Below are 68,605 nucleotides of genomic sequence, written 5' to 3' on the forward strand. Positions count from 1 at the left end.
GATCGGCCTGCACAACACGCGTAAATTCAATTGAGACGCTCTCGAAATTTACCTTCGACGTCGACACACAATCCAACCTGGTGGCAATGTCTGAAATCGTCACTCAGGGACAGTAGGATACTGGCGACAACTAATGCTCCGTTTAAATTTACGACTCCTTCACAACACTCTCTCTCACTCACTCTCTCTCTCTCTCTCTCTCTCTCGATCTCTCTCTCTCGATCTCTCTCTCTCGATCTCTCTCTCTCGATCTCTCTCTTGAATTCACAACTGTTCTCCTTTTCCGTAAAACAGATATTTTTCAATTCATCATTTCGAAATTAATTAGTGTTTGTACGCTTTACTGTTATCAGTCAGCGGGATCTTCACTATCACGAAGCCAGGATCGAACACCGCTGGTGGCTAAATCAGTTTTTCATCCCCAAAGAAGAAGGAAAGAAATGTTTCATTTAACGAACCACTCAACACATTTTATTTACGGTTATATGGCGTCAGACATATGGTTAAAGGGACATACCTGAGTTTGCTGCATTGTAAGATGTTTCCGACTAATAAAATATTTCTACGATTAAACTTACATATTAAATATATTTTCTTGTTTAGAATATCAGTGTCTTTATATTCAGTGTGTTTCTGGTCGTCTTAATATTTGTAAGAAGCCCAAACTGGATTTTGTCTTCATATAATAAAACACGTTTAATACAATGTCATGTATATAACATTTTATGCAGAAAAATATATACTCTGAAACGCATAGGCGAAATATTCATGGAATTATCTCTTTAATACAAAGTGGCATAATTGTGTTATTTATGATCGTATCACAGTCAAATTTGACATGAGCATGTGACAATGTTCTTGCTATGGACTATATATACAACCGTGTCCTGTGTATCTGCGCGTCCGGTGATTCGGCGCACTTGGTATTTTGCTTGACTCAAGCTTATGCTTAGGAAGTTGTCATGTTGTCGGAGTTTTTAACGAATTAAAGTTCAATTCCTTTTTCAATATGTATCAACATATTTATTGTTAAGGGTGCAATTTTTTTTTTTTTTAGAATTATCAATAATTATATAATAATTTCAAAATAAATCATTCACCTATTTTCGTGTTTATAAACGCTAAGTAGGTCATCCTTATTGATATTAAGAATGTTAAAACCAGTCTAAAAACACCTTTCCCGCATTTTAAAAATTATAGTAAACAGTATAAATGTAATTATTTTTGTTCGGTTATTTTTTATTTAAACCGAAAAAGAAAACACAGGCAAATGCAAACAAAACGAAAATTGTACACCTTAATTGACAGTCATCCCAGTTCACAATTGTCACATTGTTATAAAAAAATAAAAGCGAAATAAGATCCACGTGTGTGCACAATCTATCCGAGAAAAATAAAATCCATGTAGGCATCTTAGTCATGCATGACAATGAACATGTATGCATCTGCAGTACTGTGCCACTCAAGAAAACGATTCCGAAACTGATCATGAGATGGGTGATATGTGATCGTTCATTTTCATAGTAATATTTTTAAAAAGACAAAACAAAAAAGTACTAAAATAATTCTGGGACAATAGTGTAGCGTTTATGGGCTAAAAGTGAGGTCATGGGCGGTTTATAAATAGCGGGGTCAACGATCCACATCTACTGCGCCGAATCACCGGACATGCAAATCGTTTTGGATACAAGGGGGTGCCTATATTTATGCACCATTTTAAAATGTTTATTTACTACAGACATAAAACAGTTTGTAGTGTATTTCAGATTATGCATTGGTGAGAGACTCATTTTATTAAATATTTCACAATGTTCATATAGAAACGAGTCCTTGAAAGTAGTATCAGGGCCTATATAGAGTCATGACCTACTTTCCGTGACCTTGACCTGATGACGTCACGTGACCTCGTCCTACTGGCCCTGACCTACTTAGACTGGCCTTGACCTTGATGACGTCACGGACTACTGTGCCGTGTGCAACGTCCTACTGACCCGGCCCCGACCTACTTAGACTGACCCTGACCTACTTAGACTGACCTTGACCTACTTAGACTGGCCTACTGTGCCGTGTGCAACGTCCTACTGACCCGGCCCCTGACCTACTTAGACTGGCACGAAAGAGTATAAAAAGGCTAGATACGGTTTCATTGTCATTCGCTCGCCGAAAACGATCAGATCTACGTGCAATCCAGAAATGGCCTGTTCCACAAGTGATGAAGTGAGATGCCGTCTAGAACTTGGAACTAACGTCTACGTGGTGGCCAAGTTATGGAAAGGGGACACTGCTATTCACATAAGGAAATTTGACAGTGACAATGGGAAAACTTTCCCCACCAAGCGAGGTATTGTCCTTAGTCTTAAACAGTGGATCGAACTGTGTGGATGTAAAAGCCAAATTGACGAAACAATTTCAGCATTAAACCAGGGGAAAGACAACAAATTGTTCAGACACCTTGGTGCCAACGTCCAAGTCAGCGTCGACAAGAACTTTGCTGGGGTGGACCTGCGTCAGTGGTGGTGGTGTGATGAAACTAAATCCGTGAAACCTTCGAAGAAGGGAATATTTCTTTCTCTACAACAATGGGAGAAACTGAAAGGCTGTTTCACAGTCATGTGCCCTGCGCCATGCAAGACGACCATCAAAACCAGATGGGATTTCTTCAGTGTAACTTCTGCAACCCTAACGAGTGTCACCAGTGGTGAACGAGTTTTGTTTTGGATGAACTCGAAGGTATAAAAGAATGGATTTATGGTTTACACTTCATTTGCTTTGTGACTGTGCTAGAGAACAGACGTGTTTTATGATTCTGACATTCTTGTGTCTTGTTGCACTCTATCTGGAATGAAGAAGATGGCATCGGGATATTCGAGCAGTCTTAGTAGCAGCAGCAGTAGCGACGAGGACGACGTCTTGGTCTGCAAATGTTCAGAAAGACATACGATCAAAAGAGTGGCTACCAAACAAGAAGAACATTTCATGGATCAAACGGATGCTACACGTGACATTGGGGTTGGAACTGAAGATGGCGAACTCGTGGATGAACCCACAGATCAGACGGATGCTGCCTGTGAAACTGATGCTGCCTGTGAAACAGATGCTGCCTGTGAGGAAGATTGCTATTCGAGACGTTACGTGTTCTGTCATCGTCCCGAAATGAGACATTTCTATGCCCGGATGCTGACGTATGCTCGATGGCCCATACAATTACGTCAAAAACCAAAAGAACTTGCCAAGGCCGGTTTCTACTACACGGGAGACCACGATGCCATCACCTGTTACTGTTGCGGACTTCGCGTGTACCGATGGAAGAAGACAGACGACCCAGTGATGGAACATACAGACTCTCTCCAAGATGTCCTTACGTGAACAACCTGTTCAAACATTAAATGTTTTAGACACTTGTGTGCTATGTTTTCATGTTGTATGTTGTGAATAAAACCGTGAATAACAGGTTTTGCTTTCTTATTTATGTCCTGGGTCCATGAGTGTGTCTCTGGACGTGTCCCTATGGTAGTAACACTGGTAAAGGGTAATATTTTGGTAACGATTATTTTTGGGAGCTCGCACGATGAGATTTGTGCTTGGGAGGAGGGACACTGCTCATACGTATCACACACATTCAAACATTCCTGTACCATATCTTTATGCGTCATAAGGTATATAAGTAAAATAGTTTTGGAAAACTCGTCATTTGAGGTAGAACTTTCAGAGGTGCAACATGTCAGACCAGTACAAGTTACATGTACCCGACGTGGATAAGTGGACCCGTTTCTATAAACTGCAGGCAGAAGGTAAACTTCAACCTCATTTTCCAGTGCAACGTGGTGGGAAAAGTCAGATCATGTACAGTGTGGATCGATGTCTAGAACTCTACGATCCCACGTGGAAAAAAGAAAAAGAGGAACAGAACAAGTCCCCGACACCCAAAGTCGTCATGGTCTCCCCAACACAACAAGTGGTAGAGCAAGCCAATGCCGAGCAGAAACGGAAACGTCAAGAGAGTGGCGTGGAACAGAAACGACGAGAGCAGACTGGGCAAAAACGGCACAAGCATTTCTGAGAAGGCTATAAAAGGGGGCATGGCAGTTTCAACATCGTCAGTTCACGTCGAACACTTCAACAATCAACATCATGAATCAGAATTGGTTTATTCCGGAACATGTCATGAACAAAAGATCGTGTCCCGTATGTCCAAAGACTTTTTCAAATATGCTACGTCATTGGAAGACCTTCCATTCAGCTCAACTCCAGGCTCCTATGGCTCCTATAGCTCCGGCTCCTCTGGCTCCGGCTCCGGCTCCTAGGGCTCATATAGCTCCTCTGGCTCCTATAGCTCCTGCTCCTCTGGCTCCTATAGCTCCTGCTCTGGCTCCTATGGCTCCTCTAGCTCATATAGCTCCTGCTCCTCTGGCTCCTATAGCTCCTGCTCCTCTGGCTCCTATAGCTCCTGCTCCGGCTCCTACAGCTCCTCTGGCTCCTCTAGCTCCTCTAGCTCCTGCTCCTCTGGCTCCTATAGCTCCTGCTCATAGGGCTCCTATAGCTCCTGCTCCGTTGCAGCAGCAGCCCCTAAGATTGTTACATCCGTTCACCATGATCGTGTCGGGACCCACGTCGTGTGGAAAGACAGTTTTGTTGTACAAACTGCTAAGGGATGGTAAAATCAAAGCAAGAGGAAACGCTACGAAGAAAAAAACATGTCCCAAGATGCCATTGAAAGAAACATGAAGACATTGCAATGGAAGTTATTTAAAGACACGTACTCTCGCTTTCTGACCTATATGCATTACTTTGACAAAGGTCCCAACACCAGAAATTGTTTACAGTTTGTGAATCCAGACAAAGATGTGAGACCACAGATTCGTTCTAAATTAAATCAGTATCGTTCATGGATCGGCGAATATTTGGATGAACAAGACGACGATGATGAAGAGAAATGAACACTCATATTATTCACATGTCTCCCTTAAGGCCTCTCGATGCAACCCAGTGTGTGTCCATTTTATATATGTGTCAGTGATTTGTAATTTAGAAATAAATGAAAAACCAAAACATTGCGTTTGTTTTTTGAGTTTTTTACTCTATGACTAGATTTGTGATTGGATATTTCTACCGCTACTTTATAGTAGCAAGAGCTGTGTGTACAAGACAGAACATACCACGATCTTTAATATACCAGACATAATACACTAGTTGGCTATAGCTTAATGGGCCACCGACGGGGATCGATCCTAGATCGACCACTGTATTTACCTATTTGGTAATTAAAAAAGCCCTGTAAAAAGGCTTGTACTCTAGGGAAATACTTGTGTTTAAAATGCAGCTAAAAGATCATAGTTTAGGTCGGAGGGTTCAGTTGCAGTCACGCGTTCTTTCTTCAAAGCAATGTGCTGGGGATGTTTCACTCTCTTTCACACACACACACACACACACACACACACACACACACACACACACACACACATCCCTTTCTTCTCCTTAACAATTATTCCTTTCTTCTCCTTAACACATATGCCTTTCTTCTTAACAAACATTCCTTTCTTCGAGACAAATATGTCTTTCTTTTCCTATGACTAAAACAAAAAATAATTGTATTCAATTAATCTTTATTTTACGAGGAAGGAAATGTTTTATTTACTCAATATATTTTATTTATGGTTATACAAGAAAGAAAGAAATGTTTTATTTAACGACGCACTCAACACATTTTATTTACGGTTATATGGCGTCAGACATATGGTTAAGGACAACACAGATATTGATTGAGAAAACCCGCTGTCGCCACTGCATGGGCTACTTTTTTTTTTATTAGCAGCAAGGGATCCTACACCATCCCACAGACAGGATAGTACATACCGTTGTCCAGTTGTGGAGCATTGGCTGGATATATACCAGACCGACCCACATCAAGGGAACACTGAGCTACGTCCCGTCCCCACAGGGTTATTAGAGGATGCTTGAAAAAAAAATCGTAACATAATAAATAAATAAACAAATAAATTAGTAAGTAAATAAGTAAAATAAAAACAAACTATAAATTATTATTTTGTTTTAAAAATAATAGAAAAATATAATTTCCCCACATGAGATACGAACGACGTACCTTTCACGCTACGCTAACGACTGAGCTACCGAGACATCAACAAAATCTGTCATTTAAACCATTATATGTGCGAGCGGCGAAGCGCGGAAGAAGTGACGAAATAGGTCAGTTAATAATAATCTTGTGAATGCGCTAGCGCGGGAGACATAGTGGGACAACAATTCTATTTTACACCTATTTAAATCATTTCTTATTTCACGTCTTTAAGAATGTAACTTCTAGTTCCGAAGAGTATTTTATTTAGAGACTGCCAACACAAGATACCACCGCTTCCCGGATGTAAACAGTGATAACCATTCATCATTCAAGGCGCTAAAAATAAATACACTACCTCGCGTCGGGCAGAGTCCTTAGAAGTGGTAGGTTAACGACACCACTAGAGCACTCGATTTATGAATCATTGGCTATTGGATGTGAAACATACTTCTGACAGTTTTAGAGAGGAAAACCCCCCTGCACTTTCCCATTAGTAGCAAGGGATCCTACAGACAGGATAGCACGGGCGTTGCTAAGTACGACGGATCGGGGTCGGGCTAAATAGGTCAGGATTAGACTAAGTAGGACAGGGTCAGTCTAAGTAGGTCGGGGACGGGTCAGTAGGACGTTGCACACGGTACAGTAGTCCGTGACGTCATCAAGGTCAAGGCCAGTCTAAGTAGGTCAGGGCCAGTAGGACGAGGTCACGTGACGTCATCAAGGTCAAGGTCACGGAAAGTAGGTCAAGGTCACGGAAAGTAGGTCATGACTCTATATAGGCCCTGATACTACTCTTGAAAGCTTAGGTGCGCCGACAGCACTGTATATATATATATATATATATATATATATATATATATATATATATATGGAATAACAGAGCATCGCTGCATTCGCCATTCTAACCTTCGCAGGATAAAGCCGATATAAACCAATTATTTCTTTTATCCTGCAATACTACAGGAATAGTAGGAAAATCATTATTTATTCCATTTTTGTGTACGCAAATAGAGTATCGTTAACCTAGCAAGGCTTTTGCCGTATGACGTCATACAAGATACATGACGTCATTCTTTGTAAGATGCTAGCTACATTCTCTCACATTCAAAAAGCGTTTCTTAGCTCCATTTTATAAACAAATATAGAAATTTTGCAGTTATCACAAAACTAAAATATATTTGCATTTACTGTACTAAAACAAATGATTTAAAGAGTATGTTTATTGAAAATTTTGACTGAAATACTCGAGTCAGTCTGGCTTATGTCACGTGACCTATGAGATTTATGTAGTCACATATCTTGACAATGAATACAGTGATTGCGGGATAAATATATATATATATATATATATATATATATATATATATATATATATATATATATATATATATATATATCATATGATATGTTATATTTTCAGTGCAATCAAAGTATGCGATATTTTTGCAGATCACATACTTTAAAGGGACATTCTTGAGTTTGCTGCAATTTTTAAGATGTTATCGACTAACAGAGACTTTTTAACGATTGTAATTACATATCAAATATATTTTTTATGTACAAAATTTTAGTGGCTGTATATTAAACGCGTTTCTGATCGTTCTAATATTTGTACTAGGTTAAATTTCATTTTATTTCCTAAAATATGTTTTTTAGTACGTACGAAATTATTTGAAGACAATATCCAGTTTCGGCTTCTTACAAATATTAAGACGACTAGAAACACATTGAATATACTGACACTAATATTCTAAACAATAAAATATATTTAATATGTAAGTTTAATCATAGAAATATTTTACTATTATCCTGTTCAATTATTTAGACCCAAAGTTTTTTGCAAATGTTACGTTTATTTCCTATTCGATATTTGTTTTCTTTGCATTTACATGAAAACAAACCCAAACCCCGACAGGTTTTATATACAAATCATCATATAAAATGCACGAAGTTGACTTAATTCCACTTTTTAAACATCTCTGTGTGTTCGGAATGCACGTTATTTCTCCTATAAATAACTAAGGTCATTTGCATATCAAAAGCATCATTCTATAGTGCGTTTCAAACTAATGTTCGGTTCTATCGTCCTATCCGCACAAATCGTAGTATGACCTATATTTAAGAAAATCAAGGTTATTATTGTTTTGCAGTGTGTAACAGCATTGTCTAATCTTTCCGTTAAACATAGATGTAAACAAACAGAACATTTATGGTATTTATGGTGGTGCTAGGGGCTGGGGTTTGGGGGTGGGGTGTTACATTTGTAATGCGAAAAACCAAAGGGCTATTGTTCGGACTCGTATGGGTTCAACCACTTTTTCATCCCGCAGACACAGCCCTGAATGTCCAAAATACGATAGCATTGCTTGGTCAATAACATCATTATTTCGATCTATGACTGCACGTGCTATTGTAGCAATGTGTAAACCACGTAAAATACAAGTTAGGTAGGGTATATAAATTCATTGAAAATGTATTAGTCGACATTCTTGTTATTGTTATTTGAGGAAAAATATGGGTAAATCGAAAAACACTTCAGTTGATGTAAAATCGTGTATTAAGAACGTTTTCGATTATTGTGAAGATGAATATCAGCGCGGTAGACCTAGGTATGCTTCTTATCGAATTGTCGATCGAGTTGCCGCTGCACTTAAAGTTTCGGTTTCAACAGTAAAAAGAACTGTAAAAAATCTAAGCTCTACGAATCCGAGCACAGAAATCACTGTTAAAAAACGCGACCGAAAACTCATCGATTTATTTGATAAAGATGTTATTAGACGACGAGTATACAGATTTTATAGAGAGGGCGAATTAATTACATTACCTACATTACATAAGATTAACGTGGCTTTAAGGGAGGAATGTGGAATCAACATATCCATATCAACTTTACGAAGAACACTCCATGACCTCGATTTTAAATACCAACATATGTCTACAACCGGAGAAGTGATTTTTGAGGACGCCAATATATCAGACAGGAGACTGTCTTATCTCCATGAAATATCCAGTTTACGAGAACAGGGGTATTTAATAGTGTATCAAGATGAGACCTGGGTGAATGTCAACCACACAACATCCCACCACTGGACAGATATCCACACGGGCACAAGTACCGCCAATCACCTACCGAAATCAGACGCTGCTGATAGAGTTCCTAAACTCTGTTTGGTGACTGGGAAGGGAAAAAGACTTATTATTTGTCATGCTGGCTGTGATAAATATGGATTGATAGATGGCTGTGAATTGATCTTTGAGGCTAAAAAACACAGACGGAAACTATCATGGTGAGATGAATCATGACAATTTCATCAAATGGTTTGAAGAACAACTTATGCCTTCTCTACCAGAACCTTCTGTTATCGTCATGGATAACGCAAGCTACCACAACAAATTAACTGAGATTACACGATGTCCTGCACTAAACGCTAAAAAGGAAGAAATTCAGTCGTGGCTACGAAACAAAAATATACCTTTTGAGAGTAACATGACAAAGCCAGTTCTTTATGAAATTGTGAAAAGTAACAAATGTGCACAGCAATTTGTTACTGATGATATTGCTGAACGCCATGGGCACTTGTGTCTAAGACTGCCGCCAAGACATTCTGAACTCAATCCGAACTCAATCCGATAGAACTGATCTGGAGTCAAGTCAAAGGGCACATAGCTCGTCATAATGATGGTAAAATGACCACGGTGCGGAGAGAACTTGCACATGCATTGAACTCTGTCACACCTACACACTTCTCTGACGCAGTTAAACATGTAATAAAGATCGAAGAAGATTTTAGAAAACAAAATAGTTTTATAAGAAATAAAATACCCCCTGTGATAGTCCCCCTTAACGAAGATAGTGATGAAGAAATGAGTTTGTCGACTGATTAAGTTATTTCTCCATACCCATCAGGAGTATTACTTTAATGTATGCATGAACTCTTTAACACCAAAAACAATTTATTTCCATATCATTCACTATCAAACAACCTAACAACCTATAAACTAATCGACTAGAAATGCATATAGACTACACATACATACGAGAGAAATGTTTATTTAACGACACACTCAACGCATTTGATATACGTTTATGTGGCGTCAGACAAAACGGTTAAGGAGCATTATGACAGTGAGAAAGAAACTCGCTACCGCCACATGGGCCACTGAGGTTTTGTCACTTGAACTCCCCACCTGAATCCGCGCCTGCTTCGTGTTTACAGATATTTTCTTAAATATAGGTCATACTACGATTTGTGCGGATAGGACGATAGAACCGAACATTAGTTTGAAACGCACTATAGAATGATGCTTTTGATATGCAAATGACCTTAGTTATTTATAGGAGAAATAACGTGCATTCCGAACACACAGAGATTTTTAAAAAGTGGAATTAAGTCAACTTCGTGCATTTTATATGATGATTTGTATATAAAACCTGTCGGGGTTTGGGTTTGTTTTCATGTAAATGCAAAGAAAACAAATATCGAATAGGAAATAAACGTAACATTTGCAAAAAACTTTGGGTCTAAATAATTGAACAGGATAATAGTCGGAAACATCTTACAATGCAGTAAACTCGGGAATGTCCCTTTAAGAATTTGATAACTTTGCTAATTAGATGTAAATTAATCGAGGTCACGGCACTAGGTTTATTGACATTTAAGCAAACGTACTAGAGTGACACTCCATAACTGACGTATGCATTCATAGTCATCAAATAAAAACATTTCAATCGCAATTTTAAGCTGAAAGCTGTCCAGCTTTCAAAACACACACACAAAAAAAAAAACACGTTATGCACTAGTTTATGAGGAGATACTCACAATTATCAACAGTTTCAAGAGCTTGCATACATTAAGCTCTGTAGAGTAGTGTGGGCTTATAAATACAATGATATGCTTTCAAACCCGTTTTAAAAAATTGGAAACTAGATATTTTTAACGACACCACTAGAGCACATTTATTTATTAATGATTGCCTATTGGATGTCAAACATTTGCTAATTTTGACATAGTCTTACATTTTCCCATTAGGAGCAAGGAAACGTTTATGTGCACGGCCTTTGTTATACCAGTTGTGGTGCACAGGCTGGGACGAGCGATAGCCTAATGGGCCCACCGACGGGGATCGATCATAGACCGACCGCACATCAGTCGAGCGCTGTATCACTGGGCTACATGATGCCCACTACTCGTAAACAGGTGAAGGGGTTAATAAAAACAGTAGGCCTACTCTTTCCACGCTTATGGAAATGAGCAGAATTGTGAGAGACCTCTTAATACCAAAAAAAGAAGTTAAAGGCATATTGTCACAGACCACTGACCTATTACATGGCCTAACAAAGTATTACTTAAAAATATATATATATTTGATTTGTCCCTAAATGTACTTTATTCAACCATCTACGTAACCACCATACTCCACTTATTAATGATATTTTGTAAAAATAATTGAATTATGGCAATGGTCCATAATTCAAAAACTAACATTGCTAAGAGGGTTGACATGGATTTCTCTCCATCATGGTGTAGTTAAAGTGATGCAATAGCTAGATTTGGTCTGTAAAAGTTAATGTAATTTTGATTTATTATTAATTTTTAGAGAAATACGGTTCTTAAATCTGTGACAGTATGCCTTTAAAAAAGGAAAACGAAACCACCCCACAAGTTTGAACTCAGCACGTCATTTTCAGGATGAGTGTGGATGAACTTTGACATAATCCGCTTACGTCAAAATGCACAATGAATATGATGGATTTCCAATAAAGATCCATAAGATTACTTTGATAGCGACGGGGGCATTACAAAATACCTATAAAAATCGAGAATAACAAGAAAGAAAGAAAGAAATGTTTTATTTAACGACGCACTCAACACATTTTTTATTTACGGTTATATGACGTCAGACATATGGTTAAGGACCACACAGATTTTGAGAGGAAACCCGCTGTCGCCACTACATGGGCTACTCTTCCGATTAGCAGCAAGGGATCTTTTATTTGTGCTTCCCACAGGCAGGATAGCACAAACCATGACCTTTGTTGAACCAGTTATGGATCACTGGTCGGTGCAAGTGGTTTACACCCATTGAGCCTTGCGGAGCACTCACTCAGGGTTTGGAGTCGGTATCTGGATTAAAAATCCCATGCCTCGACTGGGATCCGAACCCAGTACCTACCAGCCTGTAGACTGATGGCCTGCGAGAAGCCGTAACATAAATGGATACAGTTTGTTTTGTTTAATGACACCACTAGAGCACATTGATTTACTAATCATCGGCTATTGGTTAATGAAAAATTGGAACTACATTTGTGACAAATGAATGTCACATCTATAATTTTGCCAAATTTACCTTTCTCTTTCCTACTCCTTAGATTTTTGTTGGTAGCTTTATGTATTGTTTCTCAATATGAGTGTCAAAGATAATATCATCTTTTCTGGTGGAACCATCAATTTTTCCCAAAACTATGTTGACAAATGTGTTTGCAATTGGTTTGTTTAATGCATAGATCAGAGCATAACCATCAAACATGTAAGTTAAGAAACCTGTCGGTCTACAAAGTATCATTATATGTACCATTCCCTTGCCACAAGTATTATTCCAGTTGATCATGCAGAATCAGAGTAACAATGTGTTGTTGTTGTTGTTGTTTTTTGTTTTCTTTCTATTCAGTATTCTATGGAACATGGGGTTATATTAGTTTGTAAGTATGGGCTCACCATTGGAGATGGTTGAGGATCAGGAAATTATGACGCAGCTATGTATACACCTTCTTTCTTTTTTTATCCAAGCATGAAGCATATTCTCGAGTTGTGGCTGAATACAGACAGACACACAACACTATTAATGGTTTGCTATCTTAGTCACCCAAAAGACGAAGCTTTGATACCATTTGGACAGGACATACTCCACTTGAAACACGCTGTCACGGATCGCAGTAGATATTGTGGATTTTGTATGGCGATACGAAGTCATTGATAAAGCCAGGAAGGAAGCTTTGATACCATTTGGACAGGACATACTCCACTTGAAACACGCTGTCACGGATCGCAGTAGATATTGTGGATTTTGTATGGCGATACGAAGTCATTGATAAAGCCAGGAAGGAAGCTTTGATACCATTTGGACAGGACATACTCCACTTGAAACACGCTGTCACGGATCGCAGTAGATATTGTGGATTTTGTATGGCGATACGAAGTCATTGATAAAGCCAGGAAGGAAGCTTTGATACCATTTGGACAGGACATACTCCACTTGAAACACGCTGTCACGGATCGCAGTAGATGGATTGTACGAAGGATTTTGTACCATTTGGACAGGCGATACGATTTTGTATGGCGATACGAAGTCATTGATAAAGCCAGGAAGGAAGCTTTGATACCATTTGGACAGGACATACTCCACTTGAAACACGCTGTCACGGATCGCAGTAGATATTGTGGATTTTGTATGGCGATACGAAGTCATTGATAAAGCCAGGAAGGAAGCTTTGATACCATTTGGACAGGACATACTCCACTTGAAACACGCTGTCACGGATCGCAGTAGATATTGTGGATTTTGTATGGCGATACGAAGTCATTGATAAAGCCAGGAAGGAAGCTTTGATACCATTTGGACAGGACATACTCCACTTGAAACACGCTGTCACGGATCGCAGTAGATATTGTGGATTTTGTATGGCGATACGAAGTCATTGACAAAGCCAGGAAGGAGAGAAGGCTCTGGAGGTGTTTCCACCATCAAGACATTTGAAAAGAGCTCATTTCTAAACATACTTTTAAAGCATTCCATAATTTGACAGTAGTCTACCTCCTGCTTAAGGAGATTGGAAAAATAATTCAAATGTAGCAAAACAAGGCAGATATGTATTCCAGAATACACATACATACATCTATCAATCATTATATGAAACCGGTTAGTTATATGGTAATAATATTGTTCATGTTGAATGATAAGTTTAATCATAGAAACCAATTAAGACATACCATTTTAATAGTTGCTAGAATAAACAGTGATATTGTCTTTAATTAGATAATAACATTATATCTTAAATATTAATGATATTCACCCCCAACCCCCCCCCCCCCAAAAAAAAAAAACCCACAAAACAAAACCCAACACAAAACAAAAACAAACAAACTCAGAAACCAAACAAACAATAATAATAATTATAATAATAATTATTTTCCTTAATTTGTGCCAAATGACTTTAAATGATCTTAACATGACCTACCCTCTTTGTAAACCGTACACTATATAACATTAAGCATGCATCTCGATTTCTAACAAAACGTGCCTGAAGTTGTATTTGCCTAGTCGTTTGGAAGGACAGATGGGATCTGTTTAAATCTCCAATAATATTATATGAAGCATATTTCATTTCCTTCTACACCAAAACCAAAGATTAAACAAAACATATATAAATTTATATTTCATATTTTTATTCATAAAAATCTTTCGAACAATTAGTTAACTTAAAAATAGCATTTGACTTTATTCAGGTTGAGAAACAGTTAATTTAGTGAGTACTTCTTTGTCTTTGGGTAGTGACTGACAGAGGAAACAATTTCGACATACCATTAAAAACATGCACATTCCAAGCTAACGCACAGGTTTATTTTTTATAACTGCTATACCAATGCAAATTATAATAGCTTGTCAGTTTGTATGCAGTGTAGAGCCAGTTATCTACATACAGTATCGCACGAAATTAGTCTTGTAAAATAAATGCATTTTTCGTTCCAGATTTCCAAGTTACATATAGTATCTAGAAGAATGTATCGCACGAAATTAATACTTTAAAATAAATGTATTTTTTATTCCAGATTTCCCAGTTAACATGCAAATTATACTGACCAATTAGATACATTTAATAATCAAAAGTAAACCTTTAATAGCACTTTCTGGAAAGAACCTAGACTTACAGATAAAAAATTAAACATTTCGATTTTGACCCGAACTAGCTTCTAAAATAACACTCTAAAGTTCAAAATGGCACGAGTACCTAACTTTACCATAAACCAAATTCTACATAGATCTCAATAAAGGTCAATTTAGCGTGGGTACCTACCCTGACCATAAATCTTACACTGTACAGATCTCAATAAGCATAGGTATCATTAATGTTTTAAAAGACATGTTTTAGACACTTATAAACACATTGTTTCGAGATAAATTGATTTTAATATCAACATTCCCCATAGTATGCCGTGGTATGTGCTATCATGTCCGTGGGATGGTGCATATAAAAGATCCCTGGCTACTAATGGAAAAATGTAGCGGATTTCCTCTCTAATGTAATCATATATATGAAGAGTGAACCCTATGTAGCATATTTGTAAAAAAAAAAAAACCTACCCTCAAAGTTGTGAAAAATGTAAAAACTTAATTTTCCCTAATTTGACCCTAAATGACTTTAAATGACCTTCAAAATGACCTTTAAACCGCACCCATCCTCACCATAAACCATACCCTGTACAGACCTCAGAAAGCAATGGTACCCGTTTCTAACAAACCATGCCCCAAAATGTGGACGTAACCTTTTCCTAAACATCTCCCCCTTTCGTTAAATTATGGATCTGCCCCTGAAATTTCAATCAGGAAGCACCCGTACTAGATGTGTAACGGATATATATATATATATATCGATCGAACGCAACAATTTGAAAACAAAAAGACAAAAGTGTAACTTTTTATTTTGGTGAAAAAAAATATTGTTATTGATACGTGACTATAAAAAATTAACTTTATATATATATATATATATATATATATATATATATATATATATATATATATTATAACTGTCGAAAAAGTTAGGGTCCCCCCTCCCCCCCCCCCCCCAACAGATCCGCCTCTGAAGACTATTAAATATAACCATATAATATTACTTAGGGGGCACCTGTGATTTTAGTATGCGTGTACTGTTTCATATGTCTTAAATTATACGGATTAGGAAATATCACGGATAGATAAAGTCATATATACATATACTCTTAAAAAAAGTAGACGAACTCTAATAAGAATTTACAATTGCCAAAATTGTAAGGTATATTAGCTGTGGGGAATGGTTATGTGATAATAGTGAATTAATTGGGCAAACATTACAACCGGTAGTTCAGTATTACAGTAGGTTTTTATGACCACCAAAGATCTTGAAGGACGATTGGGGTCAGAAGTGAAATTTGAAAGTTGACTTTTTTTTATCAGTAAATCGCAAATGCAAACAATAAAAATGACTAAAAACAAAACAATAACAACTGTATGATCAACAGAATGAAAAAAAAGACAGAAATAATGTTCCACAGTGAATAATGGACCTTCCTGGAAATGGTCAAAATCGAGAATGACACCCCACGCACGTGTACGGGGCAACTGCGTGATGCATGTGCAAACTATGGAATGTGTTTCGGTGTGTTGATAAACAGACCTGAACGTTCTTTGCTAGGATGTCTGCGGTCAAAACGTATGTTCGGTCTAATAGTTGATATTAACATGAATATTTTAGGTTCCCCTACTTTTTTTGAAGAGTATATTTCACTCGCTCTAAATGACGAGTGAGATAGTGAACTTGACGAGCTATCTGCCATTATTATATTTGATTTAAAACAGAACATTTTATTTGTACAATTTGTTAGATTCAGCTTTATTTTCAAAAGCATCAGCAAACATCTATACCCTGTAAGTCTATCTGGTCCTACTTATTTCATAAATTATATAAAATAAAAATAAAATAAAAATGTTTTATTTAACGACGCACTCAACACATTTTATTTACGGTTATATGGCGTCAGACATATGGTTAAGGACCACACAGATTTTGAGAGGAAACCCGCTGTCGCCACTACATGGGCTACTCTTTCCGATTACCACAAGGGATCTTTTATTTCGCTTCCCACAGGCAGGATGGCACAAACTATGGCCTTTGTTGAACCAGTTATGGATCACTGGTCGGTGCAAGTGGTTTACACCTACCCATTGAGCCTTGCGGAGCACTCACTCAGAGTTTGGAGTCGGTATCTGGATTAAAAATCCCATGCCTCGACTGGGATCTGAACCCAGTACCTACCAGTCTGTAGACCGATGGCCTAACCACGACGCCACCGAGGCCGGTTCATAAATGATATATACTGTATAATATAATAATGCGTAACACGTAGGCTTCTAGAAAACAAGCACTCTGAGAGCATTGATGGGCGATGGACGTAGCTCAGTGGTACAGCGCTCGCTTGCTGCTCGGTCGGTCTGAGATCGATCCCCGTCGGTGGGCCCATTGGACTATTTCTCGTTCCTGCCAGTGCACCACGACTGGTATATCAAAGGCCGTGGTATGTGCTATCCTGTCTGTGAGATGGTGCATATAAAAGATTCCTTGCTGCTAATCGGAAAGAGTAACCCATGAAGTATATAGTTAAAGGGACATTCCTGAGTTTGCTGCAATTTTTAAGATGTTATCGACTAACAGAGACTTTTTAACGATTGTAATTACATATCAAATATATTTTTCTGCATAAAATATTAGTGGCTGTACATTACATGTTTTTCTGATCGTTCTAATATTTGTACTAGGTTAAATTTCATTTGATTTTCTTAAAATGATTTTTTCGTACGTGCGAAATTATTTGAAGACAAAATCCAGTTTGGGCTTGTTACAAATATTGAGATGACCAGAAACACATTGAATATACAGACACTGATATTCTAAACAAGAAAATATATTTAATATGTAAGTTTAATCGTAGAAATATTTTATTAGTCGGAAACATCTTACAATGCAGCAAACTTAGGAATGTCCCTTTAAGACTCGCATATATTGTATGTCAATTGTTAGTTTTAGATTGTTGTTTTTCAACTGACGGGGTCGGACATAGCCCAGTGGTAAAGTACTCGCCTGATGCGTGGTTGGTTTGGGATCGATCCCCATCGATGGGCTCATTGGACTATTTATCGTTCCAGCCAGTGCACCAAGACTGGTATATCAGAGGCCGTGGTATGTACTATCCTGTCTGTGGGATGGTGCATATAAAATATCCCTTGCTACTAATGCAGTGGGTTTCCTCTCTAAAGACTATATGTTAAAATTACCAAATGTTTGACATCCATTAGCCAGTGATTTTAAATCAATGTGCTCCAGTGATGTTGTTGAACAAAACAGACTGATGTTGTTGAACAACAAAGTAGTCTGGTGCATCCCTTGGATACATCTGCACGCTGCTGTGCAAGGTTGTCCAAGGTCTAGACATTAGCACTATGAAGTACATGTGTATATAAAAAGCGTCGCCAGGATGTTCAGCAATTTTGAATCAATTAATGTATATAGTATGTTTCATCAGTTTTTGTAAACCTTACCGATTCTTCTTTTCGTTCGCTTGTTGACTACACGTCGAGACAAGCAGTGACTATGAACGATACTGTTCTTTGTAGATCACTTCTGTACAGCTTCTTCTGGAGAGTTGTTGTAGTTGTTCAGGTAGTCTCCCTCAGCTGCAGTAGGTTTATGCAGTATTGGATGACATGTTCGGTCGTCTGTTCTGCTTCTCCACAGGAGCACACGGAAGAGGGTATCATCCGGAACCTCTTATGCATATGCTGGTTCAGCCTGTTGTGTCCAGTCCTTAGTCGGAAAATGATGACCTGTTCTGACGGGATATCATCAAGGGAGAGTTCTTTGTCATTTGGGCATGTGAAGCTCAGACGTTTTTGTTTTGATCTTGACCCCAAAAAATTCAGCTTCCTCCATATGTCTACTGGTTTAAATGACACTGATGTTGTTCCTAACCAGAGTGACTACCCCACCCTTGGTTCTTCCACTGCGATCACGTCTGAAAGTCTGGTAACCTCTGACCTTGAAGTTCATTTATTCTTTCAGATAAGATTCTTGGATGCAACAGTGGTTGATCTGGATTTTATGCATAAACTGCAGAAGCTCTGTCTTCTTGTTTGGAACTCCCTCAGCATTCCAGTGCATTATGTTGATAGGGGTGTTTTCTTTTGTTGCTTTTGTCTTGCCAGTAGCTTTACTTCCTCGTCCCCTGGATCCGCGAGACGGTCGGGAAGGACTTCCAGTAGCTGAGGATGGGCCCCCTCGAGGTAAGGAGCCCGGCGCTGCACCTGCCTGGTGAGTCATCACAGGGCAATCGCCGATCACGTCATTATTGTCCAGAAATGTAGTCATAATAGCTATTGATGCATGTTATTGTGGTCTATTAGAGTGCGCCGTGCGGTCCAATACCTCTGACTTCAGCACTCTAGGTTTATGTTAGGGTTACCTAATCTTTATTCCATATCAGTCTGGCCTCTACCCATTGACCAGTCCAGCTTGGGTGTCCCCAACAGAAGCCAAAGCTCCTGCTGGCATAGCTCTCTTTGGGTCACATACAAGCCCCCCCCCCCCCCCCCCCCCCCCTCCCACCACGTCAAGGCATGCACCATGAAGAGGAACCCTACCCATTAAGTGTTTTCTTGAAATCAAACTTGGTGGAATCCTCATTCATGGGCATGGTGTTTATCGCTATGTCAACTGGTATCAGTGTCTTCAGCTGGTGGCCATTTCTTTGCAAAGACACTCTTCCTATAGGCAATGTCTCATTGAATATTGTTTAACAATGCGCAGTCAACGTTACTGAACAGGGCCCAAGAAACCTGGTAGCTATCATTTTTATTTCTAAAACAATAGTTCTTGTGTTCCCAGATTGAGAACGACTGAAACTGTTCAACTTTCTTCATTATTATGCAGTATACTTGGTTATAGGCAGGATACAGAAATCATATTACAGTGCTGCATACGCTTTAGCTGGCAATACATAACAAGTGCTGGTTTATACCATGTATGACTGGAATATGTTCTTTCATTGCATGTGAGGAGATATACAAGATCTTTACTCTAACTATACTCGTATTACGATACTACAGAAGCAATACGAGAACATCACTGCGTATCACAATGTATTGTGTTCACTTTCCTGGAGTACATTTTGCATGTCACCCTAATTCGCGTTTGAATATATTGACTTCACAACTATCATATTTTGTAATATTTACTTGTCTTGTCCTGTTCATTACTGAGACACAACATATTCGTGCCGTTCAGACTGATACCTAGACATTTGACCATGTGCTTTGTATAGACATATGCTGGCTTTGCCTAATATTATAATTTGAGTGAACGAAATAGTATTATATCTCCTCATATATGGAAACAATATGAGCGAATCTTAACTGGTTTACATCAACGCATGCTAAGGAATAAGCAATACATTATCATTATTTGATTGTGACACGGAACATGTTAATGATGAAGAAAGTTGACCAGTTGCAGTTGATTGCAAACATGGAAACACAAGAGATATTGTTTTAGGAAGAAAAGTTGGCGGCCACCAAATATTGGGTCCCTGTATAAAAATGCATATTGCGCTTCGCTGAATAATCTTCAATATTAGATTGCCAGTGAGAAACGTGTGCTTGCAAATGGTAATTTCATGGTAAAGTTTTGAAATTTAGTTCACTGACAAATCATGCACATAAATGAAATGTACAATGATTCCACTTTCTGAAACAAAAACATAGTTTTCAGTTCTTTTTTAAAATGGCTTACTAGAATATTGACAAACCATATGCATCACAAAAACGATTTGTTTTTTAGGAATAGCATCTCATAAGTCACGTGTTTTTTGTCCCATCAGTTACACTAGAAAATTAAGCAGTATTAAAAGTAAAAGATATTTCTCTCAAAACGGATCTTAATGCAGAAGGGTTGTATACAAAAATCTGTCTTTCAAGCTGAGACAGTGATTACAACTTCAGTACACTGTCAAAAGACGTGGTACGTAAACGTCCAATATGTCTTCTTGACAAGACGAATCAAGTTACCATAAGGTTTTATAATTTTCAGAAAGATAAATACTTCCCTTTTAATATGCAGGCCTTCTATAGGAATTTGCATACCAAAATATAGGAGTTTTATAGGAATTTTGAGGTCAAATATAGGAGTTTTATAGGAAAATTTTGACCGATTATCATGATTATAGGTATTTTACACGGATTTTTAAAGACATTTACATTACTAATGGTATGTTCTTACCTTGCATATGTACACAAGATACCATCTACTACCTCAACAAACAGGGTTGAAAATAAGCAGTCGCCCGGTTGCCTGTAGCGACCTTTATTGGCTATGGGCGACTATGAATTTCACAAAGGTAGTCCGTTGGACGAACATTGATTTTAGAGTCTGGCGAAAATGGTTACCAGGTGAAAAATTAACGCACTGAAACTGAATCGAATGTGACAAAACACACTGCTATTGTGCTGGCGCGAACTACAGATCTGGCAACAGACAACATTATGTTCTATATTTTGACAACGCCAGACTTACCAGAGTCAGCCTCAGCTTTGAGATTTTGGTCCGGAGCTTTAAAATAATGTAGCTCAAAACGTATTGCAAACACATCATGTTTTTGTTTTTTTGTTGTTGTTTTAAGTTGTCGGATTAATGGACTGGATACGCCATAATTATTTAGTAGACCTACTTTTTGACATTATTCAATGTTATGGTATAAATTAATCGTATTTAATTAGCTTATATTATTCTGGGACAAAATCAAATTTGAACATGTACTTTTAACTCACACTAACAATGAAATGTTCCATTACTACATGGATTATTTCAAAAGTCAGTAAATTGGCATGTAGGCCTAAAAATAAAATTCATATAAAAAGATATTAATTTATTAAATTATAAACCCATATAATTTGAAATAACGTTTTTTGGGGTAAAACATTCAGTGTAAATAAAAACAATATATATTTATAAAACTGCGTAGGATAAATCCAACGTAATCTAAACGACAAAAACCGGGGCTGTATCTCTGCACAATGCCCGTGAGCATGCGTAAAGACGACGGGGAAAGGATTGGCACAAACATCTCAAATAAGCCACAAGAATGTTCCTCCACTCCTCCTGCAACGCCTGTGCAAGCTCAGCGACGTTACGCGGTGGTGGCTGGCGGTGACGTACATGACGTCCTAACTCATCCCACGTGTGTTCAATTGGGTTCAAATCCGGTGAAACGGCGGGCCAGTTCATAACGGTGATACCGGCTTGTTGCAGGAATGCCTGGGTAATTCTTGCAGTATGTGGACGGACACTGTCTTGTTGAAACAGAAGAGGACCTCCTGGTCTTCGGTGACGGCGCAAAAGTGGCTGGAGAACTGGTCTTAGAATAACGTCAACATAACGCTGGGCTGTAAGGACATCGTGGACAATGATGAGATCACTCCTGAAATCACAGTTGATTGCCACCTATACCATCAGACAACCGCCGCCAAACCGATCACGTTCCCTCACACATCCGTCAGCGTACCATTCATGGAGTCTCCTGTACACAGTGTGACACGTGCTCTTCCATCGGCAAAGGAGACAGAGAAACGGAACTCATCTGAGAAAACAATGCTCCGGTAAAAGGCTGGTGGATGATTACCATTCTGGAGAGCAAACTGTAGTCTCGCAGCACGATGTCGCGGTGCCATGATGTTACCGTTGTACGGGCGTCTGCATCTGAGTCGACGGATGACCGTCATCGGATGGATAGGCCTTCCATGACGTCCTATCGTGTTGCTTGCTGTTATCGTCGCAGTTCTGAACCGGTCACGGGGGTGGTGTCGTCGAATCTGCCGATCTTAGCGTGGGGTCGTAACGGAACGTTGACCAGGTCGAGGTCGATCACGGACACTCCCGGTCTGTTGATGACGTTCAGCAAGTCGTCCAATAGTTGATGGATGGACTCTGAAGGTTCTAGCAACTTGGCTTTGCGAAGTCCACCCTTGAACCATGCCCAATGCTCGCTCCCTTTGTTCTTCTCCGAGTCGTGGCATTCTTAATGTGACGAGGAATATGACACCGTTACGTGACTTTTATGTGTCCACATACTGGCATTTCACGTGCATTGCATGCAGCATGATTGAGCATGTAGTGAACGCATTTCATACCATTTTGTGTTTCTGCTACTGTATGTGTAACGAGAACAAAACCAGGATTAAAACCCAGACGAAAGTACCAATCAATGGCTTCCTCTCATAAATTGTTACTTTAAGTCCAATAAATATATTTTTCATTAATCACAACAAAATATTAAAAAATATCTGTTTTGCGTTTTCATTGTGTGTCAATATATTTAATCTGTATCAGTTAAAGGGACATTCCTGAGTTTGCTATCGACTAACAGAGACTTTTTAACGATTGTAATTACATTTTTCTGCATAAAATATTAGTGGCTGTATATTAAACGTGTTTCTGATCGTTCTAATATTTGTACTTGGTTAAATTTCATTTTATTTCCCAAAATATAGTTTTTTCGTACGTACGAAATTATTTGAAGACAAAATCCAGTTTGGGCTTCTTACAAATATTAAGACGACCAGAAACACATTGAATATACAGAAACTGATATTCTAAACAAGAAAATATATTAAATATGTAAGTTTAATCGTAGAAATATTTTATTAGTTGGAAACATCTTACAATGCAGCAAACTCGGAAATGTCCCTTTAAAGGGACACACCCTAGTTACGGCTATTAAACCCATTTTTTCACAAATAAAATTGTACTTTACTTACCGTTTATTATTTAGAATATACATTTCCATTCACCTGAAGTGTTTTTTGGTAATCCTGGTAATCCTGGTGTTTGTAATACCACAAAATGCATTTTTTGTATTTCTAAAAAACGGGCGCACGTTTGAGAAAAACCGTTGAGCAGACAACGTCTAATCTATTTTTAGACGGGATATTTCCATTTCAATGTCACAGACGTTGGTATACCACGTGACCGTTATCATTTTGGTTCGGTTTGTTTTCTCGTGCTCGGTTCGCGCAATCAACATCCGATTTGTTGTTGTTCATTTGTGAGATTTTTCTTCACAGTTCGTGAACATTTTCAGTAACAATAAAGTTCAGACAAGTAAGTATCTCAATACAAAACGTTACAAATCCTTAAAACCAATAATTTTGCTAAGTCCTACGATATCTGGAGAGGGGATACAACCAGGACAGAACAGTTGGAACATATTCAGGAGAGGTGAAAAGAACGCACCCCAAGTCTGTGAAATTTGTCGTGACGTAGGCATTGTTGTGCTTCAAAATTATTTCAAGCAATTGGGACATGGGGATTCCCATGGTATTTATCGATATAAAACCTGCTCTTTCACTCCATTTGATAAAAACGTGATCTAAGTGTGTTACAGGTTTGTAGATTAACCAAATTATAATTTATTTTCGCTGGATAGAACTAGGGTGTGCGGCTTTAATGGTAACTTTTATTTATACTGGACAATTTGTTTTTCTTTTTAAATGTGATTTGGGTTGGAATGGGTTTAAAACTGAATACGTTTCTAATATAAATTTTAACTTTATTCGTTATGAAAAAAGTAAAGGTTGTTTTATTTAACGACGCCGCTAGAGCACATTGATTTTTTATCTTACCATCGGCTATTGGACGTCAAACATATGGTCATTCTGACACTGTTTTTAGAGGAAACCCTCTGTCGCCACATAGGCTACTCTTTTTACGACAGGCAGCAAGGGATCTTTTATTTGCGCTTCCCACAGGCAGGATAGCACAAACCATGGCCTTTGTTGAACCAGTTATGGATCACTGGTCGGTGCAAGTGGTTTACACCTACCCATTGAGCTTTGCGGAGCACTCACTCAGGGTTTGGAGTTGGTATCTCGATTAAAAATCCCATGCCTCGACTGGGATCCGAACCCAGTACCTACCAGCCTGTAGATTATTCGATATGAAGTTACATGACAATTTATCGGTTTCCTTTCGACGCAAATGGACTATATACATGGTTATTATTCAACAAAGAACATTCTAGTTTTGATTTTGGCTGTGCAGTTAAATTGGAGGGCTAGTTGAATTTGAGAAGGGCCAGTAAGATTTTTCTTCAACTGGCCCTGCTGGCGACCATGGTTTTCATGTTAATTTTCAACCCTGAACAAATATATACCAAGGCTTGCCAGTAGTCCATGCTGGTATCCAGGATAATATGAAAGTTAGTGCACATTCAAAGCATCTTCTGAATTCCTTTCACTGCGAATATAACTCAATAACATATTTTACTCATCGGCATTTTGGCAAAGCAATTGAGTCAAATATAGGAAATGAATATCCATATAGGAGTTTTATAGGATCCTATAAAAAAAAGAAGAGGAAATATAGGTCTGGGAGGCCTGATATGTGATAGACCACACCATTGTTTATTTAAATTTTAAAATTTTCTCCTACACTTTGGGAATTGCTGATCAAATTCCCATAAGTCACAATGGAATTCACCAAATAAGGTACCCAAAATGAAGACAGCTTTAACCTACATAGCAGTGATGACTCTACCAGCTAATGACATCGCGAGACATCACCACACCCAAATGTGAGTTTGGAAATGCTGCCAAGTGTTTTTAAAAAGAAAAATGTTTTATGGGTATGTGGTACCCAAGCTAATGAACCAGGTTTGATGTTACCCAGAATTGCTGAACAACCTAATACGAAAGTGACTGACCATTTCTTGTGCTTCAAAGTCACCATGTTTTATCAATGGATAACCATGCATAACATCAGGCAATAAATGAACTAGATGATGATGTATGTGAAGATGATAGTGAGATGAAGCCGCCAGTGTACCTGCTAACTAATGAGGATATTAGTATGCATAGCACTGTGTACTCAATTTATATATTACCCTCAGTGGTTTTCGTGTTATGGAATTGTAAATAATTCATTCATTCATTATTAATTCGTAAATTGTTTGGTAATTGGGAGTTGTGAGTACTAATAGCTCTATAATGCAATGCTTACTCAGTGAGCAAGAATTCATCAATGGTATAGTATATATACACCTCATCTTGATTTATCATTTTTGACAAGTTACAATTTTAGGTTATATTTTGCTTTAGTATTCTTTAAAACATGTCTACTAAACTTATCAACCATTAAAATTTAATATTTAAGATAAAAAGTGTCTTTCCAACACAAATTAGTAGGTTTTTATGCCAAAAACACCATTTTTGTCAGACATCTTAACAGTTTGACAACCAATTATCTGACAGTATAACAAACCGTTTTGATGGAACTTATTGACTCCATAAACATCAGTTTTAACACCAAGATCACATTTCTAAGTGTTGTAGTTCTGAAGATGTACAATTTTATTGATGGACTGGTGGCCATTTTGGAAAATGACCACCATCTTGTTTGCACCAACATTAGAAAATGTCATCTTATATTTTCATGACCTCTGCACCCCAAAGATTAATTTCCACTATGGTGTCAAATGTTATACTTCCGGCCCTGGTACACATCACTTGAGGTGACTGCGTGGCACAATCAACCGACCTTGGTGGATCCATTCACCTGATTGGATTTTTCCCCATTCCAACCAGTACACCATAACTGGTCAAAGACTGTGATATGTGCTTTCCTGTCTGTGGGAAAGTGCATATAAAAAGATCTGTTGCTGCACTGGTAAAACTAGCAGGTTTCCTCTTTTGACTGTCAGAACTACCAAATGTTTGACATCCAATAGCAGATGATTAATTAATAAATGGCTTTAGTAGTGTCATTAAACAAAACAAACAAAATGTTCCCACATTTGTTTTTGTATTTCCTAACTCAAGGGAGATAACTGACGGATGGACAGACAAATGGATATATAGGGGACTAAAAAGAAGAAAACCATAGGACTTTAGTTTGAATACCATGCTAACATTCTGAGTAGTCCAACATAAGGGAGATAACAAAGCAACAGATATATTATCATGTTATTTTATTAATAATATATAAAACATGGTGTATTTTAAAAAGGTTAAAAGCCTTTTGAGACACGATACATACATTGTAACAGATTCAACTAGTAAACTAACAACTACCTGTTTTAATACTATGTCCATGTAATATTAATTAAATTAGGGTTATAAAAAAATACACAAATTAAATACTTTGCAGATTAACAACAATATTATAATTAAGTGAAATGTACTGAGTATACACATAATAATGTGGTTAATCCATGAACATGATGTTTAACATCAAGTTGTTATACAATAAAAATAAATGTATATATATGTAACATATTGCACAGAAATATCTCCTAAAACAATAGTGAATGTCACTTATAAATATAATTATGCACCTATTTTCATATTTTACTCACCAATAACAACTTGAAAATATGTAAAAAAAAAAAAAAAAAATTATGTCAAGTTAACCTAACAGTAGATCTTTACTTTATGTGGGCTTATTTTCAATTATAAATAGAATTATTTTAAATGTTTTGATTACCATTTTTACCTTCACCAAACTGTAAATATTAAATACAAAAAGGAATTGATCATTTTATTACCTCCTTCTTCTCACTAATCAAATAAAGCATTTAATTTTAGTTTTGGTTATTTTCCATTATACTTTATTAATCATTTCACCCATTTTATATTCGTATCAATATGAAGAGAACAAAAGCTACAAGAAAAAGGTTTCAACATGTTTCGCTTTAATGAATGATATTTAAGTTGTTATTATAGCAATATTTTGACAGACCAGAAGTAATTATGGCGAACTGGTCAGGTTTTTGCTGGTACTTATCCGTCAAGACTATTCAAAATTTTTAATTTCTGCTGAACTGAACAGAATTTATCCAACATATAAAAGCATGTCTCAAATATTACTAAAAGTCAAACTAGGTAAAAAGGGCTAGAATTAAAAAACAAAATAATTTCAATATTATTTTGGTTGATATTTTATGAAAAATAAAAATAGGTACATGCAAATATTTCACTGGAATTAAAACGCTGACATCAACTAAGAATAAATATGAATAGAACACAGTATAAGTATGACCTGAATTCAAGGTCACATCTAAAACAGGTTCTTTGTAAAACGCTGACATCAACTAAGAATAAATATGAATAGAACATAGAAGTATGACCTGAATTCAAGGTCATGTCTAAAACAGGTTCTTCGTTGGTGACAAACACTAAAAATAACGAGATCAACATAAAACAAATATCGAATACATGATTATCACAGCTATTTTGTTTGTTTTTGGAAGGAATTTGATTAATCCTAGTAAAACATGCACTTATAAACCACAGAGATGGCAGTTCAACAGACTTATCCAAACAGTTCTTGATGTTCTCGACTCTGAAAAAAACAAAAACCCATAAAAAATTCAAATAAAACATTTTTTTCTTACTGAAAATTGAGACAATGGTTAAATTTGAGCTAAAATGTAACAAGGAATTTCCTAATAAAGTAACTTTAATGCCTCGTACAAACATTAATCCCATAATGCTATACGCATTTCTGGTTCTTGGGTTTCATATTTTAAAAACAATAATGTAAGATTTACAAAAGAGTACTTCACGAGAACAGCCAATCGGTTGAATAGTAAACTGTTACAGGTTCTAAAAGTCACTTTACCAAGTATCGAAGAAACTGTTTTTGAATGAAATGAAATAAACTATTTTATTTCGCTTAAACTTACAGTATCAGCTGGAAATACTGTCATTAAAATACAAGTTCAATACAAGTTTAAGCTAAATGAATATGCTATTGAAATATAATTCACGTAACTGAACAATCGGTTACCTACATAAAAACCATGTGAACCGACATTTGGAAATATTGTTTCTTGGAATGCAGAACTCATCACACAAATATAATGATAATTATTCTTAACTATTTTAGTAACCGAAACAAGACCTCACAACTGAAATTTTGTCGGCAATATTTTATTAATATGGTTATCTAAATGCAACATTGGGTTTTAAGGGGTGGTTGGGGAGATTCAACACTGCAGTCTTTGTGCCAGAAAATAATCAGAGCTGGTACATAATAAAAATAAAACAGATCACAAATCCCCCTACGGGATGGTTATCGGTTTCAAATCTTTTAAAATTGGATACTGCATTTCATGTACTTTGATAAATTTCAAACAGCAGTCTTACTATATTATAATCTATATAAAAAATAGTTTAAAAAATTTCATTTAATTTCCAAGATTTTAGGGTACATACTTTGACTCTGTGTACCTTCTGGTAGAAACTCTAACTGGTACACATTTACATAATCACAAAGTAAAATACAGACCAGTGATCATCAACATAATAAAACAATTAGATTCTAAAACGAAATACTGTAAATCAGGAAATGTCAGCAAACAATTTTTTTTAGATATTTCATCACACTAAATTTAAAGACACACACAACGGACTGTTCTGAGAAGCTTTTATGCGATTGTTTTGTTGGTGATTAACTGAACACACATTAGCTACATGCTATTGATAAAATTAAAAATAGTAAATAAAATTGTTAGTTATTGTTTTTAGTGTTCGATGACAACCTCGCTAAGTTTTATGGCTCTAATATATCACTTATTTGTATTTTGCTAAAGTTTAACCCTTTCAGATTTGTTAACCCATTGTCTTCAAAGCGCCCCAGGAATTGATATATATGGCAGTTAAACAATGGAGAAATTTACAGATGGTTATTATTCATAGTAGAAGACTGACCAGTTCAAGCATATTTGTAAACATAAATCAATTTTCTATGAGAAGTAGCTCATTATTATACATATATATACAGGTATATTAAAAAAAATCACTAGTTATAAAACTGTATCAAATTTCTATGAAAATGTGTAAATGAATAAACCCATTTAGAAAATCTCTCCGACCACGTACAAATCTCGAAAGTAGTATGTCATCTTGAATTTGTGATAGTATTTCAGCTAGTGGAACAGTTATACCAAATGGGCTGAAAAGTTCCGAATAAATGAGCACATTCTCAAAGCAAACCATGTAAAACAACAGGATTTCCCATGCTTTAGTCTGAATGGTGATTTTATTTTTTAAAGGGATTGTCGGAAAGGGTTAAGATCATTAATGTTTAACTATTTACAGTATTGCAAACCAATGCTTACAAATGAGACTAGACTGCTTGGCAATCCTCGATAATAACAGGAAGTTCTGATTCTCCTTCTGAACTAGGTCTGCAGCGTCTCTTTACAAAGGGAAACACGTGAGACAAACGTTGAGTATTCAGTTTTTCTTGTCTTCGTTCACTAAGGTATTTGAGCAGAAGTTGGTTGCATTCGAAAATCTCTGAATCATAAATCTATAAAAGACAAAAAAATAAAGAAAAAAATATTGGTTTATAACAAAATGAAAACAAAAACATTGTAATTATACCAGTACATGTGTATACACTGTAGTTATATATTTTTATTAAAAGTTTAAAATATCATAAAACGTGAAAAATCATGGAACATTTTGTTTTCAAAATCTTGATTGGCGATAATTCTAGTCAACTGAAAATTGATTAGCAACTACTGTTTAATGTTTTAAAATTGTGTAGCAATCTCTGAAACTTGTGTAGTGAATCATGACCCAATACTGAACTTGTTCCCTGTAAATTACTATCCTATATAGATAATTAATTAGTTAGAATTCTCCCCATTTTGTCCAGACAAAAACACCCCTAGAATGTAAGCATGTTTCCTATATCAACTTCGCTGAGATATCCAAGGACAAAAAGCATGTAACTTTTTTTTACTGTCTGCCAATTTGCTTTAAATGGAATACATTTCTAGAGAGGTGTAAGCCTCTAAGCTAATTACGTAGTTAATTTGTGATGTCGTGATCATTAGTGATTGCTTTAACTGTGTTGAATAACCATCAAATTAAAAAAAAAAGTCAATCTTTCTAACATGAAATCATCCCTCAAGTTTTACAATAAAATGCAACGAACTCAAGTCAATACGTACACTTTGATTCAGTTTCAATACTAACCTGACAAATCCGCTGGACGTATAAAAGAAATGTTCTACACTGTGGCAGGAGCAATTGCTTTTCCTTTAAATGGGAGTGAACAATACACCATGCAACTGTTGATGGCTAAATACAAAAGAGAAAAAAACACCACTGTGATCATCAAATGAAATACTGTATTGGCAAACACATACCGATTAATGCAGACTCCAAGAAAACTAAGATCTAAATCTAATTTCGACTGAATTTAGCAGAACATATTTAGGGGAATAAGTAATGATTCAACTTACTTATATATGAACAATACTTCGTGCATTTTTATTATGCATTTCTCTTTCCTTTGTAAATATACACTAAATTAACAACGGGAATTAACACATGTACATGTCAGTGATCTTTACTAAATTTATTACAAATAGTTGCCTTAGTTTGCAGAAGGTAAATGTGTAGCTTTCTTTTTTTGAACAAAATTTCAGATGTTTATTATAACCCACACATTTTACACCGAAGTTTTCATATCGGGGTTTGAAATAGTGGATGCGAAAAGTTAAAAGCAGTCCATTTCTTAGACTTGGCAGTTGAATGAGAAATTCATCTCCTAAAACATCACAGGTCATTTTTCACGAGAGAGAGAGAGAGAGAGAGAGAGAGAGAGAGAGAGAGAGAGAGAGAGAGAGAGAGAGAGAGAGAGAGAGGGAGGGAGAGAGAGGGAGGAGAGAGACGGGAGGAGAGAGCGGAGGAGGGAGAGGAGAGAGGAGGGAGAGAGAGAGAGAGAGGGAGGGGAGAGAGGGAGAGAAAGAGATGGAGAGATGTTATGTATGATTATCTCATCTGCTATTTAGCTCAAGGTTCTGTTATAATTTAATTCCTATAATGCTCTAAAATACATCTGAGGTCCAAATTTTTAAAACACTATCCCAAATCAAGGGTTTCTAGAATTTTTTTTAAATCCACTAACCATGGGATCAGTGATTTAAAACATTTACTAGCCACGATTTAAAATTCACTAGCCCTATTTCTATTTAAATTGATACAATTTTATTAAATAATATTATCAGATATGTCATCTAAACAGGGAGATAAAGTTTAAACACTAACATTAGGGGGGGTGTTGGGATGGGGGCAGAGTATTCATATTTGCAAAATATACTTAACTGCAACATTTGACCAAAACATTTCACTAGCCATCGGGCATGGCAATAGTAGTTATTTACTAGACCAACATTGAATATCACTAGCCATGGGAGTGGGGCTACTATAATGTGGAAGCCCTGTCTGGCATGGCAATAGTAGTTATTTACTAGCCCAACATTGATATCACTAGCCACGGGAGTGGGGCTACTATAATCTGGAAGCCCTGCCAAACTCTTCCCTTACCCCGTGTTGTCTTATTTTCAGCAGGCTATCTGTTTTTCTTATCAGGACATATTTATTTTGACCTGCTATTTAAAAAACTCAAATAACAGCAGGCCATATAATACTTCCTATTTCGCGCCCTGCATGTAGGTTTGTACCTTGAAGACTGTACTTGATTCCACCCTGATAGAATTTTCAGCTAAGACGAGCATAGTCTCAAGACAACAGCTGGACTCAAACATGGGAAGACATTTGACAAACAGTTCATGGAAGAGCCTGATGAAACAGAGACAGGTTGTCTTGGAAACATCCCATTTAATTTTCTGAAGAATGACTCTTTCCATTCTGCAGAGGTCAGAGGAACGCCATTTGTTGCCATGGAGATGAGCAAGATCTGCTGTTGTAGGAAGTTCCTGAAAAAAAGTAAGAATACATTGAAAATGGTTTAGCATATTTAAACCTTGCCGTGAAAAAACATTGAGGGGGAGTGATTAATTTATCCTGGCGTCATATGTTTTCGATACGATAAGCAAAAAATTAAACTATAATAAAAACAATACTTCGTACATACAATAATATTTTACCTTTCTCAAGTCACATTAGTTTATTGTGATAAAAAGTGATAATTTCCCATGAACGCCAAGTTTTCCTCCATAAACTCTAGCTGCTGAGTCGTACAGGTGTTACCGCTATATTTTTACAAACGTCATATGTTTTTGATACTTTCATTGGCTGTCTATTTTTGTCCTTGTTATGGCAGTGAAGGGTCTATACTCCGTTTAATAATTTACATCAAAATCTTCATTTGAAAATAAAATCATAAAATGTTTGTAACTTGTAAAAAATATTGAATAATCTTCAGACCAATAGACAATGTTCACTTAAAACATATTTACATTATGTTTTTGTCATAGGTTAATGTCTAATCCTCTTGTTATACGTATCAATGACACCAAAATTCAGATTGTCAACTTAAGTACTCTAACAGAGATACAGAACTATATATTTTCAAAAAATCTAATTCCACTAAACCACCTTTGTTTGTAGTAAATGTAAATGTACATGTAAACATGCCCCCAGCAGAAATTATCTAAAAGAACTTTGCTGTGAATGACATAAGAGGTAACCCAATCAGCCTTCCATAAATTTTATTGTTCAGTGTAATGATCATGTAGTATATCCTCTAACTTTGGCAGGTCAGATGTCAGTGTTGCAGACGATAACTTTGCAGGGATTTGTAATACCTGGATTTCGCTATGTGAGGCATTTCATTAGTACCAAAATATTGCATTACGAAAAACCGATAACATGCACACTATATATGGTATTATAATTAAAACATAAAGTTGGCAGCTTGACTTGAAGCATTTTTAATATTGTGAGGAAAAAAGACACTTCGTTGTTTATGTTCAGACTAATAGTGACGTAATATCTCGCGATACATGCAGTTATAAAGAAAGTATCGAAAACATATGTCGATTGAAATTGTATGACGGTACGATAATATATAATCATACTGAGCATTGCTATTTAATTATTTTGTAATACTTTTAAAATTCACATGTTAAATGGAGCTAAACATTACTCCTTTAACTAGACTCAAGGGACTGATGGGGAAACAAGAGTGATAGCTCCCTTTAAACAGTGAGGTCTGCATATATCAGTTACCTGAATAAATATTTGGTCATATAAGAGTTTTAAATCTTCCTTATTTGGATACAGCAAGGTGAGGTATTGTCTGAATACAATGCATTTCAGTTTGGGATATGGAGACCAACTGATCCCTCCCCATCTAATAGATTAATAGAATCTGTCTCCATTATGAGCAATCTAATTAAAATTAGCTCCATTATTACATGTGGATCTAACAGCAGCCAGTTGGAGCTCATGTCCACCAATCAAAACCTTACTTGCAGAATCATGCTAGTGATTTAAAAATAATTTGAAAACATTCCGAATTATCCTGAGGGTATACGACATGTTTCGTGTGAATTACGAATGCCTTATTTAGACCAGTAGAACTAATTTTAATCAGATTGCTAACAAAACTGCGTAGTCTCCAATGTCCAAGTAACATTTCGTCTGTAAATAATAATTTAAATATTGACCAATCACACTTCGCCTTTTATAACGTTATTTGGGAGTATACAAATTCTAAAAATATCAGGCGAGTCTATTTTAGTGGCCACAGTACAGCGAACCATACCAATACGTACGGGATGGGTTATCAGTCTTCAATTTTACATTACAAATTATTTATTTTATGAAATAAAACATGTTTTAAGGCACTCGTAATTCACACAAAACATATATACCCTCAGGATAATTCGGGATATTTTCAAATTATTTTTAAATCACTGGCATGATTCTGCAAGTAAGGTTTTGATTGGTGGACATGAGCTCCAACTGGCTGCTGTTAGATCCACATGTAATACTAATAGTGCAGCTAATTTTAATTAGATTGCATTATGAGGTACATGTATAGATAAGACAGATCCAACCCAAAAACTTTTTTGCTTTTCGCAGGCTGTTAATCCGAGCTCTGTATTAGCTGTTGGGTAACAAAATAAGCATCTCTTTTTGGGTTTAAAAAAAATACAAAGTTCTGATAGTGTAACATTCATGACTATTTGTTTATTTTTAAAATCTTAATTGTCTGGGAAATGCAGCTAAATACAAAGAAATTGCCATGACGAAATGGCCAACTGACAGCAAATTTAAGCAGCAAATAAACACGACAGAAATATTATTTTGCTGTATATAGTAATATTTCAAATGTGCAAAATTTCAAGGGGCAATAAAACTCAAAGAACAGAAATAAAAAAAATGTCTACTTGTAAGCAACACTAAGTCTAAAGACCACTCCCGGGTCTCCCTCTTAACTTAATTTTTCTGTTAACCCTCACCTCACCGTGACTTGATTTCACCAACAATATATATATATTTTTCTTGATTAATAAATACAAGGTTATTCACACACACACACATGCATGCAAACAGACATAGGCTTGAATTTAGCAAATAAGAGGGCAAGGCCATTTAGCCTTGACCAATGTAGATTTTTAAAAGGCATTATGGCCAAAAGACAAATTTCAACAAGTGTATTAATATAACACAACAGCACTCATTCAAATAAATAAGTGTTTCATGTTTTTGTAATAAAACAACTTTTGAGAAGACGCATTTGTGTATGATCACCATTTAGTAACATTCAAAATAAGGCACTGCCAGTTTGGCCATAAGATTGCCATTAAATTTTAGTCCTGCACTCACACACACTCTCACCAGCACCACCACAAAAGTTCCACTGGTGTCGCCTCCAACTCAGGGCTCACACTGTTCATTACCAAATTAGACCAAAAAAATATCCTTTAACATTTTAATAATTTTCAATGAAATATTCTAAATATCTGAAAATTGGCTAAACCAAAATTCGTTGCAGCATGAGCCCTTCCAACTGACTGCAATTTAATTATATGTCATTTACCATTGTTAAGTTTGAGGCATGCATACACAGTATCTCACCGTACAACTTTGTTGAAGCATGACAAAAAATATTTAAACTCCTCATAGATCATTTAAGAAATCAACAGCATGGAAATATGTGGATTATGTATGGATGTGAAAGTACCAGTACTTGTTCTGCAGCTTAGTAAAATGTATGTACCTCATCTTCTTGGTGTATTTTACTTGCAATAAAATAGCAGGCGGAAGCAATGCAGCTCAAATATTTTTCTTTAATCTGAAACGAACAAATATATTTATCGTAAACAATACATTTTGGTCTTGACTATGAACAGTGGTGACATGCTAAATAAAAAGCAACATTAATCCTGAACAACAATAAATCAAATTAATCACCAAGAGAGATTTTGGTCATCACCTAATTAATACCTTCCGACTAAGCTTCAGTCTTCAAATTTCAGGATGGCAACCAGCAGTGCCGGCAAAAAAAAATTCCAAAGGCATTTTAATTAGTATTTGGTTTACCTACATGTACGTTTTTGTACATGTAGCAAATGCACTTCTTTGTTATATGACAAATATTTTCCTAGTGGAAGCTAAACAGGATACCAGTGTTCAAGATTAACAGTATCCTGATATCCCGGGGATACCAGATTTTTATTTTGGATATCAGAATTCAAGAACCCAGTATCCCGCTGGGATACCATAATTATAGGCTAATGTTGTTGGGGTTTTTTAATCCTGAGATTTTATTTTTCGTTAAAACAATGCAAGTTGTCGTTTACCAGTGAAGTTAAGTAACAGTATTTTCGAGCTCGTATCCAGTCTAATGCTATGCCGTAACAATATTTCCCCCAACTTGTACCCAATATAATGCTACACTGAAGCAATAGACTGGGAACAACTACGTCGTTATTGTTTTTGTTGGATTTTCCTCCCTTCAAATTTTATTTGAGATACTGATTCCACGTTTGTAGAAAATGTCTACAGGTAGGTTTATCATTAGTAATGTCGAGAACACTTATAGATTACTGCTAAATACTAATTTATGTCAGTATTACACAAAACTAGATGAAGCAAATCTGTTTGCTAATTCTGTTTGATTGTGAATTCTGCGTTTTCAAATGCGATATCAAAGTAGCAATAGGCAGGGAATGAGAACAGTGTCATTCAAGTTTGTTACAATGTTATTTACGAATTTCATTTAAGTGGGATACTCAATTCTCAGGTGGGATACTAGATTTTGAAATGTTAGTATCCAGCTGGGATACTTCCCAAAACCTTTAATCTCGAACACTGATGATACATACCTTGACAACAATCAAAAACTTGTCAAGAACATTAGCAGCAACTGCAAAGGTGTCTGGCAGGGTTCCGAAAAACAAATGTAAACATCTAATCAAAGTAAGTGCTTTGGATCGCAAGTGGAGATTGTCTTCATCCTGAAATAATAAGTTATACAGTCAATATTGCCCAAATGGACACCTGTAATCAGTGGACATTTACTTTCCTAAAAAAAAAATGGTTTCTCTTATAATGCCTTTACCTGTTTAATCTACATGTAAACTGAATTTAACAAATCGTGAAATAGGCCTACCCACTATACAGGTAGATATAATTTTGTACCACAAATTGTTTTGACTGTTCTGCAAATGAATTATCAAACTTTACACAACATTATCAAAGTACCAGAAATTAAAACAAAAATACTTTTGATGGAAAGCTAGCTTTAATATGCAACTTTGATAGAGCCCCTTTAAAACATTTAACCAAGAACATTTTCCTACATTGAACTCCCAATATCACTGAGTTGACTAGCGCTTTTCCAGACGGTAAGTTCAAAATACTGCTTTGCATTTTTAGACTGCAAACCCTAAGAAATATGTCTAATAAAACAAACATGCACTATTGAACTTACCAAATGTAATACTGAAGAATTATTGGGTATAATGCTTCCAGTCGCAATAATTAATTTTTCAATATCTTCAGGAATCTGAATAAGAAAACCCATTATCACAGCATTAGTTGTTTTTTTTGTTTTTTAAATACATGACTTACTTTTTAAAAAAAGGTGTATATATATGTGTAAAGACCAATTCTTGTCACGGCTGTATTATATGCTAGTGAAAATTAAACTTGGGGTGCACATACATGTAGTTGGGGTCGAAATTTTAACAGGTACAGGCTTTTCAACATTACTAATAATTCAAATCCTTATATTTCTAGGAGATAATATAACTAAAGTGGATTGGTTGGTGCAAACTGATTATATGATGAAACTCAAACTGATTCGCAACACAAGCTTAATATACAGTCAAGCCTGTCTTAAGCGGTCACACAAGGGAGTAGATAAAAGTGGCCGCTTAAGACAGGTGGCTGCTGAGTACAGGTTGCCACATACATAGTCTTTAAAACATTTGTTGTTGTTTCTTGTTTTACCGTATGTACTGCTAATCAACGGATGTATGCTTCACAGTTGACTATAAATCAACTTTTGATATTAAATTAACCGTTCTCAACAAGTTTGTTTTCTTTATCCATTTAATTATTTAATTCCTACTAGTAGTTCATGCACTGTATTGTCATAGCAAGTGAATATACAAATGTCAAGCGTAGCCTGCCCAGAGGCAATTAGATGCATTCCAGAGTCATACTTTCTTAAATGGTACACAGTAGTGATGTCGGGACTGAATGGGTACTAGTATTCCTGAAGGTGTGAAGATTGGTTATTTGCTGCACTTTATCGCTGTTGTTAAAATACACCTTTTATATAATAGTAAAACTTTACTGTGGCTGCTTAATACAGGTATTTCAGCGATTTGGGATCCGATTTAGGTGGCCGCTAGCCGCATTAGACAGGTGACCACTTATTACAGGTGGCCGTCAGGACAGGTTTGACTGTACATGTAGTTTACGGATGTGATGTAGAGAACACTTGCATAACTGAACAGTTAGTGTTTAAAATGACACATTTAATTAAAGACGTTTTAATACACAAACATTTAATATGGTGGCTTTGATGCATTTACTATTTAAATATTTAGCAATGTACATGTATATTGGTGTAAAAATGTATCAACCTATAGATGTGTAGGGCTTGAATTTAAGAATTTGTCTCCCACACCAATTTTTAAAAGACTTGCAATAGGTGAAGCAATTTTGAGCCTGCCTACAGCAATTTTTTAAAAAGTGACATTTGCAGTAAATAAACATGACTGAAAGGTTACTTTGCTGTATGTAGACGTAAATATGCAAATGTTAAATACTGGCAAATAACAGCCAGGAGTATACATTTTGTCATTTTTGAGGAGCATTACCGACGGCACAAAAGATGGTGCTGCTCTCTACCTACGGCAATTTATATCTCAATGACAGAAATTGCTGCCGTCAAGTCCGAGCCCTGGATTGGATGTGACGTGTGTGTGTGCATGTGATATAAAACATGTACATGTATATGTACATACTATATGTGTTCAGATGAAAATTGTAGCAGTGCTACAAAGTACTGAATCACTGAATGTCAAACACAACTTAAATGTGTGTTTTTTTATTTAGCAGGGTATTACAAATCTATACATAGTCGAACTTAATAAATGTTACTTGGAATTTCTAAAAATTATTGGTGCAAGATCAGGCAATGAAATAAGAACTTTAAGAGTCCATATACAGGTTACCACAAACTTGGGGCCTGTATATGACACATTCAACTTTACTAACTTTACATTCTGGGCCCGTGCTTATAAAACTTTTAAGAGTCCAGACTCAATCTCAAATGATGCCACACACATGCAATTTGTATGGCGTTGTCATGACATTAATGTATAAATTAGTGTCTCAGACTAATTATTAGTCTCGAGTCTAGACACAAAAAGTTTTATAAGCATCAGGCTTGGTGTCTTAACCTTTATTTTTTTTTTAAAGTGTGGGGAACTAATTTATATACCATTCTCAACTTTCATAACATGTGGTAACCTCTTGTTTAAAACCGGACCGACTGTTCTCGACTTATTTTAATGCCAAATTAAATCTGATGTACTTTTTTGTGTGGAAGATTGATATAATTTGCCCATACTTTGGGAGCGGGTGTAAAAAAAAAAATCCCTGATTGTGTGCACACTTTATGGATGGCCGCTACGTTGAAAACTTGTAAATTACAAGTACCCGGTAGTGCACTTTCCGTATCCACCCACCTCCACTGTTTTCTTCTCTTTCTCCAATGTATTTTCCAGAAAAGTATGACCCACCCCTAAAAGCTTCACTCGTCAGTCTAGACCTCCCTTGCACACGCATATGTGCTAGTTCTAAATATAACCATATTTTTACTTTCCCTTCAGTAACAAGGTACATTTCTTCCAATGGAAACTTTGCTTGCCACCGTCTAGACCCCTTACATGCATAAATTGCTACACATGGCACATGTGCAGAGGGAGGGTTTTGGGGATTGAAACGTCCACCCCCAAACAAATTTTCTTATTTTTTTTGTTAAGACTTCCGAACATTCTAGCATGTATGCTAATATTATCACTAACCTTAACCCTAAACCTGAATAAACTGAATGCTGGAACATTAGAGTCTTGCCATTTTTTTACCCCAATGTATTTTCATGGCCGAATAGGCCTATGACAATCAGTAGGAAACAATTTTTCATACTACAGAATTTCGTACTCAAACTGAAATTATTAGTCCAAACGGACGTAGAAAGAAAGTGTGATAAATATTGATTTAATGTGCGCCCTGCACTATGGAATTATTTACAAAAAAAACACCTATAAAAACCTCGCTCACCAGTACAGACCCCCCCCCCCCCCCATGCTAGGATACATGTATTGTAACTATTATATTAACAATAACATGTATTGTTTTTATTTTTTCTTGATGTTGATATTATTATTATTATTATTATTATTCATGTCTGTATAATTCATATACGGAGGAAACAATAAATGTTTCAATTTCCCTGTGGTAACAACTAAGAACATACCAGCAATGGCTTTTGTATCGTCCTTTCATCTGCAGACGACAAAGCAGACGTAAAATGTTCATGTTCAGAATTTTGCGAAAACTTGTGGACAACCATGATGGACTCCGTGCAATGTCTGGATTGAACTTGACAAGTTAGGATCTTGCCGTATTCTGTGCGCTTTGTATTATGCAACGGTCAAATTAAACAACACTTCAGAATATTATGCACAGCTGATTGTTTGACAGATCGACTTCGAATCTTGGCGGCCAGCCAGAACTTACATTCTAGCCACTCGTTGGAAGAATCTACAAAGAAAGATATTGATTAGTCAACAAAAATACCCTTCACATAGGCGTTAACAGTGTGACGAGACCGTCCATTGGTCAACTGTCTTAAACTTTGTCTCGCGATCTGTGATTGGTCAAGACTTGCTATTATTATAATTAGGTAAAATAAACAAATACATGCCATTTTTATATTACTACATTTTACACAATATCATAAAATGGCATAAATGCACCTGATATACTTCTGAAACATAATAAAAAATGCGACTGCACTACCGTAATCTAGTTGAATCTGACGAAATTAGCTGCAACGGGCACCTGCGGTAAGAAAGAAAACTAGACCATCTCATATAGCTGTCATTAAAATGGTATCGTCCACCAACGTACCATTGTAATCGTGCGCATATGCAATATAATCCTTCAAATAAAATGAAGGTAACTAAACTACAACATATATGTAAAAAATCATGTGAGCAGCAAGACAATATACACTAATTTCCCCACCATTTTGACATACCAACAACAGAATTAAATAATATTAGAGGATATAGTCCTTTTGATTACTGCGTAGGAATCATCTCTATTTTTAGACCCGCTGCAGATTCTCGAAGCGACTTTTACATTTCTTTCTCTTTTGATATTTTTTTTAGTAAATAACCAAGATGGAGGTATTGGGACAATAAATGTAACTAACACAACTTTTTTATGGACCAGGAAGAGTCCTTATTTTCCAAAGTGTCCCGGGTAAGTAGGTTTTAGGCATAAATTTAGATTTGAAAACCACAAATGTCAGATTTGACCTAGAAATCGATAACTGTATCACAGTACCAGTCTCAAATGCGCATAACAAAGCGAACGTTTCGCGTTCATATTTATCCATGGTACAGCTAAAGCTAAAAAGAAATAAATTGTTAAAATGATGTGTAATGGCTACTCGTCCTTCAGACTAGACATTGCCACTGTCAAAAAGTTATTTTTACTGTCTTTAAAAAAAGAAAGATCGTCCGTCCACACGGACCACACTCCAGTCTTGCTTCAATCATCAATGGTTGATGGCTCGATTGTTGGCAACGAATAAAAGTTAAAATTTTACAGTAGGATTTTCCTTTGGTACTATCACGTATAAAGAACATTATACATACTTAGAGGCCGTCCATAATTTTCACGAGCGTACAAACCGTACACTTGTGACCCCCCTCCCTCCCCCCTAAAAGTGTACATCCCCAAACGAAAAATGTTGATCTACATTTTTCATTTTTTTTTAGTGTATGCTGGCCCCTTAACCCCCATAGCCCCCCCCCCTCCCCCCCCCGCCCAATGTACAAACCATGAAAATGTTGAAAATTATGGACGGCCCCTTACAATAAATAGGGTTAGTGACGGTGCCAAACAGCCAAAGGAAAGTCCTTCCCCCTGCACTAGTCTGATCTAATAAATTAATTTATTGGTGGTGTACTGCATCATTTGCCTGAAAACATGCCCCCAAGTATGATTTTCTTGTGTTAATTTTCGAATTCCAATCTAACATGGGACCCCAGGTGGCGAATTATCCTGGATAAAATTTATCATAAATCCCTGCCAAAGCCATGGTGTCCAAAATTTAATGAACAGAAGAGAAATGGTTACGTAAAACCATACTTAATTAAACTGGTGATTATATCAAATGTGCCCAGACTGACTCGTGATCCACCCAAATCGTGGAAAGACGACAATCCCTCCCCTCTTAAGAAAAGAAACACATACACACACGGTTTAACATGCCTCTAAAAAAACAATATAATAATTGTTTAAAAGTAACAAATAATTGGAAGTTGGGGGTGAACTGGTACATGGGGCGAAACATGGATTCGAGCCAAACTACTACTTGTAGGGAGGTAGTAACCACAGCTCAACATACATCTGCTCATGAATATGATTAGTATTTGTTTGAGCTACTGGGGTCCCAGTCTGAGCTTTCGAAGAAGAAGAAGGCCAAAACGCCCACACTGGCTAGGGTGCAACAATTAATCACAGTTCACAATTTTCATGGCTTTAGGCAGATGGTTTTAGTTTGCAGTTTATTCCAATTTTTTAAAATGGTACTTCAGCGTTTCCATAACTTGCACTCAGCTGGGAATCCCGATGTGGTAAATCATTCGCCTAATTACAGCGCATGATACAAGCAAGTCTCACCCCACACCCCACACCCCCTAACAAATTTAGAAAAAATATTTGGAATTCTTTCTGTATGATTATTTATTGTCCACAAACTAATTTGTACTGGGTACATTTTGACCAAAAATGGGTACATTTTATCCAGTACTTGTTGAAAATGAATTGAAAGCTAATGTCGTTGACTTTCACTTTTTGCACCCTTGTTTTGGCTTTGGACACAATAAATATACTGACATTTCACTTGAAATCCATATTTTATAAAAGTACAATTTTTTTATCACAAGATATTCTTCAGACACATTCAGGTGCAATTAGTAATGTTTAAACAAAACATTTTCAATAACAATTTTTCGAGTATTCTTAAAACGGAAATGTCATGTACCTAGTTTATGGTTATTGTAACGAAATGCAAAGTGACGTCATTCAAATACAAAATTAGCTATATTATTACAATACTTCGCCACATTAAAATAAAAACTGGTCTACTAACCTGACCCCTGTCAAAATTCTATAACAAGCAGACAACGCTGTTTACAGGATCAGTATGTTTTTATTTTTTATAATTCTGGACAAAATATAAATTTAAAGTTATAAATTATGAAAGATATAAAAAGCACCTTTTGTTAAATATATTGTATCAAAATATTACTGTTGAATGTGTTATATTTATTGTGTACGAATCCAAAATAAGGGTGCGAAAAAGTGACTGTTGTCAACCTTAATGTTTGAATTTTTATAGGGTATATAAAGGATGTATTTTGACCAAAACTTGATACTTTGATATGTTGGGTTTTTTTTTTACCAAAAGTGGGTATGCACATTTTGACCAGATCCCTGGGCAATATATTGTTTGTATGTGTATTTGAAGATTTAACTTTGTATGGGGAAGTAGTTTATAAAAATGTGCGTAAAATAAGCAAAAAAATCAAGTTTGAACTTAACCCACACATAAACATGAAATATTTCTTAATACTTTTTTTTTCTATGATTTTGAAAGACTAAATTTAAAATAAAATTGATTTTAAAACAAAATTAATAGTTTTTCCTATCATCAATTGCTGTACTGCTGAATTGCTATCTGGTTATTTAAGTCACATGATTGTTTTGGTGTCTGCTCACTTCACAGATACTTGCCAAAAATATGTGGTCCCTTAAGTCTTTCTGGGAGTGTTTATGTATAATTTGCCTTTATAAAATTTTAAAATAATTTTTATGTTATTATCAGCATGCATGTTTGGTTAAAAAAAACATACATTTAAACAAAAACATTGAATATATTTTGTTTGGAAAATGCTGTAAGGTATTCCACTGAACATTTTGCCTGTAAGAAAATGGTGATGTAGTTAAAAAGTATTCACGGTTAATCTTAATGCATGCCACAGTTCTTGACACCTGTGCAGCAAAACTGTGTTGCATAGCAACCAGTTTAGTGCTCATTTAAAGCGTAGATATAGTAATAAAAAAAGGTAGTTATTTGCATATCAACTGTTTATAAACATTAATATATACTTTATAACTTTATATATAATAACTTGACATTTGCTCACTGATTCTTCTTTAGACTACCTATGCTATTGTTATTAATATTGGTGTATTTATTTGTTTGTTATTAATTTGCCATTATAAATAAAAGTGAGGCATAGATATTAAATGTGTATCTTAATATCTTATCCCTGATTTTATATATACCGGTGTGAGTGTGTGTGTGTGTGTGTATATATATATATATATTCACTTTTGTTATGCCTTTATTATAAAAAAAATAAAAATTATTTATGTTTTTGTAGGAATCTTGGTGCACCATTGGTGTAGATGGGGATGAGGCTTCAAAGTGGTTTGGATGCTAGGCAACTAATGCAGATGCTTGGAAGAGCATTGCATGGTGAAGAGCAACAATGGAAACCTCTGCTGCTTTCAGCTGACGGCCCAGTAAGTGAGCAAGTAAATTCACAATTGAAGTTCACAATATTTGCAACATTTACCAACTTGACAAACCCACCTGTGTTGACATGGTACATGTACATATTAAAGGTTTTAAATTTTAAAATGAAATTTGAAAAGGAAAATGTTATTCAAATTTCAGGAGTCAACATATATGTTTTTATTTTCAGTAAAGGTTTGTTAAAAAAATTTTTTTTATTGAAAATCATAGCTTTTTGGATCAACGACTGGTTACGTGGTATATCAAAGGCCATGGCATGTGCTATCCTGACTGTGGGATGGTGCATATAAAAGATCCCTTGCTATTGATGAAAACAATGTAGCGGGTTTCCTTTCTGAGACTATGTTAAAATTACCAAATGTTTGACATCCATTAGCCGATGGTTAATAACTCAGTGTGCTCTTGTGGTGTCTTTAAACAAAGCAGACTTTACATGTATTGTACAGGCAGTTACCAACTTTTGGGTGGTTATTTATTTAAACGTTTCGTTACCTTTTCAATTTTAATAGCAACTGGGTGTACATGTACATCGTAGGAGATAATATTTTGATCTTGTGTTTAAATACAAAGATAAAATTAAGTATTACCCTTTTTGTTTATTCAGTTTTATTTGAGATTTCATATAAATTAACATAATGGATAGTATTTTATTCATTTACTTTTGTTTTAATCATAAAAGACGAAAGAAACCCAATATTTAAAATCAGTGTGTATCTCCCCAAACAGGCCTCTGTTAGTTTGACAAATTTTGTGCTGGGTCTATTGTTAAGACAGTAAAATGTGTGAACAACAAGAACACCACAGAGCAGTGGTGTGTAATGTTTACTTAATGCTCATGGGGCTTGCTTGTATAGCAGCTGGTCTTTGTCTTCTGATGATAACCACAGTGTAATAATACAAATTAGTGTGTGTCCTGGAGCTCAACAAACAACTCCTGATCAGTGTACCATGACAATTCCACTATATTACAGGTCATTGTTCCACTCTGGTACACTTCACTGCTTTAGAACACACACAGAGAGAACAAAAAAGAAGTGCATAAAGCCGCACACCCTAGTTCCATCCAGCGAAAATAAATTATAATTTGGTTAATCTAGAAACCTGTAACACACTTAGATCACGTTTTTATTAAATGGAGTGAAAAAGCAGGTTTTATATCAATAAATACCATGGGAATCCCCATGTCCCAATTGCTTGAAATAATTTTGAAAGTTAGTATTCTGATGTCACCGGTAGATGTCGCTCGAAGCACAACAATGCCTAGTCACGACAAATTTCACAGACTTGGGGTGCATTCGTTTCACCTCTCCTGGACATGTTCCAACTGTTCTGTCCTGGTTGTATCCCCTCTCCAGATATCGTAAGACTTAGCAAAATTATTGGTTTTAAGGGTTTGTAACGTTTTGTATTGAGACACTTACTTGTCTGAACTTTATTGTTACTGAAAATGTTCACGAACTGTGAAGAAAAATCTCACAAATGAACAACAACAAATCGGATGTTGATTGCGCGAACCGTGCACGAGAAAACAAACTGAACCAAAATGATAACGGTCATGTGATATACCAACGTCTGTGACATTGAAATGGAAATATCCCCTCTAAAAATAGATTGGACCTCGCTTGCTTAACGGATTTTTCTCGACAACACGTCTTGTGAAAAAATGCATTTCGTGGTTTTACAAACATCAGGATTACCAAAAAGCACTTTAGGTGAATGGAAATGTGTATTCTAAATAATAAAATGTAAGTAAAGTGCAATTTTATTTGTGAAAAATGGGGTTTAATAGCGAAAAACAATGCCGTAATGGTTAACAAATAAACATAACTAGGGTGTGTCCCTTTAACATAGTACTAATTAGTGTACATGTAGTTACAGCATTTATACGTTTAATTTAATATTGTTTAAAGAAATTTTTTTTATATATATATTTCTCATATTTACCAAGAAAAATGTGTAAAGTCCTACAAAGATACTTGTAGACTAGATATATATTGAAACTCCAAAAATTGCAGAATATCTGTCCACAAGCTAAATTTGTAATAATTAATTCAAGAAAATTATGTTTATTACCCATAAATGTAACTCCATCCATTATATAATTTTGATACCAATAATTAGTGTTTGGAATTGGTTGGAATTCCATTATCAGTTTTATAGAGAATAATATATGAGTGGCTGTTAGATACCATTCATCTCACAATGTGTTGTTTTAAAAGGTATCTAACAAGTGAATGTGTGTTTGATACTTTTGTAAACAACGCGTTGTGAGATAAATGATATCTAACGGACATGAATGTATTATTCTATTTCTTATATATCCTCAAAAACAAGGTTTAAAGCAAATTTTAATTTTTTTTTCTCTCAATATTTACAGCCGTTGCACTTGTAGCTAACGTATGCGTCACTGACCCATGATTGCCGGGTTAGCTATACGTCACAATGTAATTGACTTCCATTGTGTAGTTTTTCATTGGATGTATGGCAGTAGTGACCTGAAATTGTTAACACTCGTACCCTTTTAAACAACCATGTGTTATAAAAAATAACACATGGTGTTCTCACCAACGGATGTGTAAGAAAATTTGTTAGCACCAATCAATCAACTTTCGATAAACATAAGGATTTGAATTATATATATAAAGATCTGACCATGCACCTATTGTGTGTGCCCAACAAAAGGCTAATTTTGCCTTCATTAACTATTTAATAAACATTTTTCTTAACGTATACATTAAAACAAATTTATACACAATTAAAGTTAACATTTTCCCACACAATTGATTATTGATTTTTTAATCAACCATCACATTGGTCAAACTAATCACTTTTTCAATAATACATGTATGTGTTTTTCTGAATATATGCTGACCGTCAAAAGAAAATATACTGAAACATTTTTATGTGAAATCACACATTTTACTACTACTGCTGTTTGTGAACTGTGATGTTCACATAGAAAAATTAATCAATACTTTCTTTTGATCGTCAGTATATTTAATTTATGTATAATTTTCTTTCAACCAAGTACAAAAAGAATCATATTTTGGACTCCCACCCAATAGTTGTAGTTAATATGTGCTGAGGTGTCATTAAACAAACATTCTGGTCCTCTAGATGTATAATGTTATGTTTTATCATTTCAGGAGATCTCTGCTGTGCAGAGAGATGACGTGGCCGTCTGGTTGTTTCGGCTGAACAACAAGTTCCACTTCATGCCAGAGACTGGTGCTCTGGCTATTTCCTTGTTGGATCGCTTTCTTCGCCATGTCAAGGTAAAGTGATACAAGCAGCTGTTAACCCAGGCACAGCTGAAATTGCAGGGATCGAATTAGTGGCCTGCGAAAAGCAGTCCCATTTTAAAAAAAAAATAGCAGGTGAAAAAGAAATTCACCTGTTTCAAATTAACAAAAAGTTGCAGATCATAAGCTCAGTTTATAATTCTCTAAAATACATTTGAGAGGTCTTAATTTCCCACAACAAACCCTCCACTGACCCCATGTTGTCTTATTTCCAGCAGGCCATATGTTTTCTTAGCATTTCTTTTGACCTGCTTTCTTAAAAAAATAACAGGCCTGGGTTTACTTCCTATTTTGAAAAGTATTTTTTTTAAACTATAAAAACTTCTTTTAACACCTGTTAATTTTCAAATTAACTATATATGTAATAAGTATATATTGATATATATATATATATATATATATACAGTCAAACCCGCTTATTTCGCATTGCTGCTCGATTTTGTGAGCTAACCGGGTTAGTCGATTAACCGATGCTGTTAGCCAATATTGGCATAAGTTTATAAGTTAACACAGGTCACATCTGGATATAAATACATGGCGTTTTTGAGAGGTCTTAATTTCTAAACACACACTCTAAAAACCCTCCACTGACCAACCATGTTGTTTACAAAATGACGTCAGTTTTCCGGAATTACCGGGCTTATTTCCAGTATGGTGTTCTTTCCATCCCAAAAGATACGGCAAGCTTTGGTATATGTTTTCTTAGCAGAAGCATTTCTTGACCGGTCTACACAATTGACCTGCTTTCTTAAGCAGACAACTTAAATAATAAGGCTTTGTTATGTTTGTTTTTTACTTCCTATTTTGAGCCCTGACACGTATGAACAAACAATGTATTTTTTTTAAAAACATAAACGCCCTAAAAGTGATCTTCTTTTAACATGATAACATTGCCCCTGATCGAATGGGCCTTGGGACAGCGCACAGTACTTCTAAAAGTAGTCGGAATATCTGATTATATCTTAGGTTTATTCTATCTTAACTCTTATCTGATTCACCAGTAGTAACGTGCACACCATCTATATCACATCTGTAATATATACTGCATCTATCTCAAACAAAAACAGATTATGATTTATGATTATTTTTTTTTTGCCAAAGTTTGATAGACATTCTGTATATAATTTAGCACCAAAAAAAAAAAAAATCGTTATTTATATGTGCAAATGTGTGTGTGATGTTTTGTAGTGTATAAGGGCAAATATCCGTGTATATGAAAAATAGTATTAATATATATGCTATATATATATGTGCAAATAGTGGATACTGTATATATATATATATATATATATATATATATTATGTTACCAGCTGAATGAAGTATTATATTTCTCTCAAAGATTGTATTAACTATATATATTGTATAAATTATTTACTAGGTTCGTCCAAGGTATCTGCAATGTGTTGCCGTTAGCTGCCTTTACATCGCAGCCAAAACACTTGAAGAAGATGAGGTATGTAGTTCCGTATGTTCATGCTTGCTTATATATAGACATTAATTTCAAAATATTAAAAAGTTTCCAGCAGAGATTAATAGTTAAATTTATACATACCTATACAGTTACAACCATTTCTACTATTAACTGTGGAAGTTGGAGGGGTTATACTTCCTTTATGTTTCAGGAAATGTTTAAATTTTTATTACAATTTTTTATTTTTTTCCCTGCTTAATTTATATTTTAAAATGATCCTATCCTATGAAGTTTACTTTGTTAAAAATATCATGAGAAAATGGTATGTTATTGAGTATGTGAAGCTAGTCTTAATTGCTTTTCTTTTGCTCTAGATTGTGCCCATCACTGTGGAGTTGGTGCGTGGGAGCCAGTGTGGTTGTTCTGTGGCGGAAGTTTTGAGGATGGAAGCTGTTATTCTCAATAAACTGAGCTGGGACATTCGTGCTGTCACCGCCATCGACTTTTTGCATGTGGTAAGGGGTTTTTTTCCATTATGAGTATTAGCACCCAAAAATACATTGTGTATATTTTCTGTGAATTTTGTTTAGACAAAACTTTTAAAATGTTTTTAAAAGTTAAAATATACAGAAAAAATTAAAAGAAATCAAAGGACGTGATTGTTAAATTATATGTGGCAAATTAGTAAGGATTATGTATTCCCCAAATTCAATTTCAGTTTGTTGCGGTATTTCAGTTGGCAAATGACAATTTAACTCTTTGTTTCATTCAAGAATATTTTTATCTTCAGCTCCATGCATTACTGATGTGGCACACCCCCCATCTGCTCGATGCACTGTCGAACATGACGCCCTCAGACCACCTGGCCCTGTTGACCCGCAAGCTGTTCACTTGTCTGTGTAACCACGAGGTACAACGTATTCGTCCAGCCACTGTTGTTCTCAGTCTTCTCAGCTTGGAGTTGGAGCAGATACTTCCATCTTGGTTACCCACCATTGCTGTTCTGCAGAGTATGACTAAGGTATTTTCACTTTGGATTTTGATGCATTCAAGTGCGTTTGCATATAGTTGTCATAACAGTGATGTGGTGCCATTAGACTTAAAGGAAATTATAATTATTTTTTGTAATTAAGGATGCACATACATCATGGTATGTATAGGAAGGGCACAGTGGCAAACCAGGTAGGATATCGCTTCAGTTTTCTTCTAGTCGACATCATTCGATTTCGGGGCATATTTGTAAGTAAGTAGGGCGACCACGATTCTTGCTGTCCGTGCCATGGTAAAATTCGAACCCTGCTATTATAATATTTGTAATTTTACATTGCTTTCAGTTTAGGGAATTGGGTATATTACCAATTATACAAAATCACTGCAGAACTGCAGTTATTTTGTCATGGTTAGATCTGCCACTTGCGAATTTTAGGAACTTTTGGCAAATATTATTTTAATTTGGAGAAAAAAATGTGTAATAATTGTTATTTTGTTGCCAAATAGTTATAAATTTAGCATTTGTGAGATAATTTGGCAAAATTTTCTTACCATCCAGAGCTAGTCCTGTTTTGTGTATCAATGTAAACTGAGAATTCTGAAGTTCACTTTTGATTGACCTTTCTTACAGCATCTTATATTAGCTAAACATCACCCTACTACACATGAAGCCATTTTAGCAATCCATTTAGTCCATTTCCAGAGTATGACAAATATTTTGAAAAGTCACTAGCCACAGGGCTAGTGGGTTTGTGAAAACCACTAGCCCACCAAGATAAAGCACTAGCCCAAATTCCTGATCAATTATCACTGGATTTTTATATAATTTTTGTAACATTACACATTTACGAGTATAACAGTAAAATAAAACAAACACTTAAATCATGTTGTAACTTCAAGTTTTTTGTCTTGTCGTATGTTTTGTCTTTTGTCAAGTGTGATCCATCATCATTGTTTCGTTTTTGCCCTCCCCCCGGGGAAAAATAATTAGCAAACTCTTGGTTGGTATCTAAACACACTATCAAAATAATTAAATTTAAATGAGGGTACGACAGTGTGACACACGGTAATAGATGGTTCAGTGTATTTGGTAGTTGGTTATATATTTAGGGCCTACTATTTATGTCGCCAGGAACGGTGATGCCAAATACAGGGCATTATTCCGTGCCAGACCGATATCAAAAGAATATAACGGCGACATCTAATCCGTTGTTAATTGATGAACAAAAAAGGTATTATTTTGTATCGGCAGCTGTGACGTATTATCCAAACTGCTACACGTAATAGGCCAAGCCGAGTCATTGCATATGCGGTTACCATTAAAGTAAATTGTTTTCCTGATTGCCGATAACCACATGTTAGCGAAGTGTTAAATTAGAAAACAATAGGTAAATAAAACAAACACTGAAATTCAAAGCATGGCTGGGGTTTACTTGATTGAGATTAACCTGTCGTCGCAATTGGTGATTTCCAAGTTCTTAGCCTAAAACATATGTGCGAGATTATCTACCACGTGACGTGTCTAACCAATCAAAACACGCATGTCATTAGACTTTATTTCCTGTGCCAGAAACTTGAAAGGGAAAGGTAAACAATGCATGCTGTAACTGTGACGATGTAGAGATAGCATGTTACTGCAGTTTGCAGACCTAGCTCAAGTGGATTATTATTATATACTGATTGCGTTGTTGATATTATTTGATGACAAACGTCACAATCAAATTTATTAAACGAAATTTCAGCTGAGAGAAAAAGAAAGAAAGAAAAAAAAACCCCGCGATGACGAGAGGAGGGGGGAAACCACTAGCCCGCAGGGGCTAGTGGTTTTGCGTTTCTCACTAGCCCGAACTTAAAAACCACTAGCCACAGGCGTCGGGCTAGCGGATTTGTCGAACTCTGCCATTTCTTTTATTCTAATTTTGTTTTTGTTTTTCTCTTCTAGGTTAAAAATGAAGACCTTATCAGATGCAGAGAGATGATAGCCGGTCACCTTGTGCGACGCCGTCAACTAATGACGGGCTACTCGTTTAAGGAATGTCAACAGCTGTCGAAGAAAAGAAAGGTGGAGCAGACCGACACAGATGAGATTTATGACAGCATCAAGCGACTCTACAATGAGGAGGAAAAGTCAGCGGCGTGGGCATCATGTGGTTCAGTGGTGCACCAAGATTCCGATATTGAGATGTGTGCTCCGGCACTCACTGTGTGTGCGAATTGATTCTTTCCACCAACGAAATCTTATGTTTTAGTCTTTACTCTTTTTCCTTTCTTTTTGAACTTATAATACTTTAGTCTTGAGGTATTAAAAGTAATAGTTTGTAATCCAGAAATATTATTCCTTATAGCAGCTTTCTGTTTTTCCTGTTTTTTCTCTTGATGACAACCCAGTGGGTTTTGTGTTGGTTTTAGACATTTTTATTATTAGGAAAGAAACCCATGATATTTTTTGCCACTTGGCAAAGTAGTTTATGATCTTATGTTTTATTAGTGTGATGCAATCTGAATGACTTCACAAAGTGTTCATTCTTGTTTGATAATTAATACTCGAAAAAGTGCTTGTTTTAAAAAGCAGTTTTTATTTAGTTATTGAACTATGTTGCTATGTACAAGGAAATGATTTCTTTATTTTTATTATTAATATTATTTCGAAAAATTTATTAAGATTTAATCTGAAATGATTAAGAGATGTGTATTTGAGTATGGAATAGTTTTTAGCTTTTTAGAAGCTTATGTCGGCTTTTATTTTTAAATGGGTATTGCATCCCTTTTTCTATGAGTACAGTACAATAACTGATACACTCATTGTAAGTATTACTTTCTACAACTGTTATCACAGAGGTTAACTGGATCATTTATATTACTTGTGTAAATTAATTAACTGGGTTTTTGTTGACACTTTATACACTAATTAAGATTTTCTTTGATAATCATTTTGCCAAGCAGTCTATTTCTTTGGTGCCTAAGTTGTTAGATTTAGCATATTCAGCTCTGTTGTTGTTCTTTGCTCTTAGATACTTCTGGCTATATTTATTGTCCTTTTCATTAAGTTTAAGTGTTTTGTTGTTGTTACTGTTAAAACTAGTGAACCATTACTTGTTTTTGTGATAGCTTGGTATATTAATATATTGAGTATGAATGTTTGGATGTTTGGATGGGAAAAAAGCTTGGTTCAAAAATCCAAGAAAAAAAATGCAGTAAAAAAAAACATAACTACAAAAAACGTAAACCAAAAAAAGTATTAAAAAAGGAACAAAACTAAAAATGTCTTTGGTATTGTATGTAAATATATATATGTGTGTGTGTATATATATATAATGTTGTATTATAGATACAGATGGTAGTGAAAGATGTACATTTAACTGTAATTTTATATTGTGTATACTAGTATTTAATTATAAAAACACCTGGAATCTTCAGATGTAAGATATAAACAAGAAAAAAAGGCAGCAGTCTATTCAGGATGAATCCCAAGATTGAGGCCAAGTATTACTTGTATTTTGTGGGAATAGTTTTCCACTTGTAATTTGAAGAGCAGTGGTGATTTTTCAGGCCATTCCAGTCTATAGTTTTCCACTTGTAATTTGAAGAGCAGTGGTGATTTTTCAGGCCATTCCAGTCTATTTTGATAGTTTATGGTAGCATTTTATCTTTTTTTATCAAACAGTAGATGGCACTGTACAAAACCTTGCATATTTTATCTTAATTTGGCAGTTAATAGGTGATAGTTCAAATGTTAATTTTTTTTTTTTTTTAACACACACCCCTTGGTTGGCTAATATAAATAGTGCTGTTGTCATAACATTAACAAGACTGAAAGATTAGAAAAGTTGCCTTATTAACCAAATTTATTTTGTATCATCATCTTAAACCAGCAAAGTGTGTTTTTTGGCAAACGTTGCAGGTATGGAATGCAATTGAGGAAATCGTACTTTATGGAACTTTATTCTTTCAAGATTTTTTTTTTAATTCCAGAGTTAACATTTGAATGAATTAGAGACTTTTTTTTTTTAATAAAAAGGACAGCACAAATACATGCTGATAAGGTACTCCATCAAAACAAACTGGAATGGTTTAGGATTATTGTGCATTGATTGTCACAGCCCTTGAAATTCTTTGTAATGGCAGTTGAGTACAAATAACAATGCGGAAAATGCATACACCAATCATTTTTGCAATTAATTATGCTGGTTGCTTTCATGAATGTTGAGGGCTGCTGTTGCATGGGTTTTTTGGGGGTGGTTTTAGTGGGTTGTTCCCTTAGTAACCATTGTTCATAACTTGTTTTGTGTTTTCTATGTACATGTACATCCCTTGTATCAGATCATCACAACTTGTCAAAGACTTCTTTTGTGTTCTTCATGGTTTGTAGCTTGCTGGCTGTAATTTACTGCTTGAGAAAACTGTATAAATAGAACGCACTGTAGACATTGTAAAATAAGAACACATTTTTTTATTTTGTGTAAATTGAGAACAAAGACGTTAACATGTCATTCTGCTTGGGTGGAGCTCAGTTTGGTTTTTACATTTCAGCCACATTTTGACGTTCGTCTTCACATCCAACAGCCACAGCCTCCTCAACAGTTGTTTATATATTTTATCAGTTATCCATATTTTGTAATGTGATATTTTAATTTTAATATTTTTCTTCATAAACGTCTGACACCTCCTTCATTCTTTATGAATGTACATATATTGTACAAGTGAAACTACAGGTTCAGAAATACTGACTTTAGAATTATTTTACACATTAATTTATCCATTTAATTTAAAACAAACGATACATATCACCAATATCCCTACCCCACTTATTCACTTACATGCAAACTGTTACGGCATAGCAGTTGTAGTTTTAATTTGTATCTGACTGGTTCAGATTTAACAACAGTGTATGTATATTAAATATTTACCATTGTATTAAATCATTTTTATTGTAAATACCATACATTAAATTCATTGTATAAAACACCTTCATCCATCATATTTGTCAGCTGGATTGTAAATTGAGCTCTACCCTAGCAAGATGTACGTGCATGTAACTCTTATTAAAGTCCCACAAAAAAATGTTATGTGGAGAAGACACATTTGGTGCTTAAACACTTTGCATGGTTTGAAATTAACACTAGCTAAGTAAACTTGTGCTAGTAAAAACAAAATTGAATCATACAAAGATCAGTCGGTTCAAAAGAATATATATATATATATATATTTTTTTTTTTTTTAAAGTTATTTGTATTATGAATGAATGATTAAAAACGACATTTATAATTTGTAGCTGTCCTTTTCACTTTAGGTGTTAGAATTTAACATGCTTGTATCAAATCATTGTGTGGTGAGCCTGCCGTTAGAATGTAGGCAAGTCTATAATGAGCAAATACCTAAGAGATTAATCAAAAGTAGACATTGTGTCTCAAAATCTGTTGATCTAGGTCTATCAATATGGCTCACAAGGTGTCCACTTTACAGAATGATTGTAATGTATGTGTATAGAGTTAATACATGTACTAGTAAGCAGTAGAAATTGATTTGTAGTAGTGTACAGGCTACACTGGTCTAGATGTCTATGAGTTACTTGAATGAAGCTCAGTCACTGGAATATCCCGAGACTGAACAATGCAAAACTCGTTCCGGTATTGCACTAATCACCGTTTTAGCTGCAGTAATTAAAAAAATATATAAATCTTTTCCCTTTTTTTTTTTTGGTGTGTGTACCAGAAGTCATGAAATGGCCTACAATGTATTTAGTGGGTTTGGGGTTGTACTTTTTTTCGGTTTTATTTTTCTTAAATCCATAGGAGAAATTTTCGAGGCAAGCCTATGTTGTATTCCTCCTATTCCAAATGTTTGGGATCAATCCCCGAGTCTCATATTACATGTGGCGTGTCACATTGTGTTAGGCATACTTTCATGTATGATTACTATAAATATTTTAGGATAGTTCTGGCAGGTATTTCTTTAATTATTTAATGTATATTATTTTTTTATTTTTTTTTATCATTGCACACAATTTCTTGCCAGAAAATGATTTGTTTGCCACATTGATTTGCAGATTCAGTGGTGGTTATGAATGTAGAATAGCCATTCCTCTCTGCGAGATGCATATATTACCTAGACTTTTCAGATAAAACCCCGATTTTAACACCTGTATGTGATATAACTGATATTAGTGAACCGTTGACTTCTTGAATACAGACCGGCGTCGTTGTTAGGCCATCGGTCTACAGGCTGGTAGATACTGGGTTCGCATCCCAGTCGAGGCATGGGATTTTAAATCCAGATAACGACTCCAAACCCTGAGTGAGTGCTCCGCAAGGCTCAGTGGGTAGGTGTAAAACCACTTGCACCGACCAGTGATCCATAACTGGTTCAACAAAGGCCATGGTTTGTGCTATCCTGCCTGTGGGAAGCGCAAATAAAAGATCCCTTGCTGCCTGTCATAAAAGAGTAGCCTATGTGGCAACAGCAGGTTTCCTCTAAAAACAGTGTCAGAATGACCATATGTTTGCCATCCAATAGCCGATGATAAGATAAAAAAAATCAATGTGCTCTAGTGGCATTGTTAAATAAAACAAACTTTACTTTACTTGAATACAGTTTGATAGCAGACCCAGGTATATTTTAAAATTAAAACCATTAAACTTGTGTTATATGAACAAATCATCCTCTTTTCTTTTTTTTCTCTCTCTTTTTCTTGTTTTTTTATAGTTAATATTGTTTCACAAGATTCACGGTCACTTAGTATTGGGGTAGGTGGGGAGGGTGTTTTAAAAAAAATTGACTGGTTAAAAATGTGTTATGAAACTAGATGTTTTCCAGGTGTGAAAAGTAAAAAGAAATTAAAAAAAACTAATATAATAATTGTGCTCATTAACTGTTGGAAGGCAAGAATGGAGATTTAGTGACTGAAAACTTGGAAGTAATGAAGGGTTTTGTTTGTTACAGCATCCTATGGTTTTGTTGTAAAGAACAGAATTTTGCTTTGGTATTTTTGTGGTTTATTTGGATAATCTGAATGACAATGTCAAATTTGTTTGGGTGTTTGAGAAGTTGAAACTTCAAAAATAATAATAATAACAGGTTTTCTTTTTAGTTGTACATTATATTTTTGCTTCATTCCAGGGTCTTTATTTTAAAGAACATTGTTATGGCAAATGTGATTAGTGATTACCTTTGTATTGACAATAAACATGTCATTGATATTCAGCAGAATAACAGGACGATGTGCCACCGTGATCAATGTTTTTGTTTTGTTTTGTTAAGTGCCACTGGCAAACACTAAGAAGTGGTTAGAAAATGTTATAGAACCATTAAAGGCATTTGTTGCAATCAGGCTATCTTGTGATAGCCCTTGTTGCTGCCTAGGGGTGGGACGTAGCTCAGTGGTACAGCGCTCGCTCGATGCGCGGTCGGTCTGGGATCGATCCTCATCGGTGGGCCCACTGGGCTATTTCTCGTCAAAGCCAGTGCACCACGACTGGTATATCAAAGGTTGTGGTATGTGCTATCCTGTCTGTGGGATGGTGCATATAAAAGATCCCTTGCTGCTAATCGGAAAGAGTAGCCCATGAAGTGGCGACAGCGGGTTTCCGCTCTTAATATCTGTGTGGTCCTTAACCATATGTCTGACGCCATATAACCGTAATTAAAATGTGTTTAGTGCGTCGTTAAATAAAACATTTCTTTCTTTCTTTGTTGCTACCTAATTATATGCCAGCATTAAGTGCAACCCTTTGGGGGTTTTTTGTTTGTTTTTTATGTATGCACAGACGGATCTACGTGGGGTCCCTCTAAATTTTGCATTCCACCTCATATCATTGGGGACCCCCCTAAATGGATTTTCTGGATCTGCCACTGGTTGGTATCTGTCCAGCCGGTGGTACAATGTATGAAGATGTTAATACGGGTAGCTGGCCCATGTTGCACTAGAAAATTAACATTCTCTACTTCTGGTATTCTTGAACCTTAGACATGAGAGTTTTCTTACCCACTGATTCTCGCTCCAGCCAGTGCACCACGACTGGTATATCAACGGCCGTGGTATGTGCTATCCTGTCTATGGGATGGTGGATATAAAAGATCCCTTGCTGCTAATCGAAAAAGAGTAGCCCATGAAGTGACGACAGCGGGTTTCCTCCCTTAATATCTGTGTGGTTGTTGACCATATAACCGTAAGTAAAATACGTTGATTGCGTCGTTAAATAAACCATTTCCTTCCTTCCTTCTTACTGAAGATCATTTAGATTCATAGGGCCCTCCGCCCGCCTCGTACGCTTATGTTTAGATTAAGATTCATGGTCTCCACAGCCACACCATCCAGTGAAATAAGCACGTTTGAATGTTGTTGCTCTGTGATGTGTTAATGTAAGTTAAACTCGAACTGCTGTGAAGAGTAAGTTAATTGCTAGCGCAAGCACAGGCGTTTATTTCAAACCTGGGTTTTGCGAATATGCAAGAAATGGAATACTACATTCATGTACGTTAGATACCATTTATCTTCCAACTCGTTTAAATACGTATAAATATAAAAACGTATTCAACTCGCTTTTGCTCTTTCGATTTGTTTTGAAACAATATAAATGTTATAAAACAGCCACTCGTAATATTCGCTATATCTCTTTCTAAGACAAATATTTCATGGAATGGACTTGTTAAATTAATCTCAAGCGATATACTATTCCATTATTTTGTGTGTACAATATTTAAAAAGATGGCGACAGACAGACATTGTATAAAAAATATATGTTTTATTTAACGACACACTCAACACATTTTATTTACGGTTATATGGCGTCAGACATAACACTCTTTTCGATTAGCATCAAGGGATCTTTATATGCACCATCCCACAGACAGGGTAGTACATACCACGGCATTTGATATACCAGTCGTGGTGCACTGGCTGGAACGAGAAATAGCTCAATGGGCCCACCGACGGGGATCGATCCCAGACCGACCGCGCATGTACATTGCAATGTACATTGTATAAAAACAGTGGACAGTAATCGTAGCAACACGTTTGATTAAAACTGGGTGTGTTTCTATTTGGCAAACGTAACATGGTGAGTCGATAATGCAGTGTTAACAGAACAACAACTTGCCAATACAAAACGTTTTGAAAAATAAAATATGATATGCATGTATTATGCATTATAAGATTTCGCTATTATACATTAATTTGTAATGAGTTACAAATTAATCGATCCCATACACATAATATTTGCATAAATCTTTCGGAATTGTATAATGTGGGTACTGTGTAAATAAGATTCGTATTCAGTATGACTACATTCCTGTTTTATCACGTCGTAACGAGCCTTATGAAGTCGGCGAATCCACAACATCTTGCGTGTTGACTGCCTGTGGTAGTTAGGGCTATCAAAAAAGAAATATTGTATTTAACGACACACTCAACACATTTTATTTACGGTTATATGGCGTCAGACATATGATTAAGGACCACACATATATTGAGAGAGGAAACCCGCTGTCGCCTCTTCATGGACTACTCTTTTTCGATTAGCAGCAAGGGATCTTTTATATGCACCATCCCACAGACAGGATAGTACATACCACAGCCTTTGATATATCAGTCGTGGTGCACTGACTGGAACGAGAAATAGCCCAATGGGCCCACCGACGGGAATCGATACCACACCGACCGCGCATCGAGCGAGCGCTGTATCACTGGGTTACGTCCCGTCCCATAGGGTTATCAAAGACAAATGAATTGCACAGAGACGGCAAACGTATTGGCAACATTTAAAAAAAAAAAAAAAAAAATCCATGTTCGACTGTGTGGGGGAAATGTTAACTGCAATTGTTCTTCCAGTTTAGATGATGGAATTGATATAAATATGTCGAGGTATGTTTTCATGTGTACATAAAGAACAAATAAATTAAATAGTTATTAAAGGCAAAATTAGCTATTTATAGGATTTAGATCCCGGCGAAGACGACAATAGGGATACATGTTGCTTATAATCCAAATCGTTCTTATGTTAATATAATTCTAACCGATTGTGTAATCGAAAGTTGATGTTAGTGTCAGCCAATATTATAACCGATGATCGATGATCAAATTCCAACCGATTCGCAACACTAGTTGAAGGTATAATAATTACTAGTGGGTCGGATAAGTGATATAATCATTCATATAATCATGTATCACCAACTGAAACTTTTATTTTCAGGAAAGTAGTGAAATGCAATTGTATTCGGGTTAGAAATACATGGGCGGATCCAGGGGGCATATCCCCCCTCCCCCGCCCCCAAACAAATTCAAGTGCCTCTTTGTCTTTCCACGAAATCCAAACTTTTATTAAAGTGTCATCATTTCCAGAAGTTGGTCAATGTGCCTATTGTGTCAATTGTCCCAGGGCCGTACCCTCCGAGGGGGGGGGGGACAAGGGGAAGTTCCCCCCCCCCCCGAGAATCTTACTTTTGTTTGGGTTTTTTTTACTCCAGAAAATAGCATACACATCTCAGGGTTTAATTTGTACAGTGTTTCATTTGTTTATAAAACAAGTAATGCCCCCCCCCCCCCCCTCCTCCGGGTTTTGATCAGGGTACGGCCCTGGGTCCTCTACCTAAACTAGTTCCTGGGTCCACCCTTGAAATCTGGGTTTGTTATTATCGTACCAAGTGTAGGAGTGGGAACCAAAAGGTGTACTAGGTCCCGTACCCAAGAGCGCACAGATAACAAAAAGTGCTGAACTACATTTTCGATTCATTCATTCATTCAGTTTTACCGGCCTCGGTGGCGTCGTGGTTAGGCCATCGGTCAACAGGCTGGTAGGTACTAGGTTCGGATCCCAGTCGAGGCATGGGATTTTTATTCCAGATACCGACTCCAAACCCTGAGTGAGAGCTCCGCAAGGCTCAATGGGTAGGTGTAAACCACTTGCACCGACCAGTGATCCATAACTGGTTCAACATAGGCCATGGTTTGTGCTATCCTGCCTGTGGGAAGCGCAAATAAAAGATCCCTTGCTGCCTGTCATAAAAGAGTAGCCTATGTGGCAACAGCAGGTTTCCTCTAAAAACAGTGTCAGAATGACCATATGTTTGCCGTCCAATAGCCGATGATAAGATAAAAAAAATCAATGTGCTCTAGTGGCATTGTTAAATAAAACAAACTTTACTTTACTTGAATACAGTTTGATAGCAGACCCAGGTATATTTTAAAATTAAAACCATTAAACTTGTGTTATATGAACAAATCATCCTCTTTTCTTTTTTTTCTCTCCCCCTCTCTTTTTTTCTCTCTCTTTTTCTTGTTTTTTTATAGTTAATATTGTTTCACAAGATTCACGGTCACTTAGTATTGGGGTAGGTGGGGAGGGTGTTTTAAAAAAAATTGACTGGTTAAAAATGTGTTATCAAACTAGATGTTTTCCAGGTGTGAAAAGTAAAAAGAAATTAAAAAAAACTAATATAATAATTGTGCTCATTAACTGTTGGAAGGCAAGAATGGAGATTTAGTGACTGAAAACTTGGAAGTAATGAAGGGTTTTGTTTGTTACAGCATCCTATGGTTTTGTTGTAAAGAACAGAATTTTGCTTTGGTATTTTTGTGGTTTATTTGAATAATCTGAATGACAATGTCAAATTTGTTTGGGTGTTTGAGAAGTTGAAACTTCAAAAATAATAATAATAACAGGTTTTCTTTTTAGTTGTACATTATATTTTTGCTTCATTCCAGGGTCTTTATTTTAAAGAACATTGTTATGGCAAATGTGATTAGTGATTACCTTTGTATTGACAATAAACATGTCATTGATATTCAGCAGAATAACAGGACGATGTGCCACCGTGATCAATGTTTTTGTTTTGTTTTGTTAAGTGCCACTGGCAAACACTAAGAAGTGGTTAGAAAATGTTATAGAACCATTAAAGGCATTTGTTGCAATCAGGCTATTTTGTGATAGCCCTTGTTGCTGCCTAGGGGTGGGACGTAGCTCAGTGGTACAGCGCTCGCTCGATGCGCGGTCGGTCTGGGATCGATCCTCATCGGTGGGCCCACTGGGCTATTTCTCGTCAAAGCCAGTGCACCACGACTGGTATATCAAAGGTCGTGGTATGTGCTATCCTGTCTGTGGGATGGTGCATATAAAAGACCCCTTGCTGCTAATCGGAAAGAGTAGCCCATGAAGTGGCGACAGCGGGTTTCCGCTCTTAATATCTGTGTGGTCCTTAACCATATGTCTGACGCCATATAACCGTAATTAAAATGTGTTGAGTGCGTCGTTAAATAAAACATTTCTTTCTTTCTTTGTTGCTGCCTAATTATATGCCAGCATTAAGTGCAACCCTTTGGGGTTTTTTTGTTTGTTTTTTATGTATGCAGAGACGGATCTAGGTGGGGTCCCTCTAAATTTTGCATTCCGCCTCATATCATTGGGGACCCCCCTAAATGGATTTTCTGGATCTGCCACTGGTTGGTATCTGTCCAGCCGGTGGTACAATGTATGAAGATGTTAATACGGGTAGCTGGCCCATGTTGCACTAGAAAATTAACATTCTCTACTTCTGGTATTCTTGAACCTTAGACATGAGAGTTTTCTTACCCACTGATTCTCGCTCCAGCCAGTGCACCACGACTGGTATATCAACGGCCGTGGTATGTGCTATCCTGTCTATGGGATGGTGGATATAAAAGATCCCTTGCTGCTAATTGAAAAAGAGTAGCCCATGAAGTGACGACAGCGGGTTTCCTCCCTTAATATCTGTGTGGTTGTTGACCATATAACCGTAAGTAAAATACGTTGATTGCGTCGTTAAATAAACCATTTCCTTCCTTCCTTCTTACTGAAGATCATTTAGATTCATAGGGCCCTCCGCCCGCCTCGTACGCTTATGTTTAGATTAAGATTCATGGTCTCCACAGCCACACCATCCAGTGAAATAAGCACGTTTGAATGTTGTTGCTCTGTGATGTGTTAATGTAAGTTAAACTCGAACTGCTGTGAAGAGTAAGTTAATTGCTAGCGCAAGCACAGGCGTTTATTTCAAACCTGGGTTTTGCGAATATGCAAGAAATGGAATACTACATTCATGTACGTTAGATACCATTTATCTTGCAACTCGTTTAAATACGTATAAATATAAAAACGTATTCAACTCGCTTTTGCTCTTTCGATTTGTTTTGAAACAATATAAATGTTATAAAACAGCCATTCGTAATATTCGCTATATCTCTTTCTAAGACAAATATTTCATGGAATGGACTTGTTAAATTAATCTCAAGCGATATACTATTCCATTATTTTGTGTGTACAATATTTAAAAAGATGGCGACAGACAGACATTGTATAAAAAATATATGTTTTATTTAACGACGCACTCAACACATTTTATTTACGGTTATATGGCGTCAGACATAATACTCTTTTCGATTAGCATCAAGGAATCTTTATATGCACCATCCCACAGACAGGGTAGTACATACCACGGCATTTGATATACCAGTCGTGGTGCACTGGCTGGAACGAGAAATAGCTCAATGGGCCCACCGACGGGGATCGATCCCAGACCGACCGCGCATGTACATTGCAATGTACATTGTATAAAAACAGTGGACAGTAATCGTAGCAACACGTTTGATTAAAACTGGGTGTGTTTCTATTTGGCAAACGTAACATGGTGAGTCGATAATGCAGTGTTAACAGAACAACAACTTGCCAATACAAAACGTTTTGAAAAATAAAATATGATATGCATGTATTATGCATTATAAGATTTCGCTATTTATACATTAATTTGTAATGAGTTACAAATTAATTGATCCCATACACATAATATTTGCATAAATCTTTCGGAATTGTATAATGTGGGTACTGTGTAAATAAGATTCGTATTCAGTATGACTACATTCCTGTTTTATCACGTCGTAACGAGCCTTATGAAGTCGGCGAATCCACAACATCTTGCGTGTTGACTGCCTGTGGTAGTTAGGGCTATCAAAAAAGAAATGTTTTATTTAACGACACACTCAACACATTTTATTTACGGTTATATGGCGTCAGACATATGATTAAGGACCACACATATATTGAGAGAGGAAACCCGCTGTCGCCTCTTCATGGACTACTCTTTTTCGATTAGCAGCAAGGGATCTTTTATATGCACCATCCCACAGACAGGATAGTACATACCACAGCCTTTGATATATCAGTCGTGGTGCACTGACTGGAACGAGAAATAGCCCAATGGGCCCACCGACGGGAATCGATACCACACCGACCGCGCATTGAGCGAGCGCTGTATCACTGGGTTACGTCCCGTCCCATAGGGTTATCAAAGACAAATGAATTGCACAGAGACGGCAAACGTATTGGCAACATTTAAAAAAAAAAAAAAAAAAAAAAAAATTAATTTTTTTTTCAATCATCGATTATAATCGAAAATTGATCTACCGCTTTTATGATCGATTATAAAAATCCATGTTCGACTGTGTGGGGGAAATGTTAACTGTAATTGTTCTTCCAGTTTAGATGATGGAATTGATATAAATATGTCGAGGTATGTTTTCATGTGTACATAAAGAACAAATAAATTAAATAGTTATTAAAGGCAAAATTAGCTATTTATAGGATTTAGATCCCGGCGAAGACGACAATAGGGATACATGTTGCTTATAATCCAAATCGTTCTTATGTTAATATAATTCTAACCGATTGTGTAATCGAAAGTTGATGTTAGTGTCAGCCAATATTATAACCGATGATCGATGATGAAATTCCAACCGATTCGCAACACTAGTTGAAGGTATAATAATTACTAGTGGGGCGGATAAGTGATATAATCATTCATATAATCATGTATCACCAACTGAAACTTTTATTTTAAGGAAAGTAGTGAAATGCAAATGTATTCGGGTTAGAAATACATGGGCGGATCCAGGGGGCATATCCCCCCTCCCCCGCCCCCAAACAAATTCAAGTGCCTCTTTGTCTTTCCACGAAATCCAAACTTTTATTAAAGTGTCATCATTTCCAGAAGTTGGTCAATGTGCCTATTGTGTCAATTGTCCCAGGGCCGTACCCTCCCCCCCCCCCCCCCCCCCCCGAGAATCTTACTTTTGTTTGGGTTTTTTTTACTCCAGAAAATAGCATACACATCTCAGGGTTTAATTTGTACAGTGTTTCATTTGTTTATAAAACAAGTAATGCCCCCCCCCCCCCTCCTCCGGATTTTGATCAGGGTACGGCCCTGGGTCCTCTACCTAAACTAGCTCCTGGGTCCACCCTTGAAATCTGGGTTTGTTATTATCGTACCAAGTGTAGGAGTGGGAACCGAAAGGTGTACTAGGTGTACTAGGCGCAAATAAAAGATCCCTTGCTGCTGATCGGAACGAGTAGCCCATGTAGTGGCGACAGCGGGTTTCCTCTCAAAATCTGTGTGGTCCTTAACCATATGTCTGACGCGATATAACCGTAAATAAAATGTGTTGAGTGCGTCGTTAAATAAAACATTTCTTTCTTTCTTTCATTCAGATTTTAACACAGATTACTGGGCGGATGCAGAATTTTTCCCAAGGAGGGGTTGCAACGTTTTAAAAAAATTCCCTGCAGTATTCAGGGAGGTTTGCAATGTTTTAAAAAGGTACTTCCCGTGTTCAAAAGTACACATAAGCGTCTGAAACGGGGGGGGGGGGGGGGGGGGGGGGGGGGGGGAGGGGGGCACAATATGAACTCGCATTTAATAAGTGCGTCCCCCCCCCCCCCCCAGTTGCTGCCATCTTCCGACGACTATGCTACATTAACATGCAATGATTATATAATATGACAGTATTTTCTCAAAACACCAAGCCGACAAAGAGCATTCAGATCAAGAGTCCCACACAACGGATATAAATGTATTGGGTCACATCTACAGACTTTTAGTCTTGCAGTTACACGCCTGCAAGGCCTGTAATTGTATGCATTTACAACCTGCGTGTAAACAAAACAAAAAAACTGGCTTCGTAAATTCGGCTCATTGTATTAATTTGCTACACGCTGGATTAAGGGTGATTTGTTCATCCATGGAGGAACAACACGCGGTACTGCAACTGATAGCACAAGATAATCCAAGCATTATAAGTAGACGTCACATCACAGGGCCGTAGCTAGGATTTTTTGTTGGCGGGGGGGGGGGGGGGGGGGCAACTGAGTAGTTAATAGTCTAAAACTCCTTTTAAAACGGTTAAGAAGCTACGGCCCTGCATTATCATGAACTTATAAACTTCTGTTAGTGACACTGACTTAGGCACGTATGTTCGATAAGGGTGGCGGTGTGGGTGAGGGTGGAAGAGTGTCTTTCTTAGTTGTAGTTGAAATAGTGTAGGCCTACCTTCCCGATAATATATTAATCAGAGTGCTACTTCTGAGCTAGTTTCATGGAGTGCAGCAGTTGATAAAATGTGAAATATTTAGTAACACGTGTATTAATAATAAAAAATAAGGGATCACAGCAAATAGCGATTGCAACCAAAACCATCAATCCACGAATGCAGGAGAGAAGGAAACAGAAAAAAAGAAGAAAAAAAACAGGAAAAAAAAAACAAAAAGCGGAGAAAAGGAAACAGGAAAAAAAGTAACGGAAACAAAGAAACACCCCATATACTCATTTATACTAACTTTTTTATTATTAATATATACTAACCCTAACCCTAACCCACTAACCCTAACCCTAACTCACTAACCCTAACCCTAACCCTGTTTCTTTCTTTCCGTTACTTTTTTCTGTTTCCTTTTTTTCCATTCATTCATTGATTTATTCGTTTCCTTTTTTCCTACCCGATTTTGTTTCTGTTTTGCCTGGTTCCTTTTTTCCTCCTGTTTCCTTCTTTCTGTTTATCCCAATCGTAAGCTGACCTTGTTGCTGGCAGTCAATTCGACATTACTGTCATTCAACTTTGCATGAAATACAGACATTACTTCGCTACCATGCAGTATTACACTGGCGTAGGAAGCGGGGGGGGGGGGGGGGGGGGGGGCAGGCGCCCCCACTTTTCAGATATTATACTTTATATTTGCTTTATAATAGTGTAAAAGTGTGTAAGTATAAAAGTACCCCCCCCCCCCCCCCCCCCCCACACACACACACCTTTTGGCACCTTCCTATGCTCGTGAATGACTTAAATTTGAAATACAATTCCATTAGCCTGAGTATTCTGCCGTTCGAACTGTAGACGAACATTTGTACGGTTATGATAGCTCTCTCAGTCAGAGGTTACTCTACAGCTAACACGTATATATATATATATATATATATATATATATATATATATATATATATATATATATATATATAATCAGTATATTCCGCAGACCTGAGCTCGGCACTGTAGGACGTGTCTGTATATACTGTATGATTATATTTCTGTGAGCTAAACAGCGCATTATATTTTTTATGTCCAGTAGTACAACACATGAAATAGAGCGCTTAATTTATTCTGACAGATTTTTTGACAAGGATGGATGACCACGCGTAGGCCTACGTTTCGTGTTCATGACATGATGACATCGATTAAATTCAGCTGTGTGCGTTGAACACGTTAAGCTGTACATAATGTATACAATGTATATGCATGTCATGCTACATATATGAATACATAGTAAATAACTTGCTACATTTGAGTTTTCAGTTAAACTTTATTTTCGTCCTTATTTCCAGTTATGGCCAACGTGTGTTGTCTTGGATATATATATATATATATATATATATATATATATATATATATATAGTATCGGTGGCTGGGAAAAAGTCACAATTTAGTATAGGAAATAAATCACAAGAAAAAAAGGTCACAACTTTGATACATGTATAATAAAATGTATGGGTTTTCAGAGTATTG

At 36.2% G+C, this 68,605-nt stretch overlaps 2 protein-coding genes across 2 annotated transcripts; one reads left to right on the top strand and one right to left on the bottom strand.

Moving 5' to 3' along the window:
- Positions 1-26,879: 26,879 nt before the first annotated feature.
- LOC121375306 (cyclin-G2-like) lies at positions 26,880-41,343 on the bottom strand. Its single transcript, XM_041502689.1, has 9 exons — positions 41,246-41,343; positions 40,701-40,987; positions 37,638-37,712; positions 37,030-37,161; positions 35,922-35,996; positions 32,413-32,667; positions 30,920-31,024; positions 30,052-30,245; positions 26,880-28,271 (listed from the first exon to the last, which is right to left on the bottom strand). Exons 2-8 carry the CDS (start codon positions 40,794-40,796, stop codon positions 30,060-30,062), a joined length of 924 nt encoding a protein of 307 aa, XP_041358623.1. The 5' UTR covers positions 40,797-40,987; positions 41,246-41,343; the 3' UTR covers positions 26,880-28,271; positions 30,052-30,059.
- Positions 41,344-41,566: 223 nt separating this feature from the next.
- LOC121374325 (cyclin-I-like) lies at positions 41,567-57,093 on the top strand. Its single transcript, XM_041501387.1, has 7 exons — positions 41,567-41,713; positions 44,911-45,052; positions 48,212-48,340; positions 49,747-49,821; positions 50,154-50,294; positions 50,570-50,800; positions 52,712-57,093. Exons 2-7 carry the CDS (start codon positions 44,936-44,938, stop codon positions 52,985-52,987), a joined length of 969 nt encoding a protein of 322 aa, XP_041357321.1. The 5' UTR covers positions 41,567-41,713; positions 44,911-44,935; the 3' UTR covers positions 52,988-57,093.
- Positions 57,094-68,605: the final 11,512 nt, after the last annotated feature.

Source organism: Gigantopelta aegis, chromosome 6 (assembly GCF_016097555.1).
Source record: "Gigantopelta aegis isolate Gae_Host chromosome 6, Gae_host_genome, whole genome shotgun sequence".
Taxonomy (NCBI): Eukaryota; Metazoa; Mollusca; class Gastropoda; order Neomphalida; family Peltospiridae; genus Gigantopelta; species Gigantopelta aegis.

Excerpts from the sequence above, each read along its gene's own strand:
- LOC121375306 (XM_041502689.1), bottom strand. The coding sequence starts at position 40,796 with ATGGTTGTCCACAAGTTTTCGCAAAATTCTGAACATGAACATTTTACG. Across the intron at positions 37,162-37,637 it reads ATTCTTCAGTATTACATTTG|GATGAAGACAATCTCCACTT; the intron begins GTAAGTTCAATA and ends TTATTATTTCAG. Across the intron at positions 30,246-30,919 it reads ACGTCCAGCGGATTTGTCAG|ATTTATGATTCAGAGATTTT; the intron begins GTTAGTATTGAA and ends TGTCTTTTATAG.
- LOC121374325 (XM_041501387.1), top strand. The coding sequence starts at position 44,936 with ATGGGGATGAGGCTTCAAAGTGGTTTGGATGCTAGGCAACTAATGCAG. Across the intron at positions 49,822-50,153 it reads AAACACTTGAAGAAGATGAG|ATTGTGCCCATCACTGTGGA; the intron begins GTATGTAGTTCC and ends CTTTTGCTCTAG. Across the intron at positions 50,295-50,569 it reads CCATCGACTTTTTGCATGTG|CTCCATGCATTACTGATGTG; the intron begins GTAAGGGGTTTT and ends TTTTATCTTCAG.